At 51.1% G+C, this 71,007-nt stretch overlaps 2 long non-coding RNA genes and 1 other non-coding gene across 5 annotated transcripts; 1 reads left to right on the forward strand and 2 right to left on the reverse strand.

The window, feature by feature from the left end:
- The first annotated feature begins 26,605 nt into the window (after window positions 1–26,605).
- LOC145516454 (uncharacterized) lies at window positions 26,606–40,303 on the forward strand. Of its 3 annotated transcripts, XR_014061405.1 has the most exons (5): window positions 26,606–26,765; window positions 26,855–27,088; window positions 30,261–34,027; window positions 34,521–34,619; window positions 39,797–40,303. It is a non-coding gene; the product is annotated as an uncharacterized LOC145516454 (long non-coding RNA). The 3 variants fall into 3 exon arrangements; XR_014061406.1 differs by lacking the exons at window positions 26,855–27,088; window positions 39,797–40,303 and adding an exon at window positions 35,186–36,674 and having other exon boundaries at window positions 30,261–31,139; XR_014061407.1 differs by lacking the exons at window positions 34,521–34,619; window positions 39,797–40,303 and adding an exon at window positions 28,356–28,672 and having other exon boundaries at window positions 26,951–27,088; window positions 30,261–30,530.
- LOC145516456 (uncharacterized) lies at window positions 26,825–27,964 on the reverse strand. The gene is made up of 2 exons (XR_014061408.1): window positions 27,710–27,964; window positions 26,825–27,108 (listed from the first exon to the last, which is right to left on the reverse strand). It is a non-coding gene; the product is annotated as an uncharacterized LOC145516456 (long non-coding RNA).
- Window positions 40,304–47,189: 6,886 nt separating the features above from the next.
- TRNAF-GAA (transfer RNA phenylalanine (anticodon GAA)) lies at window positions 47,190–47,262 on the reverse strand. Its single transcript has one exon. It is a non-coding gene; the product is annotated as a tRNA-Phe (tRNA).
- Window positions 47,263–71,007: the final 23,745 nt, after the last annotated feature.

Below are 71,007 nucleotides of genomic sequence, written 5' to 3' on the forward strand. Positions count from 1 at the left end.
AGGTCAAGGTCAGGTGGCCGGAGCGGGAAGCCAGACACAGGGCAGTGGGTTCAGAGGACTGAACAGACGCCCGCACGGCTGGCTCCCAGCTGTGGCTCAGCGGACGTGCTGGTCTCGGAGCCTAAATGTTTGTGGATGAGAAGAGAATCCCAGCTTGTGGAACCGGCAGCGAACGCGTAGACTTGGAAGCTGAAGAGGGTGTGGAGGTGTGATGACGGGCGAGGGGCCAGCCCGTCTCCTGGAGCAGCTCGGGGGACGTTTCTGCGCGGGAAGGGCTGGCCGTGCTGGAGGATGCTTACGAGCAGGTGCCCCAGCCCTCAGGGGAGCCTGGCCGTGGTGGCTCCTCACTGAACAGGTGCTTGGCTCAAACCCAGCGCTGCGCTCATCCCCGATGCGATGGAAGAGAAACCCCGAGCAGACGGCCGTGGAGAGAGGGCTCTTGGCTTCCGGCCACCAGATGACGAGAGCGGCAGGTGGACGCAGGAAGGGATGGTCAGCAAGAGCCCCTGGCTGGAGGGGAACAGCTGTGTAGGCGGCGGCCTTTGGTCACCACCTGGGTCCCGGGGGGCAGCTGTGTAGGGGGAGCACTGCTGAGGCTGGAAGGGAGGACGGAGAGCCGTGTGTGCTACAGAGACGCTCGTGTAATGAGAGCCCAGAAGAATCCAGCGAGGACGAGGAAGACGGGGACCCGGGGTCCCACCGGGGCTCCCCCCTGGTGGAGGCTGGATGTTTCCAGGACCCAGGGGGGACCCACAGGGGCTCCCACCTCTGGGGGAGGCTGGGCAAAGTGACAATATTCACTCGGTCCCTTCTGAGCAGCGGGTCAGGGAAGGAGGGCGGGAGGCAGCTCCACTATCTACCAAGCGCAGAAGGTCCTCCACCCGTATCTCTTCACCCTCCCCTGTCTAAAGCGTAAGCACCCCTTCAGAAAGATACGCCAACTACTGCATTATTCCAGACGCCCAGTTGGCTCTCTCAGCATTCCCGGATCCCACGCCTATTGGGAGTTACTTACGGGGAGGCCCTGTGCCTGGTGGTCACATCAAGCCAACATTAAGAGACAGGAGCACAGTCATCCCAAGAGCAGACTTGAGCTTATCGCTAATCCAGCTCTCTGCCTTTATTGGCAGATCCCGTCTGGGAAATGTGTGTGACAGTGCTCATCTCATGGGATAGACACAAGGACCATAGCTGTTCCTTTATGAAGCAACCTATGCTGTGTCTGCAAGCGACACGCCCTGGAGGCGAAGGTGCCCCCCTGCCCGCCCCGCAGGAAAGCGGCTAAGGCGCCAGGTGCGGAGGGCGCTCGCAGAGAATACAGGTGAGTCCCAGCCGATGCCACGCACTCTGAGATTGCAGCACACTAGGACACGGACTCTCGGGAAAGGAGGCTTTGAAGGTGCCTCCAGAGCAGGGATGGAGCAGGCGGCATCTGGCCAGAGGGGAAGGCACAGACCAGCCCAGACACTCCTGGTCGCAGCCTGCTCCGAGGACAGGGCTGCCCAGTGTCACCCCAAGAGCACCTCCCATCGCCCTTCAGGGCTCCTCCAGGGGCAGAGGCTGTGGCCCCTGTCTCTCTGCAGGTTGTTCAGAAGCTCCGAGTCTAGGAGACGCTCGTCAGCTCCCCAGCCCTTGACCAGCCCCTCCCGCCTGTGTTCCCACAGCGGCAGAGGGTTTTCATTGGACCCATTGTCCACTGACCAGCCAGATCCTGAAAACTATTAAAAGAAATATATCACACAATCGCCGGGAAGTGGTGCTGCTCCTCTGGGCATTCGTCCGAGGAACAGTGTCTTATTAACGTGCGATGTCCAGTTCCGAGCACGACCAAAGACTGTGGAGACGCTGAAGGGGAGGGTGGGCACAGAGAGGACCAGAGGGAGGGGCCGCCCCTGGTCAGAGAAGGCCGGGAAGGCGGCAGCCTGGGAGGAGGGGGTCAAGGTCAACGTTGGTCACCCCGCCTGCGCAGATGACTCTCCCGGGACAGGACAGATGTCCCTCCTCCCGTGAAGACTGGAGCCACGTGCCCATCTGGGGCTGCCCAGGGGTCTCCCTTTCCCCACCTGCCCCGACCGGCGAGCAGTGAGCAGACGGTGGTTTTTGCAAGTGCACAGCGCTGCCCTAAGCTCTGAGACCAGGAGGCAGCATGCCCAGGGTCCCATCTCCCGGGCTGGGGGGATCAGCTCTAACAAGTGCTTTAAAGGCCAAGGGGTCTGCGATCTTCAGAGGAGCCCGTCTCCAACTGCTTTCAGCAGCTCACCCCTGGGGCACGTCCACACTGCTGGTGAGGCACCCGTGGGCTGTGGCTGAGAAATGGCGTCTGCACCCTAGGTCTGAGCCCCCCAAAGTGCAGGCCCCTTGGAAGTGGCAGCTAGGGGCCAAGCCCAGAGCAGGAGCAGCGAAGGGCGCCGCCTGGAGCCTGGAGGCTGCAGAAGGGAAGGGAGGCGGAAGTGGGGGTCAAGGCCGAGTGAAGCTTTCAGTCGTTGCCTCCTTCTCCCGACCCTGGTCCTCGAACCTGCACTCAGCGCCCAGCGCAGGTGCGGAGTAAGTGTTCATGGGTCCCGGGAGGCTCTGGAGGCTGCGTTTTGCCAGCCCCCTCCTCCTCCCCTTGCCTCTCCTCGTCTTTCACAGGAAGGAAGGGACAGGCTGGTGCATGAGTCCTCAGACAGGAGGGTCCCCGTCCCTCACTTGACATGCTATGTGTTATGAACTGCTTCGGGGAGCAGGGCTCAGACGCCCAGGGTGGGCTTAGCCAGAGGGAACCCGCAGAGTGTGCGTGGGAAGCCTGCTCCTCCTGCAGGCGGCGGAGACACGGCCAGTGTGTGTATTTACCACAGAAGGCCTGGATGCCCTGAGAGGGCAGACACTGGATTCCTTCCTTTGTGATGAGTGGAAAAACCCTGCCTCAGATAGGCCTAAATGAAAAGGAAATCTATTCCCTCTCACCAGAAGGGGCTCAGAGTCGGTGAGTTCAGTGACTACGATGTCACGACTGGCAGGTCCCTTCTGCCCAGCCGTGCCCAGGGCTGGCTTTATCCCCGGGGAGCCAGGACCAGCTGCAGCAGCCCCGACATCCTCGGCCCACGGACAGTCTCCGCGCAACGAGTAAGCCCTCCCCGGAGCCTTTCACACGCCCCATGGTCTCCGATGAACAGCTAACAAACCAGCCCCTGGCAGAGGGATGTGGGGAGTCACCGCAGGCCTGCACCTCCTGGGGTCTCCTCTCGGGTCAGGGTAGGAATGGCAGCTGGAGGCCCCTGAATCATGCAGGGAGGAGAGGAACCTTCACAAAGTTGGAATTCTGCTCCGCAGGAGGACGGGTGAGTGGAGGAAGCAGGGGTTGGACGAATAGATAAACTGACAGTGCCAGCATCTTTCCCAGCAGAGAGCTAGTGTGGAGAATGACTTGGTGGTGGTTTAGTGGCTCAGCCGTGTCTGACTCTTTTATGACCCCATGGACTATGGGCTCTTCTGTCCATGGGACTTCCCAGGCAAGAATACTAGAGCTGGTTGCCATTTCCTTCTCCAGGGGATCTTTCTGACCCAGGGGGTCAAACCTGAGTCTCCTGCATTGCAGGCAGATTCTTTACCACTGAGCCACCACGGAGGCCCCCAAATTTCAGGTATGCAATGACCACGAGGGGAGAATGACTTACATGGAGCTAATCCCAAGGGTGTCCATGATCGTAAGCGAGAGAACAGGTCCACCGCACCCCCAGCAGTCCTCGGGGAGGCTGCCATCAAGCTCGGCTCTGCGCCTCTCGCCCCTCCCCACCCCAGAAGGAGGCTCTGGAAGCAGACACAAGGCGGCGACTGGGGCAGGGGGGCGGGGGAACGCAGCGTGTTGGAGGAAAAGGTGCAGAAACCCGCTTCTCATCTGTGTCCCTCCGGTCTTCCCAGGGCCTCCGGATCCCACAGGGCTCCCAGCAGAGCTGAGACCTGGTCCTGCCCCTCGGTGCGGTCTGGACATGGCCCACGGGGACCACAGCTGAGATCAGAGCTGGCCCCAGCCCAGCCCCACGCCACCGGGTCAAGGAAGACGGTGGCTGGCAGGTCTGGGCCTCTGCGGGCGCTCTGGGCCCGCGGCCTCAGGATCCCGCGGGGGGAGCACCTCCAGTTGTGGTTGTTGCTGCTGTTTAACTCATTGAGCCTTGCCTTCACCCAAAAACTCAAAGCAGAACTTCAGCTGCTCTCCAGTGAGGCACAGAGGCTCAGGAGACAAAGCCATACGACGGGTATCGGCTGGGGCTGATCCTGGGGTGAGATGGAAGCTTTTCGGCAAAGGAGTGCCGTGGCCTGGCTTACCTCTTCAAAAGTGTCTCTCTGGAGCTTAGCTGAGAATAGACCTTTTCCTTTTTTTAGTGTTTTATTTGGAGTAGAGTTGCTTCACAGTGTCTCATGGTTGACCTCATCCCAGAACCCGACGAGGCCCTGGGCGGTGAGTAGTGTTTGTATTAGCTGGAGGGCATGGAGCGAGACTCCCCTATTCATTTATTTAAACTTTTTATTTTCTATAGGGGGTATAGCCAATTAACAGTGTTGTGATAGTTTCAGGTAAGCAGCGAAGGGACTCAGCCATAGACATACATGGACCCGTTCTCCCCCAGCCGCCCCCCCGCATCCAGGCCGCCACCACGCTGAGCAGAGTCCCTGCGCTCTGCAGCAGGTCCTTGTTGGCTACGCACTTTAAACACTGCAGGGTGCACACGTCCATCCCAAGCTCCCTATCCCTTCCCCTCGTTCTTCCCCTTGGCAACCGTGGTTTGTTCTCTAAGAAACTCCCTTATTTAAACTGAGATAAATCTTGTATTAGAAAGCATTTTTGGGGGGGAACAGATATTGCTAACATAAGAAGCTAAATTGAGCTTTAAAAAAATACTGATATGGGAACTCAGGGGAGCTAAAAATGGAACATTATTACACCGTGTGGCAGAAAAGAGGTTGGCTGCATATTATTTTACTTCATTCTATTTGGGTTTGAATTATGGGAGTTTACTCCTTCACAGTTCTGGAGGCCAGATGTCCAAAGACAAGATATCAGCAGGGTTTGGTCCTTCTTTTCATATCATAAAAATTTATTACAATTTTTAGTTGTAAAAAACACATAACAAAATTTACCATTTTGACCATTTTTAAGTACATAGTTAAGGAATGTGTGTATACACATATTCATATTGGGTACAGACAATTTCAGATAAATATTTGATTGAGGTATACCAGCTACAGAAAAGTGCACAGAATTTTCACTAAGTGGACATCCCCATGTAATCTAGTTCAGATCAGAAGGCAATGCTGTCAGTGCCCAAGGAGGCTTCCACATGTCCCTCTGAAGCACGTCTCTTCTGCTCCACGTCCAGAAGGTAACCAGCCACTATCTTCTACCACCATAGCAGTAAGTTTACCTGTGTTTGAGCTTGGCATAAGTGGGATGACATGGTATGCATTCCCATGTGTCTGGTTTTTTTGCGCAGAGTCATGTTTGAGAGACTTCTCCACGCTGTGCTAACTGCTCCTTTTCACTGTTGTATAGTATTCCATTGTATGACTATAGCACACATTTTCTATTCTGTTGTTGATGAACACTTGATTGGTTTTCAGTTTGGAACTATAATGATTAATATTTACTAGCTCAATGAATGTTTCTATGAGGACTTTCCTCTTGCCTTTTGGTGCACACTTGTGATGCAAATCCAGGAGTAGACTCACTGAATGGTGGGTTGGCGTATGTTCAATTTTAGTCAACTTGTTGCTGTTTAGTCGCTAAGCCATGTCTGATTCTTTGCGACCCCATGGATTGTAGCCCACCAGGCTCTTCTGTCTGTGGAATTTCCCAGGCAAGAATACTGGAGTAGGTAGCCAGTCCTTTCTCTAGGGGATCTTCCCCATCCAGGGATTGAACCTACATCTTGATACTATCCTAGAATTTTCCAAAGTGATTGTACCAATTTACATTCTCAGTAACAGTGTATTAGAGTTCTTATTACTTTATGTCTTTGGGAACTCTTGGTATAGTTTGTCTTTTTAACATCCATTCTGGTACATGTGTAGTGGAATCTCATTGGAGTTTTAATTTGCATTTCCCTGATGAACATTAAGGCTGAACACATTTTCAGATGCTTACTGGCCATTTGGATGTCTTCTTTGATGAGGCACCTATTCAAGACCTTGACCTCTTTTTTAAAAATTGACTTATTTTTTTCTTACTGATTTGTAGGAAATCTTTATATTTTCTGGGCACAAGTTTTTCACTGAATAAATGTATTACAAATATCTTCTCTCACTCTGGCTTGCTTTTTCACTCTCTCCCCTACTAGTGACTTTTGTTGATCAGAAATTCTTAATTGTAACACAGTCCAGATTAACAGTCTTTCCTTTAAGACCAGTGCTTTTCGTGTGTTCTGTTTGAGAAACACTTGTCCATCTCAAAAGTCATGGAGATATTTCCCTATGTTATTTTCTAGAGCTTTATTGTTTTGCCTTTCATATTTGCATCTGCAATTCACCCTGGAACTGATTTTGCATATGGCATGAGGTAGAATCATTCTTTCTACTAACTCAGCCTTGTTTGTTTCAAAAAACTGTTCATCGTGATGTTTCAAGCTAAATGAGTCAGACATGCCAGAGAAACCTGGCTTCCATGGAACAACGTCCCTATTTACTATTTTGTCCTCAATTAGAGAAAAGACTCTTTTTACCCCAATCTGTAAAAAAGAAGACATCAAGCTATCCTAAACCTCATTTTGTTGACAACTGTGTGGGTGTAAGGAGGTTCCGGAAGTTCCTAGAAGCCCATCCTTACAAAGAGGACTTAGTCTCTTGTGAACGCTTCTTGATGTTTCTTTTTCTAAAAGTGAACGTAAATATTTCCCTTCTGCTTGAGGTGCGGTGCCTGGATCTACGAACCCCTGCCTTGTTGCGCTGAGAGGAGGAAGCTGTGAGTCACCTCCCTGTCATTCACCTTCCGTAGCCACGGTTACCCGCCTCCGGGTGCTAAATGGTCTCCGGTCAGATGACAGTCGGGCTGCACAGCCTCTGACTGAGGGATGTTTCTCCCCAGGCTAGGTTACTGACTCGCTAGGTGGTAAAGCTGTCTTCTAAACTCCTCATCCCACGGCGCTCTTCCTCCCTCTTCCTCGGTAGCTGCGAACACGTGTGAAGCCCTCCTAGATACAGCGTAGCTCCTGGTACGTCTCAGCCTCTCCTTCCCGCATCAGTCCGCTCCAGGTGCGGCTGGGGGCCTCCCTTTCATTCCGTCCACTTCCTCTGCAGCCTGTGGATTGTATTGTTGGTCAAAAGTCACTCCTTTGATGCGACATTTTATCTTTCTCTTTTCAATTTTTATGCCTGTTGCAGGTAGTCTTCAATAGCTTTATTGGAATGCCATTTTGCTTTGAAAGAGATATTGCTCTTTTAAAAGAGCAGGTTTATCTTTTAGCAAAAATCCGTCTTTTAGAGTTTTCAGGCCTCCGTTAGAAGTTTGTTTGATTTCATGACACCCTCTCTCCCCAAAACAAGGGCCAAAATTGTACAAGGCATGCTTCTTCTACAAAGTAACTCTCATTTGGTTTGGGCAAAAGGTCAAGAAATTTGCAATGTCACAGCCTAACGTAATGGAAATATCACTCGAAGGGAGCGAGTGGAAGAGAATTCCAGGCCCGGTTTTGCCGTCAGTTCCTTACATGACCTGACGTTTCTCTTCATAATCTCAGTTTCCTTGTCACTTAAATGGAGGAGCTGCCTCTCGAGGTCACTGTCAAACGTTATCTTGTAGATTTCTCTGCAGATGGACACACCCGAGGCTGGAGGGTCAGGACTATGAAGCAGTCATACAGATTTCCTTCCGCTTTATTAAGGTTTTATATTTTAAAGAATTTGTGTATGGAGATATTCCTATATCTGCGTGCACGTGCTTGCATGTGCCTGATTGTGTCTGACTCTGCGACCCCATGGACTGTAGCCCGCCAGGCTCCTCTGTCCATGGAATGCTCCAGGCCAGAATACTGGAGTGGGTAGCCATTCCCTTCTCCAGGGGATCTTCCCGACCCAGGGATCGAACCTGAGTCTCCTGCATTGCAGGCATATTCTTTACTGTCTGAGCTACCAGGGAAGCACTATCACAGAAGTCCGTCTTACTGGGTTTCATCTCACACACACACACACAGCAAAACCGTGGAAACCTGAGGAATGGCTTACTTAGACTTCAATGTTCAACATGACAGTAAAAGTGAAGTACAAAAAAAGACTGGACAGTTTTTGGTATTAATTTCAAATTTAATCTATTAATTTATTTTGTATAGAATCATTTAAATGTTGATATTTCTGTTTAAACTATTTCACTTGAGTCTGTTGAAAATACATCTTGAAATCAGATGTACAGTAGCTGCTATTACTTTCCTCTTTTGATATGTAGTTTAAAAATACACTTTTAAAAAGCCCTGGTGATGGTGGTTTCTGGGGAGTGTTCACTGTATCAGCACACACTTATGAGGCATTTTCTGTGAATAAGGCCCTGTGGAGATGTCAGAGATGTAAATAAGATGTGGATTTCATCTTTAGGAAGTCTGCAACCAGCCTGGACAAATGAGACTGAAGTGAAAATGTAAATCACAGTAAAAATGTAAATAATGATTAAAAGCCATGATTCCTAGGCACTTTTTTTTTAGAATCTGATAAAGTGATTCTAAAGTTCATTGGGAAGAAAAAATGAGCAAGAACTGGCAAGAAGAAGGTGAAAAGAATTATAAGCAGTGATTGGGGAGGAGGACGTGTTTGCACTGCCAGCTGCCCAGAAGGACTATAAAACCACTGCAATTACAACAGTCCTCAGTCATTTAGGGTCAAACAAGGTCAGAGAAACTGACTCAAGCGTGCGCATGTGTGCACCAGTATTCAATTTGTGATAAAACCGGCATTTAAATCACAGAAAAAGATAATATTTCACAATTGGTAAACTCTTTGGAGGGCTTCCCAGGTGGCACCAATGGTAAAGGATCCACCTGCCAACGCAGGAGATGTAAGAGACCTGGGTTCGATCCCTGGCTCAGAAAGATCCCGTGGAGGAGGGCATGGCAACCCACTCCAATATTCTTACCTGGAGAATCCCACGGACAGAGGAGCCTGGTGGACTACAGTCCATGGGGTCGCAAAGAACTGGAGGTGACTGAGCGACTTAGCGCTCACATCTGTGAATCAGCTGGGTGGTTCTTCTCATTCGGATCAGCTTGTCAGAGCCCTGCTGGGCTCCGTCGAGTGTCTGCAGTCAGGCTGGCCACGGATGACCGGGGATAAGCTCACTCAGCGGTCAGGCTGTCGGCAGGGGTGGCGGGGTGCCTGGGCCACGGGTGGCGGCCTCCAGCACGCCAGTCTGGCTTCGTCACGTGGGGACCGCTGTAGGGTTCCCAAGAGCAGCCAGAGAGCCATCCCAGCGTGCGGACACACCTCCAACCTCTGCTCAGGTGCGCTCGGCTCGTCAGGCCTCACGGCCAGCACAGGTTCTAAGGCTGGAGACGTGGGGGCCGATGCTAGGTGGGCAGTTTTACACCCTCCCACAATGCATTAGTTAATAATAAACCTTTAAACCGTCCAAACAGGGACTTCCTTGGTGGTCTAGTGGCTGAGACTCCGTGCTCCCCGTGCAGGGGACTCTGGTTCCCTCCCTGGTCAGGAACTAAGGGTTCCCATGCGGCAGCTAAGGTTCTCACAAGCTGCAACTAAGACCCAGTGCAGTCAAATTAATTAAATTTTTATAAAAAAGACATCTAGATGCCCCAAAACAGGGAAATGGCAAAATAAAATGCAATTCAACCACACAATGGACAAGGCATGATATTACAGGGGAAAAAAACTGATATATAAAGATGTCTTGTGAAAACACAAAACCGCTTTAGTGAAAAAAAAAAAGCTTGAAAAAAAGACACAAAAACAAAATCTAAAGTGTTTTCACACCTATCTCTGAACAGAAGGGTTATGAGAGAAATATTTCCTTCAATTATAGGTTGGTCTGGTCTCCACCTCTTGGGACCATAGGTAAGTTACCAAAACTCTTCAAGCCAAAGTTTCTTCATCTATAAAATAGGAGTTACACATTAACATCTACCTGGATAAGTTGTTATGAGGATTAAACGAGATGTTTCATGTGAAGGGTTTCACACATAGCCAGGCACATAATAATTGGTCAATACATGGTAGATAAGAATTCATTTTTTTTCAGTTAGAGAACAGAATAATACTGTTTTTAAACCATAGTTTAAAAGATACAGACTTAAAATTGCATTTGTATTTACTTAGTACCCATTGATTGAAAAAGTACATGACAAAAAGTGTCAATACCTTTTAGCAATGCTTTATATTAGATTAGTGTTTTATTAATACCAACGTGAAAAATGGCAGTCCATAGAACATGTGATAAATATCTACTGAATCCACAGATGACGTGTGCTGTGCAAAGGGATTTGAAGCCCTGCCAGTGATTTTTGTCTCATGGTTTGGGAGCCAATTATTTGAGACAACAAAGGAAAAGATGTAACAAGCAGAGCCTGATCAACTGCTAATTAAATCCTCTAAGCAGTAAATAGATAATGTGTGTGTGCTCAGTCTGTCCAACTCTTTTGCAGCCCCCATGGACTGTAGCCCACCATGCTCCTCTGTCCGTGGGATTCTCTGGGCAAGAATACTGGAGTGGGTTGCCATTTCCTCCTCCAGGGCATCTTTCTGACCCAGCAATTGAATCCTTGTCTCTTGTGTCTCCTGCATAGGCAGGCGGATTCTTTACCAGTAGTGCCACCTGGGAAGCCCTAAGTGGATACTGCTGTTTGTCTAAGATTTCTTAAACTTGTTAAGAAATCTCTTAAACTTGTTGATTTCTTAAACGTTAAGACTTGCTCTCCGTTACAAATGGCACCAGAGACCTGTACGGCCCCAGCTACGACCAGCCACGGCCTGTCTTCCTTGTCTTCTGTTCTTGGTTCAGACACTGCCCTCAGGGTTCCGTGGAAGCACAGATCTCATAAAGCTGATGCTTCCTGGGTACTGTTTGCTATTTTTTTAAATCTCACGTGTGACTTTCAGAGTTTGACTAGTTTGGAGTCCACAGCAAACCTCCTAGCTTAAAAAAAAAAAACTCCCAGCTTATTTTGTCCTAGAATTCTTAAAAAAAAAAAAAAAATCTTTTATTGTTTGGCTGCGCTGGATCTTAGCTGTGGCACGTGCTTCGTTGTAGCGTGTGGGAGGTTTCAGTTGTGGCACGTGGGATCTAGTTGCTGACCAGGGATCGAACCCGGGCCCCCTGCACCGGGAGTGCAGAGTCTTAACCACCGGACCACCAGGGAAGTGCCCCAGCATTCTTTCAAATGCTCTTCATTCCCTATATCTCATTAAAGCAGAAGAAAACACGGAAGTGGGCGAGATGCACGCCCCTTTCAACAATCCCCTGGAAGCCTGTCTGTTGGACAGCAGTGTCAGCGCACGAGGTTCTGAGAAGGAGCGGCTGCTTTTAACGGCTCACCTGTGAAAAGGACCCCTGCTCCCTGACATTCGGGGCACCCTCTCTTATAGTGAATCCCCGAGTTTTCTTCTGGCTACACTGCCCTGCCTTTTCTTTGGATGAATCTGATAAAATTCTATGAGTTTCCATCTCTGCCATGCCATTCTGGACAGAAGAGGCCACATTTTTATTCCCTCCTATGGAAGGTTGTCCATCATCTTAATTTAGACACCTCTGCCGGGACCTCCTGGTGAGGCCCGGACAATGTCAACACGCTCAGAGCGATGGCCACCGTGTCAGCTGGGCAGGGACTTCCGAGAGCAACGTGTCCTAATGGGTGGGTTTTACTCTCTTCCTAATTTTGGCCCCAGCCAGACCTTGAGGAAGTAGCTCAGGGAAGATCCCACAAGACCCTCAGGTCCTCTTCTTGGACAACCAGAAGCCTGGTCCCAGGTCAGGACAGTCTGGGGAGTAGGACCTGAGTATTACCTGTCGCGTCTCCACCTGAGGCCCCCGACTTCATTCCTGCTGACCCGTGACCCGTCCTCTTGTCCCCTCAATGGCTTCACTCTGACCCCTGGGAAGCACAGGCTGCTTTATTTTTGTGCAGGGGTCCCAGCCTTTCCTCTTACTGCCCCCCACCCCCAGCTCAGAAGCCCTAGGAATACAGCATTTCGGGATACGCTCCCTGTTTCTGCAGTGAAATGAACCTCTCTGTGCAGCCAGCCTGCCTCGGGCTTTGGCAGCCCCTGGGCACAAATGAGGTCACGTCCCTAGATCCCCGCAGCCCGACTCTGCGGAGCCTGGACTGTCTTCCCCAATCCTCACCTTCCCACCTCCCAAGATGTGTCCAAGGCTCCCAGCGCTCCCTGGATTCTGCAAACGGTTCTAAGTGGCCCGCTTGGACAGCACAGTGGGAACTCTTTGGGCTCCTGTAACTTGAACAACCACAGCCACTGGCTCCCTGACAGTCCTTGGGGCTGTGATGCCCACAGGATCAGTGGGACTCGAGGGGCACGGCAGCTGCTAGGATGGAGCTGGGATCAGCTCTGCTTTTTCGCCGCGGCTGCAGGCACTCACGGAGCTTGGGGAGCCCACTGGTCACCGCGTGCTGCCCTCGGCTGTACCTGAGCTGAAGGGCCAGGCTCCAGCTGTCCCCGAGGGCACAGCTGCCTGTTTAGCCATCTGCTCCTACTGGCCTCGGGGTCAGTCTTCCTTAATTGACCCTGGCTCTTCCCTGGTGGCTTAGAGGGTAAAGCGTCTGCCTGCAATGCGGGAGATTCCGGTTCGATCCCTGGGTCGGGAAGATCCCCAGGAGAAGGAAATGGCAACCCACTTCAGTACTCTTGCCTGGAGAATCCCATGGACAGAGAAGAGTGGTAGGCTACAGTCCATGGGGTTGCAAAGAGTTGGACACGACTGAGCGACTTCACTTTCACCTTCACTGGCGAGCTGCAGGAGAGAATGGTGTTGCGTGTAGAAACTGCCCGAGTCCTTGATGTTCAGGCTCTGAGAGTTCAAACAGACCTGAAGCTGTCTTCCTCCAGGTACACCAGGGCGTCAGGATGACTGGGTCAGGTGGACTTCAGTTTAAGTCCAAGATGCTCTGCCTGAAATCAGTTCTCTTCTCTGATTTTATGTTTCAGAGCTGATAGACTCTAGGATGCCCTGGACTCCCGGGGCATCACATACAATGGGTACACTATGCACTGCACAAATCTGAAAAGAGATTAGAAAGTAAATGGCTCCCCCTAGAGTTGTTCAGTGCACAACCCGCACAACTGTTCACAGTGACCCTTGGCTCTCTCTCTTGGCCTCTGTTGCCCTCACTGTAACAGGGATGCTTTGCAATCCTTCGCCCTCAGGTGGGTCAGAGATCCACTCACTCCTCGTCTCCCATATTAATCAGTCTTTATAAATATTTGCAGCAGCAGAGAGATGCTGGCAGAATGTCACTCAAAGCCCAACCTCTGTCCTTGAAAGACAGCCTCTTCCATCTCTTTAGCTTCTCAGATAATTGTGAGGCGTAGAGACCAGTAAATCTTGACAACGAGTAAGTGTTCCTCGTACCAGGAATCCCTGCCAAGCTGGCAGGGACAGGAAATAGAGTCATCACTGGGGTCACAGCCCCTGTGTCTTCTTGACGTCAGCATCTCTGCTGCTACTCCCTGGATAGAGACCATCTGCTGAAACGCCCACCTCCGTCTGCGTCTCCTTTTGTCACTGCTGGGAGGGCTGCGGGGGACCTTGAAACAGGCTCTGCGTCTCTGTCCTTCTCCACGGCTCTCAGGGCTCTGTGCCTCCGCAGACACCGCTCAGACTGTGTGCCCACTGCTCAGGGGGCTGCGGCTGGGTCGTTGGACCTTTATTTGTCAGAACAGAGTCCCAGCTGGCTGCTTCAGACAATGAGATAATCAATAGCGTTAGTGATTCAGCGTCCACAGAGTTTCTCCGTGCGGTTCACGGTGCCCATGGAGAAATAGGACTTGAAAGAGTTTACCAGGCGGCTCAGACAAGCGAGTTGAAAATACTGGCGAACAATGACATCTATATATAGGACTGCTCCGGATCCATCCCCGGCCGCAAGCTTTGATACCAAGCCTCTTTCCTCACCCAGTTCTGCTAAATGTCAGAGCTGCTTGTGAAGGACTAACCGGGCCCCTCATTATGGTCTTGTTTGATTTGGGGGCAGCCACGATGAGACCATCACACGAACCAGAGCCTGGTGGGTTGTGGATCTGAGTCCAGGCTCAGCTCTCCCTGTGACCCGCTGCACCAGCCTGCAGGCCACTTAACCCCTGGGGTCTCTGCTCTCTCATATGTGATTTAAAAGGACGACATTAGCAGAGATGAGAGAAAAGTGGTTTAAAAGGCAGGCAGAACTGGGTTTTAACCCCAACTCCTACCACTTTCCAGCTAGTCATGCTGTTGAATGTTGAGCTGGCTTCCTCCTCACTAAAATGAACAAGTGTGTACTCACCGGGCCGGCCTGGGAGAGGATGTAACGGGAAAAACATGTGCTGGACGCATAGTAGGTCTTCAGCGAGTGCCGATTTGTCCTTTGCTCTCTGAAGACTTGCCCCGCTGTGTTAAAAGCTGGACTTGGAGTCAGAAAGCCTGGACCTAAGTCTCAACAATTTCAGCGCGTACAGGTCACACGGGGTCTCTGAGTCTGTCCCGCATCTTGTAACGGTCTTTTTGCTCCTGGGAGCAGACGGAATAATGCAGGTGAAAGTGCCTGAAGACACAAAGATGGTACAAGTCAGAAAGTGGGGGTCGCTCCCCCGGCTCACCCCCGGCTGTCATCCTCTCTGGACCCTCCACCACATCATTAAAAACTCCCAACGAGTGGATGAGGAGAGGGTGCGCCTTCTCTAAGGGTCCACATGTATGTTTCCACTGCTCAGCCTGCCTTCTCAGGGAATATTTTAGGAGCACCAGGCCAGTTACCACCCAGCCCAGGAGACTCCGAGACCAGCAGTCAGGTGAATACGCCTTCCCAGAGGTCCCTGACTGCAGGGTCTTCAGTGAGGGTGGGGAGATAGAAGCCCGCATGGTCCCAGAACAACAGGTGAGCCTCCCATTGGAGTCCCAGCCAGCCGGGTGCTCAGGGGTCTGTGTGGCGGGGCTCCTGGAGGAATGCTGACTCTCACAAGAGTAGGGGAGGGCAGGCATCACTTCCTGGGGGTCCTCCCCGGACCACGAGTGGCCGTGCTCCAAGAGCGGACACGCAGGCCTTGTGTTCACGCACGCTCCCCGACGTGGAGACCTCATCACTTCCCTCCAGCATTTCCTACAACAGCCAACAACCCCTGAGTTCACGGCTCAGCAGCTAGGAACCTGACCCCTGGCGCCTCGGGCACCTGGACACATATTCTTATAAACGCTTCATTTCAGAGTAATAGAATCAAGTGTAACTGTCCCCTTGTGACACACCAGACAGAGGGCCAGGAAGGCATTTAATTGGATTGAGACTTTAAAAACGGGTTTTCACGGCTGGGATCCGTATGGAGTATTAGGCGATCATTACAGCAATGGCATTCTACAGTTGTAAGAACCTTTGGTGAAAGCGCCTCTGAATTTTTGTAGAAGCCAAAAAAATAATAATAATAAATAAAATGCATGCACAAAATGAAAATGTTTTCTAGATGTTTATGAAATCCTGTATGAATTATTCTATCTAGTGTTCATGGAAATGGTTTCCCGTCTCCAGGGAAGAATCGCTCACTGATTCAGTCAGGGGAGCTCAAATGCTGGCCTTCCTAAGAGTTAGAGAGCTTGTCTGCACAGGGGGGACTGGGCGGGGTAACCCCCTCCGCAGTGACTTGTGTCAAAGCATGGGGACATTCTCCAGCGTTCCCCTCCCAGGGACCCCACCTCCCACCGGGTTCTCACCTTCCTCACCTGCCCACCTCCCCAGCGACGCCCTGGCACCAGATTTCATTCTCACAGTTGGGCTCAGAGGACGTCTGCGCCCCTCCACAGCCCCTAACCCTTCCCCGACCACAGCCGGGACCTCAGGCCTGGGGTCTGCTTGGAGCCGTGGTGTCAGCTGAGCCTGACATCAGCACGCAGGTCAGGGCGTCCAGACAGGCCCTGCAGAGCCCTGGGTCCCAGGAAGGAGCCCCAGGCCCCTGGAAGGGGTGGGAGAGACTCAGGGGGCCTGACTTCAGGCCCCCAGTGCCCCTGCATGAGGGCCACTCCTGGGCCCCCCTCCCCTCCGCCTCCAGCTGGGGTGGTCAGTGCGGAGAGCAGGCAGGAGCCTGGGGTGAGATGGGGGCCGTGCTGGGCTGCACCGCTTGTCAGATCTGAGTCCGATGTGCCAGGGGCCTGGGAGATGGGGACTTAGTGTGTAACGGGGACAGAGCTTCAGTTCAGGGAGGTGAAAACCTGGGAGATGATGATGGTAATGGCTGTGCACCAGCACGCAGGTCAGGGCGTCCAGACAGGCCCTGCGGAGCCCTGGGTCCCAGGAAGGAGCATTTAGCACCACTGGACTGTACAGTTAAATATGGTTAAGACAGTCGGTTTCATATTACATGATTTTACCAAAATTAAAAAAAAAATCATAAAAAGAAAAGAAAATCATCCAATGTCCTCAGTTAGTAGCTCGAATTAGGGGATGGGGAAAGAGATCACACCAGGAGAATGGACAGATGTCACACATGTTAAGGACACTGACCGGCACATCCCAGCAGTGGGCCGTTTCTTCTGCTGACTCCCTTCTTGTGGGGCAGCTTCGGGCTGACCTTGACTGAAGGTCATTCTTCTTGGGGCCGCCTTCTCTGCACGCTTGCCTTCCCGGCATTGCTCTGTCTCTGCGGTTTCCCAGCTTGCCCCCAGCTTTGTAAGCAGCCCCCGTGTTGATAACCCTCAGACGACCTTCATTCGAGTGGCCACTTGTCTCCTGCACAGATCACGGTGGACACGGTGGTAAACAGATGAGTCATAGACGCTGGCCAGGTCACATCTGGGAGTGAGGTGTGCTGGCGACACGTCCTAGAGCTGGAGCCCACTCCTCAGGAGAGCCAGGAGAAACCCCCAACCATGGGTGACTGCTACGTCCTCGGTCTTAAAAACAGCTTTTCCCCAAAAGTTTTGTCCACTAAGGCCTGCCTTTCCTAACAACTCCTCTAGTCCTAGGATGAAAAAAAAAATCCCTTTTCACAAAGCTGACTTTGGAAACCCCCAGGCCCCACTGCAGGGGAGAATCTCTATACTGTGGGGCCTGTGGCCTCGCGTTCTGGAAGCTAGTTCAGAGGGCAAGTCCCAGACCAGCGGCTCTCAACCTTCGCCACGTGTGGCAATCTGCTGGGAGCTCCAGACAGTCTGACACCGCGCCTGCAGGCCACACAGAGCAGGCTCTGATGGACACTGGCCATGAGACCCGAGAAAAGCCCCTCTGATCCAGTATCCTCAGGAGAGATGGGAAGTCGCACCTCACTCTCGGGTTGCCGGGAGGACCACGTGGCTGGCAAGCAGCCGTTGGCCTGAGCCTCCACCCTCACCACCCTCCCCCTCCTCACCCCCAGCATTCCCAGCACTGTGCTGGGCAGAAAGTGCAAAGCCAGTCACTGAAAGATCCAGACCACTGGGTTCCGAAGAGTAGTCCTTGGATCCCAGCATCACTCCGGAACTTTCCAGAAACCCAAATCCTCTGACCTCATCCCAGATCCACTGATGCTGAGAGTCTGGGAATAGGGTCCAGCAATTGATGTTTCAACAAATCTCCCTAATGATTCTGACTCATGCCAAGTTCAAGGCGCTTTATCTGTGGTGACTTCTAGAATTGCCAGCTGTGTCTTCTCCCCGCATCAGCCTGGGTTAGACCCTTCAGCCAACCGGACTCTCCCACTCCATAGACACCCCGGCCTTAAATTCTCACCACGCAGTTCAACACCATTCCTGCTACCAGCACCTCCCACCAGCTCGCCAGGGGTTGTTTGGCTGTCTGAGCACAGGCTGGTTTCTGGGGTTCACTGCCTGTGGAACTAGGGAGGGGGCCAACGCAAAGACAGGGTCACCAGCAGATCCACGGCCATCATTTGAGGGAAGACGTTACTTCCTTATTTTGCTTTTGAAATGGCGACTGTGTTTGGGCTTCCCTGGTGGCTCAGATGGTAAAGAATCTGCCTGCAGTGCAGGAGACATGGGTTCAACCCATGATTGGGAGGATCCCCTGGAGAAGGAAATGGCAACCGGCTCTGGTATTCTTGCCTGGAGAAGCCCATGGACAGAGGAGCCTGGCGGGCTACAGTCCATGGGGTTGCAAAGAGTTGGACACCACTGAGTGGCCAACACTTTCACTGTGTTTACTAGTAAATGACTCTGCTAATTCTTCTTCATGAGATAAGGACCCTTGGGATAAATATGTCTGCCCTGGGACATAGCACCTTGGAAGGAGCTCTCCTTTAAGGCCCATGGGTGCGTGTGTGTGTGTGTGTGGTTGCCTGGATGTGTGCCTGTGAGTCTGGGGTTAGGGTATATAGGCAGTAGGATTTGATGAGAGAGAGAGCCAAGACTGTCTCTTTGTAATTAAAGAGTTCTGCTAAAGGGTCTGGTTTGGAAGTTTTGGTACAGGAAGGGCTGGAGCAGGGATGTGTTGCTATGGAGTCGTCCCAGCCTGGGAGTCTGCATTTTATCCATGTGCTCATCTCTCAGGCACGGAGGGAGGGGCCTCTGCCTGCCACTGCCCAGTGCCCTGAAGACCAGTCCAACCACAGGGAAGCTCTTCTTCACTCAGTTCAGTGGGAGAAGCCCATGTGCCATCACAAACCCCAGCTGGAGATCTACCCTCCTGTTGGGTTAGACACGGGTATCAGGCAAGTGTGGATGCTGGCTGGAGAGACACTGATTAGAGCTCCATCACGAAGCCAGTGTCCTTGCCTGGCAGGCCAGTGACCTTACAGAGAATCTCCTGCTTCCCCCTAAACTGCAGTCATTGTCCATCTTGTGATTTATTTTAGTGGGGGGCTCCCACACGTGTATGAAAATGTTCTAGGGTTTAGAGGTCACTCCTTACTGCAGTGTATGCAGTGGAGCTCAGATTTGCTCACAAAACATGAGATCATCCACTTGGCTGCTCTCCATCTCAGAGTGTCTTCAGACTCAGCAGCAGGGAGGACTTCCGGGTGGCCAAAGGGGTGAAGGGTCAGACAGCGTGGGGGCTTCTCTCTGCTGGGCAGCCTGGTCCATCCCAGCTGCTCCCAGTGGTTCAGCCACGAGCTGTCTCCGGTGGGTACATTCTTACACCCGTGTAACTGGCAACGGTGTCCAAGTGGAACTGCAGGTGGCCTGACAGCAGAAGATGCGATGGAGACTCATTGCCTGACAAAAAGAGTTCCGTCGCTTTTATCTGTGGATGCAAATCCTGCAGCAGAGTCTTCACCGGTGGGAAATAGAGGAGCCTCTTACAGATTTATCACTCAGGATTTGACACGACAGTTCACCCTTCAGATCTTTATCTGAGAAGATTCTTCACGTGGCATCATTTTCTCTTAATGTCTTTACATCTTAAATATGTAAACATTCACACAGACCTTGGTGCCATTCATTGTTTCGTTAGGATGATGAGGATGATTATGGAGTACATTAAGGACCATAATCATAAACGTAAAATGTGTCTTGATGTTTATGAATCACGGTTGTGAAACTGCTTTATATCTCTGTGTTAGATCCTTGTCAAATTCCATTTAAATGTGGTTTAAAAAGTAATGTTCTGGCGCAAACCAAGATTTTTGTAACAGAAGTTAACCAAGAGCCTTAGACGTTGTTGCTATGGGGACCATCAGAGGTGAAGTCTGGTCCTTACCAGGGACCTCCTGAGCCAAGAGTGATGATGTGCATTGTTTGGGCACAGTCTATAGACGCCCTTTAAAATTTCATCCCCAAAGGCAACACACACAGAACATCACAAGAAGTTGGAGAGATACTGGCCTGTTATGCTAATATTTGCCTCCGAGAAACCGTGGGCTTCCAGGACTCACCAAACTATTAGACTTAATCTGTTAGCAAGTCCCACAGCACCTGCTAGGCCCCTTATCTCTGACCACTGGGAACCCTGGCTTCATCCTCAGAAACCTGACTCTGATTCTCCTCAAGGGACCCATGTTCCCTCCTGTGTGTCTCCCCTAAGCACCGTCTCTTTCCCTAGAGTTTGCACTCCATCACAGAAATGAAACTCTACAGCTGATTTCTAAAATAGGGCGTAGTGTCCAGAAAAAGCAGGGTGATTTCTATGCAGCTGAATTATAAGTAAGATAAGAAGGGGGGCTTCCCTGGTGGCTCAGTGGTAAAGAATCCACCTGCCAGTGCAAGAGACACGAGTTCGATCCCTGATCCGGGAAGGTCCCGTATACGGTGGAGTAACAAAACCTGTGCGTCATGACTGCTGAGCCCGGCTGAGCCCTAGAGCCCAGGAACTGCAGCTGCTGAGCCCACACGCCTTAGAGCCTGTGCTCAGCACAAGAGAAGCCAAGCAGTGAGAAGCTCACACACCACACTAGAGAAAAGCCCACGCGGCAAGGAAGACCCAGCAGAGAGAAAAATAAATAAAAGTATCTTCAAACAGGTAAGAAAGGCAATTGAAGATAATGGGAAGTCCCTTTGCCCTTCCAAGTCTGGGCTATTTCTCTGTGAAGTGGAAGCAGTAACTTTGAGGGCCATGGTGATGATCATCATGTTGATTATTCATCCACCTATTCATCCAGTCAACGTTTGTGGAGACAACACCTGTGTTTGGCACATGGATGCACAGACGTGTCAGACAAGGTGTCCAGCCTCAGGAGAGACAAACATAGACACCTGTAAAATACAATGTTTATTGATGGATGAACAGACACGCAAAATGTGGTTCATCCATACAATGGAATATGATTCACATAAAATGGAAGGGAATTCTGACTCGTGCTGAAACATGGATGGACCTTAAGAAGGACCTTATGTTCACTGAAATAAGAGCTACTGCCCAGTTCCACTTAATGAGGTCCCTAAAGCAGTCAAATTCATAGAGACAGAAAGTAGAATGGGGGTGGCCAGGAGCTGGGAGGAGGGAACAAGGGGAGTTTGTGGTTAGTGGTGTTATGGGCAGAATTGTGTCCCCTCCAAATTCTTACATGGAAACCCCCAGTGCGACTGAAATTGGAGATGAGGCCTTTAGGGAGGTTACTAAAGTAAAACGAGGTCACGAGAGTGGGGCAAATTGGATTGGTGTCCTTTTAAGAAGAGGAGGAGACACCGCGGCTTGTCCCCCACCCACACATGAACACACGGAAGGCCACGTGAGGATCCACAGAAAGGGGTCCTCACCAGACGCCAACCCTGATACCACTTTGATCTTGGATTTCCAGCCTCCAGAACCGTGAGAGAATAAGGACTGTTGTTTAAGCTGCCAGGTCTGGAAGGAGGATGTACTAAGGTGAATGGGTCAAGTTTCAATCTGAGACGATGAACACTTTCTGGAAAAGGGTGGTGGTGGTGGTTGTACAACACTAAGTCAGCACCGCTGAGCTGGACACCTAGAATGGGTAAAATGGCAGCGCTTACGTGGTGTGTGTTTGACCCCAGTGCAGAAACCACACACACAGCAGTACCTGTCGGGGGGTGTGCAGGGGGGTGGTCTCAGCTTTGACGGGGCTGGCATGGCGCGGGAGGGGCACAGCAGTGGCCAGGGCGGGCAGGAAAGAGCTAGATGAAAAGGAGAAGGATATGCGGGCCAAGGGCAGCAAAGGCCAAGTGACGAGAGGCAGAGAAAGGGCGGCGTGTGCCGTGAACAGCCAGCAGCTTGCCGTTGCTGGAGAGGGCGGTGGTCGGCAGGGTAGAGCTGGAGGCGTGACCACGAGAGCCCTGAGTGCCGAGCCCAGGGGCCTGGCCTCCTCTTTGCAAACCCAGGGGGTGTGCAAGGATTGCAGGCATGGGGTCCCAGGGTTGGAGGCGTGGCTGATGACTGGATGGCTGGGGGGCCCTTGGCAGGTTGTAAACTCCCACAGAAGAGTCAAGCTTTATTACGTTGTTACTGTTATGGTGACAGCCGCAGGTGATGCCCAGCACCTGATAAAACAGCACGCAGGGTGGCAGGAAGGGGTCTGGGGGGCCTTGGGGCACAGGAGCCAGGACGGGGAGCTCACGTTCTCACCGGAAACGGCCTTGCCTGCAGGTGAGGAACCAAGGGTGTGACAGCAAGCGGCCACCGCGAGACTGGGAGAGAGCCAGGCGGCCACGGCCACAGATCCCGCCCTGGAGACAGCAGGCCCCGCAGAGGGCGGGCTGGGGCCTCGGGCGTCTTAGCGGGACTGTTACACTAGCGATGCTGCTCACTCGTCAACATGGAAAAGACAGAAGAGATGGGGCTCCGTGGGGGGGGACCTGAGGAACAGCAGGAGGAGGGCCCCTTTGCCCACAGAAATCTGCCGTTTTATTTCATATTTTCTTTTGATGTGGACCATTTACAGCATCTTTACTGAACTGGCCACAGTATTGCTTCTGTTCCATTATTTTTTTGCTACAAGACGTGTGGGACCATTGCTCCCAACCTGGGAACGAGCCTGCAACCCCCCCCGCACCCACCCACCGCCGGATGGGAGGGAGGAGTCCTAACCACTGGACCCCCAGGAAGGTCCCTGAGATTGGCCATTTAGAAAAACCTCAATGTATTATCCCTTGACACTTATCCAGAAACAGTGAGTCGAAGGATTCTTAAACGCTCGGCACAAAACCAGCTCAGTCCTCTGGCAGCGAAGCCTCGACTTGGACCACAAGGCTGGGGAATCAGGAGGAAAGCCTGGCTCCGGGTGAGGGATTTGTACCTGAAATTTTGCATGTAATTAGGTTTTTATAAACTTTCCCCATTGACTTACACTAGAATCTAGGGACTGCAGTCAATTAGCTTGTGATGGATTTTTCACTTTGAAGGGAGTTGTTCGAACATTCTCTATAGCCCCCACAACACACCTACACACACACACACACACACAGCCCCGTGAGGCCGGCAGCTTTTAAAGGAAGCCCAGGGCAGACCCTCCCAGGCGGTGAGCAGTCATTTCCCAGCACTGCTGTTTTGAAAGTTCAGACTTTCCTACTTGGTCACACCTGGAATAAGCTCAGCTCAGAAATAAAATAATAATAACACCACGAAAGCATTTCACACCTTCACCCAAAACTCCAAAGCCCAGAACTCAACAAATATTTATTTGGCACCTATTAGCATACCACTAGGTGGAGAAATATTCTTTTTATTTTCACTCTACCTGTGTCAAAAACGCATTTGTGGTGACTTTACAAAGAAGCGGAGCAGGAGACAAGGCTTCCTGTTGGGAATAGCACCTTTTCCCTTTGAATCCCTCCTGCCCAGCACAACCTGGGCACATGAATCCCTGCGTACAACGTTCTTTCAAAGAACGAAAGAAAAATGTGTCATCAGTTCAGCTGGGAAGTCAGGACAGAGGCGTAATGCAGTGATTATATCTAAGTCTATAGATGCGATGGACGCTGAAGGAGTGATGGGGGGTGTGAGCCGGGGGGGGGGGGGGTGGTCAGCGTTGGGGGCACCTGCCCCGCCCCGGGCACGCCCACTTCCTCTTCCTGCTCCAGGAAACCTGAGACCCCTGTCACAGGAGAAGAAACAGGAGGGCGAAGAGGTTTGTGTGCTGCCCGAGACCCACACAGCCAGTCTCGGAAGAATGGCCAAGTAAGGAGGGAGGCCTTGGGATTTAAGTTCTGTTTGTAGATACCAAAGTCTTTCCCCTGTGTTCGCCACATGCATTAAAGGTGTGTAGGTTGGAAAGAGACCACCATGGGGCTGGCCTCCAGGAAAAGGAGGGAAGGAGAGCAGGAGCGGGCTGTCTGGAGAACAAACCCAATCGTTACAGCCTCCAGGGGCCTCCGTCCCAGGCCAGCGCGTTCCCATACATGATGCTTTTGTGGCCGGCCCCACAGTGCATACAGGTGCTCAGTCACTCGGCCGTGTCCGACTCCTTTGTGACCCGCTAGGCTCCTCGGTCCACGGGATTCTCCAGGCAAGAATACTGGAGTGGGTTGCCATTTCCTCCTCCAGGGAATCTTCCTGCCCCAGGGAACAAACTGCTGTCTCCTGAGTCTCCTGCATTGACAGGCGGATTCTTTACCAATGAGCCACCAGGGAAGCCCTGCCCCCACACTGGAGGCTCTTAAATGCCCAGGCAAGGGCTGAAACTTTACCCTGTAGTAGCAAAACCCATTTAGATTCAAGTCTGATCAACTGCAAAATCCTCGAAGGGAAGGTTGCGCTATTTAATAAGAATAACTGGGAAGGACCTGGGAAAGCCAGGTTACCTTTAATGGGGGGTTGGGAGGAGATCCCTGGAGATCCCTCCCCATTCTCGCCCCACCTCCAGCTTTTCCGGCCCTTTGCACACATTCCCTGGGGTGACAGGGGGCTCCGGCTCGGGCCTGTGCAGGACACCTCGGGCCCCTCATCCCAGTTCACCTCCCAGTGAGAGCAGCAGTGTCCTTCTGTCCACCGCGCTGCATCCAGGATGACCCGGCACATGCAGAGTGACGTGAACTTCGATGCAAAACGACCCGACTTCCCTCCAACAGGCTTTGGGCTCTGCCTGGGGATCACTAGGCGGGGCCCAGAGAATGGGCAGTGCTGTCCCAGGAAGAAGTGCCCTCTCTCCCCACACCAGGGCTGGGACCAGGGAGGAGCCCCTGGTGGACTGGCTTTCCTTTCAATAGAAGGACTGGCTTTCCTGTAACAGCATCACCGAGTTGATGGTCCAGCCATATGGAGGCCAAACAGACTCGAAGTGGTCTCAGATGGGGGGAGGCGGGAACCCAGGACCCTAGATTTTCCCAAACGGCTGGCAAGACCCAGAGAGTGTCCCTGTGCTCCACTGCTAGAGCCAGGGAAGGAGGCCGGGTGTAAGTTTTGAGAACAGACTCTTCGCCGGGGCTAAAATATCTACACCGAAGTGCTGACCTTCCCTGTGACAAGCTGACGACTTCATCTGTGAATTTCGCTCTCAGATCCAGGGTGTCCGAGCCAAGACACGTGACTCTGCTGACCCCGGGGACCCCCTGCCTCCTCCCCCACGCCCTCGCTGACCCCTAAGCAGCCCTCACCTGCGAGCTCACGCCTGCTCAGGTGCTTCCCCTCCCGGCCTCCCTGCTCTCTCTCACACCTGGGTGCTCCGGTGAGACCTCTAAACCCAACAAGGGAACCCCTCCCCAGCCCGTGCAGTGGGCTCCCCGCCCCCTCAAGCCCTGGGCCAGTCTGTACGCTTCTCTGCACTTGCTGATACACAGTCCAGTTGGAAGAAAACCACGGTGCGCTGAAGGTTTGCTCTTTCCGCTCACAAACTGCCCCCACTGCCAGCACCGCGCCCCTGTCCCTGGCCAGATCCCGCTCTAGTCCTTGAGGCACAGTTACAAATCCACTCCACGCAGACACAAGTCAATCAAGACGGCGGTCCGCGCGCAGACCTGCATGGACGCACAGGACCCAGCAGGCAGGCCTGTGCAGAGCTGAGCTCCGGGGCAGGAGTCTCCCAGTGATCAGAGCGGGAACCAAGCCCCAGGGAGGGCAAGGGCCGGGCAGCAGAGCCCAGGGACACACTCTGGAGCTTGTTGGCTGTTTGGGAGGAATCTGGGGGTCCTGGGTTCCCACCCTCACCCCACGCTGGTAGAGTCAGAGCAAAGCAAATATTTTCGTTTCTAGTGAAACTTTTCTTGTTCCCTAGATGTGAGGTCTGGGGGCCTCAGAGAACACAGAGTCTGAATAAGAGGCTCTGGCTTCCCTCATAGCTCAGCTGGTAAAGAATCCACCTGCAATGCAAGAGACCTGAGTTCGATTCCTGGGTTGGGAAGATCCCCTGGAGAAGGGATAGGCTACCCACTCCAATATTCTTGGGCTTCCCTGGTGGCTCAGCTGGTAAAGAATCCACCTGCAATGTGGGAGACCTGGATTTGATCCCTGGGTTGGAAAGATCCCCTGGAGAAGGGAAAAGCTACCCACTCCAGTGTTCTGGCCTGGAGAATTCCACGGACTGGAGAGTCCATGAGGATGAAAGAGCGGGACACGACTGAGCGACTTTCACTTTCACTTTTCACTTTCATAAACTTGAAAGAAGAAAAATAACCTTTATTCCTAGAAAAAGCAAGTCCCAGTCCACGTAGTATGTTTCTTAAAGAGAATAAACTAGTGATTTCATTCCTGAGTCAAAGGTCTGGGGGTGGTTGGTCATTTCTAGAAACTGGCGTCTTTGAGTGAGTATGGGTGAGGGGTGCAAAAAGCCAGTAATTGATAGTTCTGTAGTTAATAACACAGCAATGTTTTTATAATCGAAATACAAAATATGACAAACCGCAGGGGTTCCCCAGTACCTCCGGGCTAGTCTAGGCTCCTCAGGATAGGCTCCTGGGGCCTGAAGACCTAGGGCTGAGTAGCATCCACGGCCTTGTCCCCTGGCCTCTGCTCCAGCACGTTCCAGGAAAGGCATGAGTCCCTGCCTCCCTGCCCTTGGAGGACGCATCTCTCCTCAATGGGCTGTTTATGCCCCCCCCAATTCATAGGCTGCAGCCCTGGCCCCCATTATGATGCTATGAGGAGGTGGGGCCTTTAGGGGGTAACTAGGGTTAGACGCACCCATGAGTGTGGGGCCCTTGTGGGGGGATTTGTGGCCTCAGAAGAGGAAGAAGACAGACCTTGCCACCCCTGCGCCTGCACACGTGCACCCAGGGAAGGCCGTGTGAGCATCTGGCTAGGAGGCGGCCGTCTGCAAGCCAGGAAGCGAGGCCCCACCAAGAAGTGAGTCAGCTGGCACCCTGCTCTGGGACTTCCCAGCCTCCAGAAATAACCATCTATTGTTTACACAACCAGTTGACATTTTATTATAGCAGCCAGGATGGACTAGAACAGCTGGCAGACACCCACTCAGCCTGTAAGATCCAGTTTAATCACTGCTCCTCCCTGAAGCCTTCTTCCATCTTCAGGACCCAGTGACTCACCCTGCTTCCTGTGCTGTCAGGGCACCCTGATCCCAGCTCTTCGGCAGCTCGCATCCTATTGGATCAGACCCTCTGGTTCCTGTCTGTCCTGCCACCAGGCTGGGTGCTCACGGCCGGAGTCAGGTCCTGCTCACCTTGCTACACTGGTGGGGAAGGAGGGGCAGGCAGAGCCTCAGGCCCAAGTCCTGAGTGTTCCAGCTGGGCCAGTGGGGAGGGGCTGAGCCAGAGCTGCCTGACAAGGCCTCCTGGGCACCCAGAGCCACAGGCCTGGCGTGTGGGCCATGGGGGAGCCAGCGGAGCAGCACCTGGAGGCCGTCAGTCAGCCATGCTCCCCGCAGAGGTTCTCCTGGAGGGAGATTTGAGCAGGGCGCCTCCCTGGCTCCGTGCCCTCGCAGACAGGATTTTGTCGGAAGGCTTACTGAGCTGTGTCAGATTCGCAGCAGCGAGCGCGACTTGACTTCCCTCCCAGGAGGAAGCAGGCCCCCCATGCAGGCCTTGGCCCCCCATTTAGCAAGAAGCCTGCCTGAGCGCTAGCAGTGAAAAGCAGTGAGGGGTTAATCAAACTGCAGGTCCTAGGTAGTAGGCTGGATGCACAGTCAGATATGCCCAAGTAAATTCTAGGACTTAGGTAGTCAAGCGGTTTCTCCATCAGTTCAAGGTTTCTCTGCCAATTTGGGGTCATCTTCATGAGTTCAGGGTGCCCCTGCCCCTGCCCTTCCCCAGGGTCGCACACGCGTTCCATACCCCTTACTGTCATGGCTCTGGGGGAGGAGAGGCCTGCCCTGGCGTCCCTGGGGTGGTCTCAGACCAGCGGGCCTGGGGTCACCAGCCTCCGTCTTGGCTGTTCTCCTGCTGCCCCTGGTCCCACCCAAGGTCTGGGGCTCAGACCGCACCCCACACGGCCACGGCTGGGGCTGCCAGATGTGACCCCAAGGCCATCTCCGCTCTGTCTCCCTCTCCCTGCCGCCTGCAGGTCACCTCCTTTCTGCATCACAATGGCGATGCAGCCGCTCTCCCCAGCTGCGGCTTTCCCAGAAGAGAGCAGCAGCTGGTCGTAGGCTGGTGACTCGTCTAGCAGCTGGGGGAATAGACCCTTCATTCCGGGGTGGGGGGACTCCGGCACAAGAATAGATCGCTGTGCTGTGTTTAGTCGCTCAGTCGTGTCCGACTCTTTGCAACCCCACGGACTGTCGCCCACCAGGCTCCTCCATCCATGGGGATTGTCCAGGCAAGAATCCTGGAGTGGGTTGCCGTGCCCTCCTCCAGGGGGTCTTCCATCATGAGAATACTTGTGTGCAAATACCGTGGGAGCATGGACCTCTGCCCGCTCCCTCGTGTCCTGCGAAGGTAACAGGACATGGAACTCACGTCAGCATGCTTTGACCTGCAGCTCCCTCCCTCCCCATCCTGGGAGGTTGTGTTCACGTGAATTTCCACCCATCTGAGCACCATTCACCCTGAGGGGACGTGTCCCACCGGCCCTCCCTTGGCTTCCTGTCCCCTTCCCTCACCTGTGCCCACCTGGCCAGGAGCAGCTGGAGGAAGTGCTTCCAGCCGGGAGCCCCGTGACACCCAGAGGTCATCTCACCAGCTGTGCTCCCTGCAGAAGTCCCTCCTGAAGGTGGACATGAGTGGGCACCTCTGCAGCTGCCACCAGGCACCGGTGTTCAGGGTCTGTGTGGACACGGATTCTGCGGTCACGCTCAGGCCAGTCAGCCCCTGGCATCTCCCCGGGCATGGGTGGTGGGAGTCGGGGTCGGAGGAGGTGAGCCACAGGCTGGAGTATCCCTGCTCTTACCTGGTACATAGAGACAGTTCCTCCATCCGCCCTTCAAGCTCTCGTGTGACCTGGTCCTGAGTCTGCCGAGACACTGCATAGCCCCCAAGGCCAAAGCCTCCTCCACGTCAAAACCTCCCCTCTGTCTTGTCTTTCCTTGGAGCCCCGCACCCTCTGAGCCTGTCTCGTGGCACCTGCTACATTAGCTAGATCTTCGCCACATGCCACCTCTGCTCCTTCCTCCAGGCAGTCCCCGGGGCCAGGGTCAGGCCTCGCACCCTCACAGAGCTGTTTCTATTGGCGTCTTCTGCCACCCTGTCCCCTGTTACCCCATCAAAGGCGCTGACGTGGAGTCCGCCTAGTCCAGTCAAATCAGCGTCCCCACGTCAAGTCCTCCCCAGAGGGGAGGACACCAGTTCAGCGCCAGCGCTGAGCTTGGCGAAGGACTGCCCCAGCCAAGCACCCAGCGCGGATGCCCGGTGCTTGCCCCCAGGCTCAGCGTCCTCTCCTCTGTGCACTGACCTGGCCCCCGATTCACCCGGGGGCGGCCACAGTGAACACTCGGGGTTCAGGAAGGACAGACCTTCGGCGGCACCCTTTCCAACCTAGCTCGACACCGAGGCCAGTTAAATAACTTTCAAGGTAATTAAAAAAAAAAAAACCCGAGCAACATGTGAACAGTAGATAATTAATATCTTTTCGGGAATAGATAACTCAAGGAATGCCGAGGTCTGAGGCTGTGGGCGAACGGGGGTGAGACTCTGAAGATGGTGTCTGCAGCTCTGCAGCCTCGGCCCCAAGACTAACCCAGGCGCTGGGTGTGGAAGGAAAGTTCTCTTCACTCCATTTTCTCTGCTGTTTGCTGCCAGAGCCCACGAGACCCCGGCTCCCTCTGCTCTCAGTCGTCCACCACTGCAGAAACGCTGCAGACCCTGTTGATTGGGCAGAAGTGGGCAGAATGAGCTAGTGAGTTGCTCTCCCTTTAAAAGGAGAGAACAAGAGGAATGGAAAGGAGCCAGAGCCACGTTGGGAAGAAATGAGCCATGTTCACGGAGGCAGGGGACGAATCCAGAAATAACCTCTGAAGTGGAAATTTGATGACTGCCATCCTCACAATGGGTTTCTCAGGTGGCTCAGTGGTAAAGAATCCACCTGCAATGTACAGGCGTAGGTTTGATCCCTGGGTCAGGAAGATCCCCTGGAGAAGGGAATGACAACCCACTCCAGTATTCTTGCCTGGAGAATCCCATGGACAGAGGGTCCTGGTGAGCTACAGTCTTTGGCGTGGCAAAGAGTCAAACATGACTGAGAGACTAACACTCACTTTTTTTACAATACTTACTGGGACTGAAAATCCACCATCAAGATATTACAGAGCAGACAACTGTACTTGAGGGAATATTAAAGCTTCAAAAATAGGAAAAGTATTTTTAAATGAGTTTTTTTTCCAGGCCATGCAACAACGTCTTTTATTATGTATGGTATTTTAAATTATTTATTCCATCTCTCCATACACAGGCCCAACAAAGTATTACTTAGCAGATTGGAAGCTGCAAACCTGATCACTGCATAGAAAAGGGAAACCTATTCCTACAACATGCTTAACCAGGAGGCCAAGTCTTCTGCTGACCTCCAAGAATGTGGAGACGAACACGACAGACAGGCTGTCCACCATCTGAGCCTACATTCACCACCCTACTTCAGGCCCAGATCAGCAGCACATTTCCAGCCAACGATAATTAAATGTCCAAGAAGATGTTCACCTTCATCTTCTGTTGCAGAAACCTGGAATTTGTGTTTTGTGATTTATCATCGATCTAACTTATTTGCTTCCCTTGTGGCTCAGTGGTGAAGAATATGCCTGCCAATGTAGGAGACTCCGGTTCAGTTCCTAGGTCGGGAAGATTCCCTGGAGAAGGAAATGGCAACCCACTCCAGTATTCTTGTCTGGGAAATCTCATGGACAGAAGAGCCTGGCGAGCTATACTCCATGGGGTCGCAAAGAGTCGGACACGACTTCAAGACTGAACAATAGCAATGACTATCTTATTTGCTCCTGTGACACACTTGATGTTTTCAAAGACTGCTCACGTGGATGCCCTGTGCTGCCCATGGCTGCCCTGGAATCACCACTGGACCACATGCAAAGGGGCAAGGGCCCGCCAGTGCCCTTGGCGACAGAGCCTAGACTGGGGTCCAGGCTGCCTGGGATATACCCCTGGAACAGCTTGAGTTTCTCCTGCCCATTTCCTGAGCTGTGTGCTGGACAGAGAGAAGCCTCTGGGAAGCCACCTACAAATGCCCCTGGTGACCTGGTGATCCGTGCCACCTGTCAGCCACCTGCTGGAAGACCAAGGTCTGCTCTTGTGGTTGTTGGCAAGGCAGGAACCCAAGCAGGTAGGCTCCCCCAGCCTCCCAGCCTCCCACCCACACACCCTCTCTGCTCCTGAGGACCCCTCAGCCTCACCAGACTCACTCCCCCAGGGGTCAGCATAGCAGTGGCACAGGAATCCAAAGAGGTCCCCAAAGTCTAGGAGGGAGGCAGGGCTGGCCCCCAAAGGACCCTGCTGTGCAGGGGCTGTCACCACGTGAGGCCCCCTTTCCTGCAGGTGGCCTCTGCTGCCAGCAATGTCTCAGGGACCCCGTGACAGAGTCAGGCTAGTCCCTGAACCCTCAGGAAGACCTAGACAAGAGGGAGAGAGAGACACAGAGAGACAGCGAGAGGGAAGGACAGGGACAGAGGGAGAAAGGGAGACAGAAGAAGAATAAAGAGAGCAGGAAAGAGGAAGCTGCTTTAATAATACAAACAAAGAAAAGAAAACACACACACACACACAAAGGAAGAAAAAAAAAGAAAGGTTGCTGTCCCAAGTTTTCTCTCTGGTGGCTTGAAAGTTCCTTTAGAATGATTCATCCGCCTCTCCCACCAGAGAGCGGCTGCCAGGATGGGGCAGCCGCTGCCTCCAGACCTCAGGAGGGAGAGCGGGCCCTGGGCTCTGCTGGCCCTGCAGGCCCTGGTCACGGGTGGGAGGACTCAATGCGTGGGGCTCACGGTCCACTTGGTAAGCACTTCCGGTGGGCAGGGGACAGGCGGGACCTGCAGTCACAGTCAGGAAGGCGAGAGGGAGGCGGGCTCCCCACAGAGGCGGGCCCAGACCCAGAGTCCCCGTCCGCACTCACACAGCCCCTCCCTGGGGTCCCAGGATCCAGAGCCCACGGCCAGCTCGTGGGATGGTGACCGAGGCCTTGGAAAGGAAGCGGTTCCCCCACTAAGAGCCAAGCATGGAGGGAAAGGTCCTGATGGCTGGACTGCATCTTGAACTAAACAGACCCAGGCTTGACCGTTCACACGTCCACTTCGCAAGTGACCTCATGGGACACGTCCCCAGCCTCTTGTGACCTCTGGGTGGGGAATGGGCGGGGTGTTTAGGGCTTTGCTGGTTCTCTCTCTATGGGTGCATTTAAAACATAAGAGTGGGGATTCAGACTTTAGCAGGGGAAAGCAGGGTCCATTCTATCTTTTATCTTTTTTTTTAAACCTGGGTCACCCGGCTTTCTAATAGGGGAACTTCATGAGTGGGGTGGCTGGCTTTTTTGCTAGCTAGCTGTGAAGTTGGGAGGGTGTTTACTCAAGATAGGTGGCTTTGAAGTGGCAGCCTCAACAGTCAAAAGCTTAACCAGGCACTTACATTATAACCAGAGAAGCCAACTGTCAGTCACACTACACTGCATGGGCCATCTGGGAAGTAGCTGCTCCCAATTGACCCTCAGATGACAAGTTACCTTATAAGAGCTGCGAGGCTCTCAAGGAGAAGACTCTTGACTGTCCCTTGGACAGCAAGAAGATCAAACCAGTCAATCCTAAAGGAAATCAGTCCTGAATATTCATTGGAAGGACTGATGCTGAAGCTTAAGCTCCTGATACAAAGACCTGACTCATTGGAAAAGACCTTGATGCTGGGAAAGATTGAAGGCAGGAAGAGAAGGGGACAACAGAGGATGAGATGGTTGGATGGCATCACCAACTCAATGGACATGAGTTTGAGCAAATTCTGGGAGATGGTGAAGGACAGGGAAGCCTGGCGTGCTGCAGTCCATGGGGTTGCAAAGAGTGGGCCACGACTGAGCAACTGAACAACGACAAAGCCAGAATACCACCCCCGACCCCCACCCCCACCCCGGCTCAATGCCCCGAATTCTTGACCCACGGGAGCCCTGTGAGATGATCGGTGGTTATTGTTACTGGAAGCTGCTGCACTTTGGCCCAAGGAGAGCAGAAGCCGGAGGCTGAGGCTGGGATCCCAGGAGCCCAGTGCCCCCAGCCCAGGGCTCTCGGCCGCCAGAGCTTCGGGACTGGAGCCCTGTAAGCTTCAAAAGCAGGGTAAGAGGGATACACATTTTGTAAGTTGGGACGTTTGACAAATTGGCCTTAATGGAAATGATCCTTAGATGAACTGACTTTCACTGAATTGATTTTCTGTGAACAGCCTAGAGCGGGGTCCCTCATGTGCTGACACTTTGGAATCTTCGAACCAGGGCTTCAGAAAGCCTTTCCACCGAAACGTGTTAAGGTGGGGTTGGTAAGAGTAAGTAGGAAGGCGCCAAGCACCTGAGCTGCAAGTTTGGGAGACAAACCACCTCCCTCTCTGTCTCTCCCCCTCTCCTGTTCCTCCCCTTCCTCGTCCTCCTCCTCCCCGTGTGATTGTCAAACAAATGTAATCAATTCCCCACCCAGACGTGACAGTACTTTTTCTGCTTTCTGGTAATCTGTGATTAGTTTGGGAATAAATTCACCTCTACAAGATGATGGTTAAGAGTGGAATTTGCAGGTAGAATGAAGAGAGAAATAGAACTCATAAATAACATCTCCATAGATACTTAAAAGATGACAATACCAGTCTCCCAAAGACCTGGGCACCTTCTTCCTGCTGTAAATACCTACGATTGCCAGCTGCAAGGGGTTTCTGCGAAGCAGAGTTTGAAAACTCCCGTTTCACCCGCTGAAGGAGGGGTGGACTCCGTCCTTGATCCTGCGGCTTGAGGCTGCTCAGGGGAGGTGGGAGCGATGTCCCATCTCTAAAGACATCACGGCGACTGTGAGACGTTGGTGGCCAGGAGCCGGCTGCCTCGTGGGCCCTGGGGTCTGGGGAGGATGGGCAGCGAGCTGGGAGCCGTGTCAGAGGAGGAGGAACATCCGAAAGCGCAGGGGTCAGCTCTGCCGAGTCCTCTGAAGCCGCCGGCTGGGCCGGTGCCTGAAGGCAGCCTGGCAGCTCTCGCAGACTTCGGTTTGTACACTCTCTCTGTTTCTGCCATCCCGAGTGCTCAGGGGCAGGGCCAAGGCCCAGGGGTCCTGTCCTTCCCACCTGGCCCCCAGCCTGGAGCTGGCACGAGGGTGGGACTCACCGGGTGACTGCTGAGTGGGTCAGAGGCTTTCGGTCACAGGTCCAGGCCAGGCCGGGAGGCTGAGCTTGGGGCTGCTGGGGCCGCCCAGGCCAGGGTGATGGCCAGGGACCACGGTGCTGGGGGGTGGCTCCAAGTGCTGAGCCCTGTGGAAGCGCCAGGCCCGGGGGCAGGTTTCAGATCCACAGCTGCCCCTGTACCGAGTCAGATGGGGGCCTCCAGTGGGCCCTCCTGGTCACAACGGGGTCCCTGGGGCCTGGGGGAGGGAAGCCCTGCTTTCTGAAATCCCCGGGACCCCTGCCTCCAACACGCTTCCAATAAGATGCTCCCAGGACTTTCCTCCCTGGCACCCAAATAAAGAAGGTGTCTGCACTGCAGAATTCACGCCTGGGGTCTGTGAACCAGCCAGTCAAGATGCCACTGAGAGGTGCCTGGCAGCTGGGGGTGCCTCCCTCCTGGACCGAGGACGCACAGAAGGTAAGGCCGCAAACGGGCCGCGCTTGTCCACTCCCTCTCCTCCCGTCCGTCACCCCTCCTCCCCGTGCGGCGCCTTTTCTGCTGCCCCCCACCTCCACCTCACTCCCCCTCCCTTCCTGGCTTCCTGCCTGCCTTCTCTCTTGTTTCAGGAGCAAGCTTCATGTCTAGTCATTTCCCTCATTTCATAGCCCGCTCTCTCCATCAGAGCCTGAGTTTTCATTCTATTTTATTATAATTTCTTTATATGCTATCCTCATATCCTTCCTTTCCCTAGAAAGGACCTACTCTAAAGGGTTTAATGTATGCCCTCAAGTAAGTAATGATCCCTGAATATATGGGATTATATATATATATATACATACATACATATTACAAGGTATAATAATTTTCTTTCATTAAATACACACATCTGTAGAGTTTGATGAGTTCTTGATGTATGTATCAATATTAGCATGGTCATCCCAGTCAAGACATCTTCATCTCCCCAGAAAGTTCCTTCCTGCCCCTTCTACTCAACCCCTACCCTCTAGAGGCACCAGCACTGAGATTTCTACTCTCCACTTTAGTCTCCTCTTCTGCAGGTGGATGGCAACCCACTCCAGTATTCTCGCCTGGAAAATGCCATGGACAGAGGAGCCTGGCAGGCTACAGTCCACACGGTCGCAAAGAGTCGGACACGACTCAGTGACTAAACCACCACCACCGCTCTGCAAGTGGAACGACACAGTGTCTGGTCCATTGCATCCGAATGCCTTCATGCAGCGCCGTGTTTTTAGAGGCACCCCTGCAGTTTGCTCCCTCGAGTTGCTGTATCCCATCACACAAGCGCATGGACTTACCTGTCCATTGGCAAACATTTGTATTCAATCCACATCACTCCACCGACTATTATTAATGAAGCTGCTATGAAAGTCTGGGCACAACTCTTTAGATGGACTTAGGTTCTCGGGTCTTTGGGATAAAAAACCCACCGCTGGGATTGCTAGCTCATTGGAGAAATTATGTTGAACTTTATGAGAAATTGGGAAGCTGCTTCTAAGTCTGGTGCCATTGGACCCCCAGGTGAGGCCAATGGATGTCCACTTCAGCGGGTGCTGCAGTCTTACTTGGCATCCCCCAACGGCTTATGATGTTGGGTGTTTTTTTCTTGTGCTTTTAGGTCATTTGCAAGTCTTCTTCTATAAAGAGTCCAGACCCTTTGCCCACTTTAAAAATTGGGTTCTTTATATTTTTTGAATATTCTTAGAAGTTCTATACATACTTTAGATCTCCAAAGGATCTTCCCAACCCAGGGATCAAACCCAGGTCTCCCACATTGCAGGTGAATTCTTTACCAGCTGAGCCACAAGGGAAGCCCAAGAATACTGGAGTGGGTAGCCTACCCCTTCTCCAGGGGATCTTCCTGACCCAGAAATTGAACTGGGGTTTCCTGCATTGCAGTCAGATTCTTTACCAGCTGAGCTACCAGGGAAGCCCTAATTTTTTTTTTTTAGAAGTTCTATACATATTTTAGATCTCTGTACTATAAATATTTTCTCCTCCTCTGTAGCTTGCCTTTTCATTTTCCTAATGGTGTCTTTTGATAAGCAGACATTTCTACCTTTAAAGAGGTCAGTTATTTAGGAATTTTTGTTTTGTTTTGTGGTTGATTTTTGTTGTTGTTGTTCAACCTAAGAAATCATTGTCTATATTCGCCAAAGTTCAGGAAGGTATTCTCCTCCGTTTTATTCTAGAAGGTTTATATTTTAAACTTTCATGTTTAAATCTATGACCCATCTTTAGTTTTTACATGTAGTATGAGGTAAGGGTTGAGGTTCATTTTTCTTTCCATACAGTTGTTCCAGCAGCATTGGTTGAACAGACTTTCCCCCTCTGGATTTTTTCCATGCTTGCGCTTATAATTTATATTAACAGAATCGTGCTGCACTTGCCATTGTTTCCTCATTTTTCTGGACACAATGTTTGTAAGATCCACCCACGTCACTGTAGTCAGTCATTCAGTTATCATCCGTTTACTCATTTAACCATTCAATAAATGGTGAAGAAAACAGAAAATGTCTCTAGTCTCATGAAGTTTATAGTCTATTGAGGATATTGCCAAAGTAAATAAATATACATAGTCAATGATAAAGACGGAAGGAAAAGAAGAGTGAGACGAACAGAAAGAGGTTTTCTTTTTAACACTGAGTTGTATTCGCTGTTTATATAGTTTGAATATTAACCCCTTATTGGTCACATCATTAGCAAATATTTCTGCCCGTTTAGTAGACTGTGTTTTCATTCAGTCGATGATTTTCTTTGCTGTGCAAAAGCTTTTGAGTTTAATTAGGTCCCGTTTGCTTATTTTTGCTTTTGTTTTTTTTGCCTGAGAAGACAGATCCCCCCAAAAATGATGCTACAATTTATGTCAAAGAGTGTTCTACCTATGTTTTCTTCTAAGATAATCTTTTATTTTTAAATAGATTATTTCTGGTTGTTTTAGATTTTTGTTTCGGATAATCCCAGTGTCTGAAGTCTTTGGAGTATAAACCCATTTAGGGGAGAGCTCCCTGGCGGTCCAGTGGTTAGGTCTCCGTGCTTTCACGGCTGAGGCCCTGGGTTCAATCCCTGCTGAGGAAACTAAGATCCCATGTACTGCCAGGCACAGTCAAAAAAAAAAAAAAGATAATCAACACACATTGATTACTATTTTCTAAATACTTGCTAGGTTTTTTGCATTTCTTCCATCTAATTTAGTATCAGAGTTCATGGCACATTCTAGTTTCTTCTGGTACAGAGCACCTCAGTTCTTGAAAACTTTTGCTTCCTTCAAGACTGCTTATCTGCTGCAATAATTACCAATAAATCTCTCAGCATGAGGAACAGTGGGGCTGCACAACTTTGAGATGAACAGAGGGTGGTTGGCTCCTCTCCATTCATCTCGAGAATCCTCATTGCTACATAAACAGTGAGACACATTATCATGATTCATGTCCAAGTCGCTTCTCAGCTCGATACTGATTCCAGAGAAACTCTCCCGAAGAAATGGTTTTATTAGGGCTGAAAGGGGATAGCAATAAAATGGCAAGAGCCCATGACAGTCTGGATGTGCATGCGGATGTGAGTGAGAGACAGGAAGACAGAGGGTGATGGAGCTCTGTGTGGCTCTGAGTGCCCTTCTGCAAACGGATTGCTGACACATTTAATTATGCTCGTCCGAGTTCACGTTAACCTGAGTTAGCAGGCGCCAGACCCCAGGAGTAAATTCCAGATCTGTGTTTTGGGTACCTCCCATTTTAACATCCTAAAACATACGAAAATTAAATCAACACATCCCTCGAGGGCTATTGAAAGGCTGGAGTTAGGGAGACACTCTAAATATATCTGAGCACGGATGGGATCATATTCCCAAACAAGTCTGGACGTCTCTCATCTCTGCCGAGTGGGAAGAAAATCTTCAGTGTAAGAAAATAACTCTCAAGCTGCCACCTGGGCAGGTCTATGACTGCCAAGATGTCTCTAGGGAACCACTTTCCCTCCTGGGAGAGAAGAAGTGTCTAAATGCTGGAGATACGATCAGAGCCAGTGAGACGTGCTTGTCCGCTCCCAGCCCCGAGGAAACCAAAAGCTCCCGAGGTTCCTTTCCCTCCAGAACGCCTCGGTTCTCACTGTGTGGGGTTTATTTTTAAACACTGGTGTAAAATGTCCTACAGCCCAGCTGTTCACCATCATGACCAACTTAAGGTGGATTTTATAAAGTTGATCTTCCTTGAAGAGGGCTCCCCTGGTGCCTCAGTGGTAAAGAATCTACCTGCCAGTGCGAGAGACACAGGTTCTATCTCTGATCCAGAAAGATTCCCTGGAAAAGGATATGACAATCCACTCCAGTATTCTTGTCTGGAGAACCTCATGGACAGAGGAGCCTGGCTGGCTACAGTCCATGGGGTTGAAAAGAGTCAGGTACAACTTACCAACTAAACAACTTCCTTGAAAAACCAATGTTAAGCAACGCAAAAGGCCAACTTTCTCCACTAATAAAGGTATTTGTTCTTGGAAAGCTGCCATTGTCTGTGAAGCTTCTATTCCCCTGTTTTACTAATACAAACTTTGAACTTTGAAAATACTGGTGGATTTAATTTTTATACTTTTGGGACTCAGATTACAAGATACAAGTATGAGTCAATCATGTCCATTAATAGTGAACTGAGCCTAGATAAGTCAAATCCACTGAGAAGCCCCAAATTTCACTGAGCCCGGGTTTAGCCAAACACACTTCTCCCTTCAGTGTGGTTTGAAATCTTGAAAATGATGAGAGTTCACATTTCACCTGTGAAATGGTCAAAAGAAAGACTTGCAAATTAGGACGGTGAGGAAGGAGGGATCCAGTCCAGATCAGGGAGCCGGACTCCTGTGGGTTCAAATCCCAGTCCTGCCGCCAGCTTAGCTGAGCACACGCCTCTATCCTCTATTCTCTATCCTTGTCCTCTTTCAAACAGGCAGGAACTTCTCAAGACTGTTGTGAAAACTGGACAAATCGCACATGTAGAGCTTATTAGAAAGGGCTGCCTTGTGTCTGCCCTTAGCATCATTGCAAATGCAGAAGCTCTTTTTTATTCATTGGCCCTGGTTGTTCATTGGAAGGACTGATGTTGAAGCTAAAACTCCAATACTTTGGCCACCTCATGTGAAGAGTTGACTCACTGGAAAAGACCCTAATGCTGGGAAGGATTTGGTGCAGGAGGAGAAGGGGACGACAGAGGATGAGATGGCTGGATGGCATCACTGACTCAGTGGACATGGGTTTGGGTAGACTCCGGGAGTTGGTGATGGACAGGGAGGCCTGGCGTGCTGCGATTCATGGGGTCGCAAAGAGTCGGACGCGACTGAGCGACTGAACTAACAACAAATTCCTAAGAATTCCTCATTTTACAGATGAGGAAACTGAGGCTTAGAAGGGGTAAATAATGTACCCAGGGTGACATAATTAGGAGGGAGGTACCAGGAATGTTTGCCGCAAGTGTCATCGCAGCAGGGGTTGTTGCTTTCGGTTGCTAGGTAGTGTCCGACTCTCTACTGGAGGGGGTTGCTGGGGTTCTGCTTGCCTTCTCCTCTGAGTGGAGTGTTTATTTCTAGAGCTTTGGGTGATCCCCTTTCTCTCCTTCCTTTCTCCCTTTCTCCTTTCTCCTTTCTTCCCACAGAATATTTTTAGCATCTCCTGTGGCTAGAATGCCCTCTTGATCCTCAGGAAACAGTTGCACATCTTTAACACGTGGCTGGAAGCTCTCAACAGGCTTTCCTCGGGGCTCATTCAGTGCCCACCCCGCCCCGCCCCCCAAGGTTCTGTCCATGAACCGGCTGAAGCTTGGAAGTCACGAGTCCACTCATCGACCACGAATGGCCCAAAAACGAAGTTTTCCCAACTCCTGCATCTAACAGTGGGCCTCCTGTCTTCCAGGAGACACCGCCCCCCACCCCCGCACTTGGTTCGCCCCCTAAGGACTGTGCCGTTTCAGGGAGACATGAAACCCCACGGCGTTGCCGGGGTCTCAAAGGCGCTACGTGTTCCAGAATTCCCTCTGACGGTGCTGGTGTCTGTGTCATTTTAGTCTTCTCGAGAAAAAGAATGCATTAAACGTGAGCCCAAAGGTGATTTTTGAAGATGTGTGTAACTGCTGCCTTGTCTATAGAAAAAAAAGGAAAAGAAAGAATGGATAAACAGCAAGGTCCTGCTGTATAGCGCTGAGAACTCTATTCATATCCTGTGATAAACCATGATGGAAAAGAATGTATATATGTATAACTGAGTCACTCTGCTATATAGCAGACACTATCACAACATTGTAAATCAACTATACTTCAATTTTATTTTTTTGATTTATTTACTTATTTTAATTGGAGGCTGATTACTTTACAATATTGTAGGGGTTTTTGCCATACATTGACATGAATCAGCCATGGGTGTACATGCGTTGCCCATCCTGACCCCACCTCCCACCTCCCTCCCCATCCCATCCCTCAGGGTCATCCCAGTGCACCAGCCCTGAGCGCCCAGTTTTAAGAAGAGGGAGAAAGAAAGAAGAAGAACATGGAGAGCAGCCCCTGAGCAGAATATGACTGCGGAGGAATCGCGCTCCCGTCTGACCAGCAGGGCTCCCCCAGCACCCAGGCTGCCCAGAATCCCACGTGCAAGCCCTGGATGTCAGTGTACCTGAACTAGACCCCGCTCTCCGGGCTTGCTCTCAGGATGCATGTGCACAGGTGTGTGTGTGAGCACGAGGGCGTGTGAGTTTCCTCCTGGGTGGGGAGCTGCAGAGCCTGGACTTAGAAAGTAAGTTCTCACAGGCTCCCAGGGGCAGCAGGGCTGCCTGGACAGTTGCCATGCTCGACGTGAAGACCATGTTCCCAGCTGATGCGATGACTGTGCTGCTCTGGTGAGAATCTTGCCTTTCCAAGACCTTGACTAACAGCCACACATGCTGGCTGACTCGGGCCCGCCATGCCTGCCTCTCCGCCTCCAGCAGGGCCAAGGTGGCCCGTGGTAAAGAGTCCACTTGCGGTGGGTGCCGTTGCCTTCTCCAGCGGTGCAGGAGACATGGGGTCAATTCCTGGGTCGGGAAAATCCCCTGGAGGAGGGCATGGCAACCCACTCCAGTATTCTTACCTGGAGAATCCCATGGACAGTGGAGTCTGCGGGTTACAGTATAGGGGGTCACAGAGTCGGCCATGACTTAGCAACTAAACAGCAACAATAGAACAACATGGATCTACACCTGTGTTAAATCCTACAGAATCGTATACACCAAAAAAAAAAGGTTAATTTTACTGTATCATAATCAGAGGAAATCTAATCTTACGAATCCAGAAGCTTTGTGCACTCAGATTGTTTTGAAACTGCGTTAATTTCTATCTCCACTTAAAGAGGCTGAAAGCACATCACAGGCAAGATTTATTCAAGAAAGATAACAAGCAACTCCAATCAGCAGACGGTACAGAAAGAAAAAACCTTGGCCTTACACCAAAAGATTACTGAATGAATGCTTACATATTTTAAATTCAATTGGAGTATTATCATCTGTTACAATTCCCTACAAATTTTTCTTAACCACCTAACTCAGGCTATGATCTAACTGGATAAGAATTTTATAAGAGAACTTTCATAGCATATATTTAATTTTAAAGTCTCTAATTCATAGTCTTTTCATGTGAAATACTTTATTTTGGAATAAATTTTCTTAATTGTATTTTGTTACACCTCACCTTTCATCTGAAGACAAGGAAATCTGGATTTGGGGTGTACACCATATGCCCTCAATACAAACCGATTCTGTGGGTAGGATGTAATATTGCTCAAGAGTATGTGGTCATGGGAGACAGGCGTGGATGCAGGAGACACGATGTGTGTTCCAGTTTTACTGGCTTTGCTGTCAGGCGACAGGTCAAGACAACAACAAGATTACTTCCTGATGTAAGTTCCCATTAGTCAATCTTGGTGAGTAGGATAGCTCTCTCCACCCTCTTCCTGTTGTTATTACCTAGTCTTCACGCATTTTTTAAAAAATTTGTTTCTTTTTAATTGAAGGATGATTGCTTTACAGAATTTTGTCGTTTTCTGTCAAACCTCAACATGAGTCAGCCACAGGTGAACATATATCCCCTCCCTCTTGAACCTCCCTCCCATCTCCCTCCCCCTCCCACCCCTCTAGGCTGATACAGAGCCCCTTTTGGAGTTCCCTGAGACATACAGCAAATTCCCACTGGCTATCTCTTTTACATATGAGAATGTAAGTTTCCACCTTACTTTCTCCGTACATCGCACCTTTTCCTCCCCTCACCCCCTGTCCATCAGTCTGCTTTGTATGTCTGTTTCTCCATTGCTGCCCTGCAAATAAGTTCTTCTTTCTAGATTCCATATACACGGTGCCACCTTCCTAGATTCCGGATATATGCGTTAGGATACGGTAGTTTTCTCTTTCCACTTATTCCACTCTGTAAAATAGGCTCTAGGTACATCCACCTCATTAGAACTGACTCAAATTCATGCATTTAAATTATTAACACAAATGTAGTTTGGTTTTTTTAAGAAACCCTGGGCTGAACTAAATGGAAGGAAAATCTTTAAAGCCTCAAAAGTGGAGAGGATAAAATCACTTTTAGTCTTGTTGAGAGTCTTGTCCACTCCACGCAGCCATCCGAGGCTACCAGGTCATCTTTGCTGTGGCCATTACAACCGAGAGGCCTAGAGAAGGGTGGTGTCTTCCTACAGAAATGTCTTCCTGGCACTTCTTAGGGAATGTATACATGTTAATGAGCCCTGAGAAAACTTAATCAGGAAATTGGGAAAACTGAAACAAGTATTGTAATTCTCCTGCAATGACTAAAGCATAACGATCTATGTAGAGAGGAAAAAAAGTAAAAAGAAAGAAAAAAAATCTACGTAGAAGTGTTGCTTGTTCCAGGCACACACTGGCGTCGGGCAAGAGCCGACTGGGGAGAGGAAGGTGAAGGCCGACGCTTCCAGAACCGGGGCCGGAACTCCCGCAGGGCGGTCATCACGGCCCATGTCAGCTGCGGACTGTGGGTGTGCGCGTGCTCAGGGCTTGTCTGCGCCAAGGGTGAGTCACTCCTGCAAATAAAATAAATATCGATAGATTTGTATGCACTGTCTTCTTCACAAATCCCATGAAAGGTGTTCCAAAAAAATAGTGAGTTTTAGAAACAAAATTAGTTCTCTAACTGGCAATTTCAAAAGTGATTCTGTATAGTGTTAGTAACCTTGCTAGAGATCCAAGTGTTACATTATTCAAACACTCCCCCCGTATTGGCTGGTGTTTTCCCGTGTGTGAATATTCTCTGCGGCTGCTCTAATTAAGTAGTCACAGCTACATCTCAGTGAGCCTCCACGTTCCCTACTGCCAGATGATTTTGGTTTTCCTCATCTTTCAATCTAAGGTTCGATGCCATCAGAGCAAGCTGAAAACTGCTGAGGGCACCTCCTGTTCTGATCAAAACCCCAGAACCGAGGTCCGGGGCTCCATGGTGACAGCGGAAGCATTCATCCGCCATGTCAAGTTTCAGATCTGCTCTCAGCGTATCCTGAACCCACGGTTCCTATTTGCTTTTACATGGGGCAGTGGCTGTAATCAAGGCAGCCCCCAAATAAAGCAGAGATTTGCCTGAGGGAGACAGAAGAGAAGAAAGGATGGGGAAGAAAGCAAAGACGAAAAAGAGAAAGATGACCATGTGCAGATCCTCCCAGAAGGTCTTCTGGAGGGTGACTGCTGCTGCTGCTGCTGCTGCTGCTAAGTCGCTTCAGTCGTGTCCGACTCTGTGTGACCCCATAGAAGGCAGCCCACCAGGCTCCCCCGTCCCTGGGATTCTCCAGGCAAGAATACTGGAGTGGGTTGCCATTTCCTTCTCCAGGGGATCTTTCCAATGCAGGGACTAAACCTGAGTCTCCTACTTGGCATAAGTTTGATCAGGGATCAAACCCGCATCTCCTGTGTTGCGGGCAGATTCTTTATTGCTGAGCCACCAGGGAAGCCTGTTACTCTCTTAATGTTTTCAAAGTTAATTATGAAGGAAAGGTCGTGAATACTCTGGTAATTTTAAAGTATTTCATGTGTATAAAAATCAATGGAAGGAGGGAGGTGCAAAAGGGAGGGGATACATGTTTACCTAAGGCTGATTCATGTTGAAGTTTGACAGACAACAATAACATTCTGTAAGCAATTATCCCACAATTAAAAAACAAATAAAAGGCCAAAAAAAAAAAAAAGGAACACCAGAGCCAACCAGAGAGAATCCACTTTAGAATCAGAGCTGGGGCCTGTCAGCGATACCTGAGGACAAAAGGCTTCTCTCTGGTCCAGCATTTTCCCACCTGTGGTCCACAGACCATCAGCACCATCACCACAGGGACCTTTGAAACCAGAACTTCTGGGCGTTGCCAGGTGGTCCTTGCTTTTCACGTGTTAGCCAGGTGAGTCTTCCGAACTCTGCTGTTTGAGAGCCAAGCCACTGATCTGGCCTGGGCCCCTTGCTGTGTATCAGGCGAGGAAGATTAGATGCGTCTCGGGGATCATCCAGCCAGTGGGCAGCAGAGAGGACACAGAATCTCCAACCCGGACCTTCCTCTGTGGTCAGCATCAGACCCAGAACTTCCTACGGGGCCCGCTGCGAGTAAAGGCACATTCCTGAGCCCTGCGCACAGCTGCCTCCTCTCTCCGGTCCCGCACCCCCGGGAACGTTCCCGTCCAGCCAGCATTCACACACAGGATCCGGGCTCCCAGCAGGTCCCCAGCTAGAAGTGATGGGGGCTTTGAAAATGTGCTCCCCGTGCGGCCCTTCACGACTAGGACACCTGAGTGGGGTGGGGAGACGCGGTGGCTGTGGGGAGACCCGCTTGGAGGGAGCTTGAAACCATAGGCCTGTGGTCAGCCCAGGGACACAGCGCCTTTGGGAGAGCAACGTCCCTACGTGTTCAACATAGCATGCACTTCATCGTTTAGTTAGGATTTTTTTTTTTCAAATTTATTGCAAATGTCCACAGCCTGCCTGGAATGTCGCTTGTGTTGCAGAAGTTCAGGGTCTGTCCTGAGTTCAGGGGCGGCATCCTCTGGGGTCAACAGAAGCCGCCCAGGATGGGAAGACTGTTTGGTCAGTGCAGGCAGCAGAAGCCCCGTCGCCTTTCAGAAAGCAAGGCACCTTCTCTTCCAGAACCGAGAGTTACGTCTACTGAGCAAGAAGTCCTAGGTAGGAAGCATCGTGGTTTCAACGTGGGGGGTCGGGGGAAAGAAAGAGTTATTACTCAGAATAACTTTCCATTTTAACCGGGACTCTGAATGCAAGGGATGGGGGACTTGAGAGGCGTCCCCTCCGGGAGCCGAGCCATCCCTAGCTCCAGAAAGGCCAGGGGCACTGCCCACGATGCTGCCCCTCCTGCCCCATGACCAGTGTGGACAGGGCAGTCCACCAGGGCCTTTGGGAGGGGAGGCAGCAAGGCAGCCCATTTGTTTCATTGTGATAAAATTACAAGGGAGGGGAAGGACCCCTTGGAAACCACTGAACCTGCGCACGGTAGGAACGCACGCGTGGCTCAGGGCGGCCTCCAGCCAGCGCCGCTCACTTTCTTCCTGGGAATGACTGACTCTTGCTGTTGCCCCATCAGCTGGGTGACGGGACCTGGAGGCTGGCAGTGGGGGCACTCGACCTGAGTTGTGGGATTGGAGGGTGATGTTATTCCTGGGAATTTCTATCATATTTTAGGCTCAGGGGCCTAGAGACTTCTAGGCCAGCACAGTTTCAAATATTGGAGGAGACTGCCTCACATGTCAAAGGCTTCAGTCCAAAATACTTCCAGACTTCTGTGCGAGCTGCCTAACAATTGTGGGAGGAGCCATCCCCGAAGAGGATGCGTTTATCTGACAAGCATCCCTGGGGGCTCAGACAGTAAACAATCCGCCTGCAATGCGGGAGACCCGGGTTCCGTCCCTGGGTTGGGAAGATCCCCTGGAGAAGGGAATGGCAATCCACCCCAGTATTCTTGCCTGGAGAATCCCATGGACAGAGGAGCCTGGCGGGCTGCTGCCTCTATGGGGTCCAAAGAATTGGACACAACTGAGTGACTAATATCTATCTATCCTTATTTTCACACAAAAGTTGAAAGTAGATTGAAAATATATTTGGAATAAACCTTATTTCAGGAAATTCCCTCCTTATGATAATCCTATATGGCAAACCAAACGCTGCCTAAATGAAATGCACGTTCCCCAGGGCCCCTCAGTGAAATTGTCTCACAGAACCGGCTTTAGCGGTGGCAGGATGGCCCTTCAACGATGCATTATTTAAACTAAATGGATTTTGAAGGCCCCATTAAACTCTTGACAATTTTTTAATTGAGGGTAGTGATGGCTAAATGGAGAGTTGACGTGATCTATGATGATGATGCAGAGAAGATATGACGGAACACGTTGAGAAGCCCTCTTATTTCTGAAGCTCTTACAACCTGAGCACAAATAGGACCATGAGGAGGAGATTAATTATTTTCCCCGTGGAAAATGAAGTGATTGCCACAGTCCAAATAGTGACACCTAAAACAAGACATTCCACTTTCTGTTTAATTTTCCACCGTCAAGTTCAAAGAAATTATCATCTGAGAAGAGACTAGAAGACACACAATGGTAATGAGACAGTAAGGTCTCAAACACGTCGCTTTCGCCATTTTTGACATGTGTCTCTGTTTCATGTTTTCCCGTCTTGTTAGTAAAAGAGATGAGAGTAATTTAGTCCTTTATTGACAGCTCGGGATTCTTATCCAGGTTGCTGTTGTTTTAGTCACTAACACCAGGCTCCTCTGTCCATGGGATTTCTCAAGCAAGAATACTGGAGTGGGGTGCCATTTCCTTCTCCAGGGGAACTTCCTAACCCAGAGATCGAACCCACATCCTCTGTACTGGCAGGAAGATTCTTTACTGATAAGTCACCAGGGAAGCCCAAAGATATAATTTTCGCGGAGTTTCAAGCATGCAAATGGAGCTCAAGGAGGTCACTAGAATTGCTCCTTCTCCTGGATGTAAATTAAAACACTCGGTCTGCCGAAACCCGGGATTGAACCAGGGACCTTTAGATCTTCAGTCTAACGCTCTCCCAGCTGAGCTATTTCGGCTCCTCTCACCCAGCTGAGTGAACTGGATTGTGATGCAGTGATGATCTGGGGGCACATCGTCTGTCTGCACATCACCCTCTCTTCACCCGGTGGGGCACACTTATTCATGAGTGCAGGGGCTGATTCTGGGGCCTGATTTCTCAGGCTGAGCACATTACACGTGACCCGTAATCAGTGTCCAATTAATATTTGTGAATGAATGTATGAGTGAGTGACGGGGTCCCCAGGAGGGGCTGTCTCAACCCAGCCAGGACCTGGCCCGCCTCCTTGCTTCTGCCCTCACCACCATCTTCTGCTTCTTAGCTGAGTTCCGGAAGGTACTCCAGTTGCATTGTTTGTGTTCCAGAAGGATGTCTTCTTTCATTTCTATCACACCCCCCTTGTCTCCCTGGAGGTCATGAGCGCGTTAGGAGAAGCTGGTCATGGTGCATGAGACACAGTTTCTCCCTCTCCTGTCACCCACCCCCTGCTGGACCCCACATGAGGACCAAGATTTCCATCAGATTCCGCCCTGGGGGCTCCTCACCCTGGAGCCACCCCCCAAGTATCTCTGACACATGCTCTAGGGCTCTCGCAGCATCAGAGCCGCCTTGTTAAGAGGCACATTGCTTGGGGTCCCACAGCCACAGTTCCTGGTCTAGGTCTGTATTTGTATTTTCAACGAGTGCCCAGGTGAGGCCGTGTGGATGCTGCTGGTTGGGGTCCCGTGTAAGAACCTCCACTCTGATTGGCCCAGGGCCAGTGCTGAATCCTAGCTACCTCCACCACGTCCACCCTCTGTATCTGTGTCACTTCCGTGCGCTAGAACCCATGACCGCCTTACCCTGTACAACGCAGAGCCCCCTTCTCTGTAAGTGCCCCCTGGCTACCAGCTGAGTGGCTCTGGAAGCCGAGGCGGCCCTCTCAGGCCCCACGGGACCCACTCACAGCCCACGGCTGGCCCAGCTCGCACTGAGCATGTGGACCTGGAGACTGAACGTGACTTCCTAAGCAGCCTCGTGGCCGCGAGTCATCACCGCCAGCGCCTGCTGCTGCGCCCGGGGAAATCCCTCCCACTGAGAAGGAGCCTGTCTCGGGCGGACCTCAGACCTCCCTGCGGCCTGTCTGGCTGAGGTCAGAGGATGAGGCTGGAGCCTCGGGTCCACAGAGAAGCCATCTGTGAATGCAGGTGACCAGGAGATGAGGCACTGACAGTGCTCATAAACCCTGTCTCTGTCTGAGCCTCCAAGACCATCCCCGACACCCCCACACCTCTGGGTCCTGCAGCCTCCGCTGCCTGCACCGAAGGGACCAAGACAACGGCAGCCTTGGGAAGAAATGATGGAGCCCATGATCTGCTCTGCCTTCCCCCCTCAGCTCCACTGGAGGGGCAGGAAGGGGCAGAGTGCTCCCCTCGCCTGGAGCCAGGGGGCTCCTGGGGCAGGGGACGGAGGGATGCTCTGTGTGGGTGCTCACCGGGCAGGGCCCGGGGTGGAGGACGGGCTCCCCTGGGACAGGGAGCGGGGTGCTGGTTCTGCTTTCTGGAGATGAGATGTGGACCTTCTGGGGGCTCTGGCGGCCCCAGAGGAGAGCTCCCGGGTGCAGAAGGAGAAACAGGTCCCGGGATGTGGCATCTGCAGCAGGGGACGCCCTGAGAACCTGACCAAGGCCACCCCACTCCAAAAGGAAGTGTGTGAGTGTCTGCCCAGCCCCGAGGACTTGGGCGCAGGGCAGGATGCCAGCCGCTGAAGGCCTCGTCCCTCGCCACAGAGAAGGAGCCCTGAAGGGTCCCACCAAGCCTAGTGGGGGACAAGGTGAGTCAGGGAGAAGCCCCCAGGTCCCTTCTCCCAGGAGGGCAGAGGAGCCAGAACATCACCTTCGAGGGAAGTCTGGAGTTTTATACCCTAGCATTGTAATCATGGGGCTGAGGCTGTCCTCGTGGCCCCAGGTACCTGCTGAGACTTCCTCCAGGGCCCAGGAAAGAGCCAGCCCCGAGTGGGGCTCCTGGGACCCCGTGGGGAGAGGCCAGGCCTTGAGGGGACAGTGGCCTGTGCAGTCCAGCTCCTTCCGATACCAAGTGTTTATGTGTCTGTAACGTCTCCCCCACCGCCCTGCATCCCCTGTTGAGAAGTAGACTTTTTTCTTCGATAATCAAAGCCCACATTCTTGTGCATTTTATGCTACTCCAGTGACTGTGCTACTCATAAATTAGTATGTTTGCTAATTTAGTCTTTCAGCAACCCTATGAGGCCTCATCATCTACTTTACTGGCAAGGAATCTGGGTGGTGATTATTCACCACTTGCACAGGTTATGGATGCCTTAGCAGTGGTTAGAACCAGACAGCAGCAACGGTTCTCAGCCAGGGGTGGGTTCTTGCCTCCCTGGAGGTCAGACGCTGCCGTCCATGGGGTCGCAAAGAGTCAGACACAACTCAGTGACTGGATGACAACGGCATGTCAGTCGCCAGTGTCTGAAGACGCCCTAGGTTCACATCCACACTCTGCACACCTGGGGGTCAAGGCCAGGCCGCAGACATTGCACAGCACACGGGTCAGCCAAGAACCCGCCCCCGCCCCAGCCCAAACTTCCACAGTGCTGGAGCTGCGAAAACTGCCTTCCAGTATTTGTCTGCCAGATGGAAATGGTTGACTTTTTCTGATCGTATAACATTATTAAATAAATCAGCCTATTCTGAAAAACCAACATTAGAATATGCAAATTACCTGAAACAGCAACGTTGCCAGAGACAATGCTGGTTAATATGTTTGTCTATAAATGTTCAGATTTGTTCCTCTGTGGACACACATATGCACACCCATGCACACACACACACTTGTGCACACACACATTGGTTTTTCATGGAGTCTTTCTTTCTTCAGCTTATTCTTTTTTTGAAAATGGAATTGTATTGTAGTTGCTGATTCTTAAGCTTTTTACTCAACCATCCACTGCGCTAAAAATACACGTTATGGACTTCTTTCCACGTCAGTAGAGGCATATCAGGGCAGCTTCCCAGCTGGCTCACATGGTAAAGAATCCGCCTGCACTGCAGGAGACCTGGGTTCGATCCCTGGGTGGGAAGGATCCCCCAGAGGAGGGCATGGCAACCCACTCCATATTATTGCCTGGAGAATCCCATGGACAGAGGAGCCTGGCAGGCTACAGTCCACGGGGTCACACAGAGTCGAACACGACTGAGCCACTGAGCGTGCACGCACGCAAACACAGATCGGAGGTGACGTTCTTGAGGCCATTCTTCCCCACAGCGGGAGCATGTTGGAGATTTTTGTGGGGGCCTTTTGTTTGGGGAGGGGGCTCCGGGCCTTTAGTGGGTGGTGGTCCAGGGGTGCTGAGCATCCTATATCATGCAAGGCAACGCTCCACATGGAGATGAATCCCTCATAATTTTGAAATATCCCACCAGTAACTAATGTGGTTGAAAGCTTATTTAGAATCATCTAAGATCCAAAATTCATTTTAATTTAGATACAATCAGTTTTTTCTTGGTTTCAACATGACTCCGTTTTACAGGAATATGATGGGGTGGTGAGCATGGTTTGTAGCTTGCCGTGTTCATCGTGGGAAACCTCGTCATGAATAGCAGTGCAGCTGGGAGAGCTGAACTCCTGGCACCACAGCGGAGGGCCTTCTGCCCCTGGGCCTGGATCACTGGAGAGGATTCTTCAGGGGCCTACCTTGACATTCCACACGTCTCCCCGGGTCACCCACGCCTGGGCGTTTACATATTGAAACATTTCATTACCGATTCTTCTCCCTTTATTCCTCTTTTATGTTACAGTTAAGGTAATATATTGATTCTTTACACTTGTGTGTGTGAGTCATTGTGTCATTATATTGATTTTTAAAAAGTCATGTGTGTAGGTTATATTATCTATGAATTTCATTTCAGGATAGTAAGGGGAGTGTCATAAACATTTATTATAGAAAAGAGGCATTTGGGTCTGACGTTTATTATAGAAAGGAGGCCTTTAGATCTGACCGAGCTGAAAATCCCTGATTTATCTCATTACACTTAATGTAGCCTCACGCTGGGCACATTGTATCATGGTTTATTTAACTCATCTACCACTGATGGATATGGAAGCTCTTGGTTCATATACGCAGCAGTCTGATAAACAGACATATTTATAAAAATATGTCTGGGCACTCACTGAATTATTTCCTTAGGGGGAAAAAAATGATAGCAGTGGAATTGCTGAACCAGAGGTAAGCACATTTTTCACTTCAACGTAGTTTGTCCGAATTATCGCACTAAGAGAACAGGAGACACACGTGTGTGGGACCCCGGAGGAGCAGGGCTCGTGAGGCAGCAGACGTCGTGTGGCACGCTGGGCACGGGCCGGATTCCGCTCGGGCAGCAGCCGCGTCCTGGCAGCTGCGTGTCTGCGCCCAGCAGCGGTGCCAGGGCCTCCACTAGGGCCGGGCCGCGGCGCAGAGAGGGTGTCCCTCGCACCCAGCCGCCACCCTGCAGTTAGCAAGCATCCTCTCATGAACCCCTCTGGGTGGTCTGCATGGATTCTCCTGTTTGCAGCAATCATTCCAGACTGATCAGAAACCTAACCCAATTTCAAGTGACTTTGGTTCATTTTTCGTGGCGTTTTTTCACTTGGACCTTGTTATGCGTCAGACTGAATTCTCTAAAAACTCACATGTTGAAGCCCTGACCCCCAGGACCTCAGAATGTGACCTTATTTGGAAATAGGACCATTGCAGATATCATTAGTTCAGACGGCTCTTACTGGAGCAGGGTGGGCGCCACCTCCTCTGGCATGACCAGTACCCGATAGAGGGCGAGTTGCTGGGGACTCCCCTGGTGGTCCAGCGGCTAAGCCTCTGAGCTCCCAATGCAGGGGGTGTGGGTTCCATCCCTGGTCAAGGAACTAGATCCCACAGGCTGCACCTAAGACCTGGCACAGCCAAATAAAATAAAAGCATTTTTTAAAAAAGAGATTTGCTTGCGCAAATACACACAAAGAGAGACACGGAGAACACCGCGTGAAGAGGCAGGAAGGGACTGAGGCGATGCTTCCACTACCCGGGGGACACCAAGGATGCCCAGCAAACACCCCAGGGCTGGGCAAGGGCCTGGGGCAGCTTCCCCTCCCCGCTCAGAAGGAAGCAACCCTGCCAGAACCTCAATCTTGAACTCCCAGCTTAGAGAGCTGTGAGACAGTCAGGTTCTGTCGCTGAAGCCCCCAGACTGTCGGTCACGCCCCCCGTCTAAGCGCTTTGTCTCATTCGTGCTAGACCCAAGCCCCAGCTCACTTCCTGTCCAGGCCTCGGGAGGTCACGGGCAGATTCGCGGTGGTGGGGGCGGTTCTGCGCGTGTCTGGTGCAAAAGAGATGCTCGGGGAAGCTTCCCTGAATGGGATGAAGTATGAACGTTCACTCTGGGCTTCTCTGGGGGCCATGAGTCAGGTCAGGGAGGTGCTTCAGCAGCACCCCTTAGAGGAGGACAAGGCCTGGCCACAGGAAGCATGCCCGTCAGAGGCGGCATCAGCTTGGAAGGTAAGTACCGGGAACAGCGATAGGGCTCCGGGCCCGGTCTCTGAAAGATGCTTCTGAATCCACAGCAGCTGCTCAGGCATCCTGCTGCGATGCCCTCCCCCTCCACACTGGGAACCGCATGCAGAGCCTGACGCTCAGAGCCTCAATTCCCCAAAGAAAAGGAAGGAGGTGACGGACTGAAAACCTCACCTGTGTGCGGCTTGTTAACCCTGGGGCCGCCCAGTGGGCAGGCCCTGGTGCTGAATGCCATCTGTACCACATTTCTCATCATGGACATTCAGGGCATCAGGTCGGGAGAAATGAGAGAGGGAGGAAGACAGACAGTCATGAGAGGTGCAATGCTGAGATGTCTGTCTCTTAAATGTCTCCTCTAAAAAAAGAGACCAAAAGTCCTTTCAGCATTCTATTCTTATTGTTCAGTCGCTCAGTCGTGTCCGACTCTTTGCGACCCCATGGACTGCAGTACCCCAGGCTTCCCTGTCCTTCACCATCTCCCAGAATGTGCTCAAACTCATGTTCATTGAGTCTGTGATGCCATCCAACCAACTCATCCTCTGTCATCCCCTTCTCCTCATGCCTTCAATCTTTCCCAGCATCAGGGTCTTTTCCAACGAGTCAACTCTTCGCATCAGTGGCCAAAGTATTAGAGCTTCAGCTTCAGCATCAGTCCTTCCAATGAATATTCAGGACTGATTTCCTTTACAACTGAGTGGTTTGATCTCCTTGCAGTCCAAGGTCTTCTCCAACACCACAGTTCAAAAGTACCAATTCTTTGGCACTCAGCCTTCTTTATGCTTCAACTCTCACATCCATACATGACTACTGGAAAAACCATAGCTTTGATTGTACACACCTTTGTCCACAAAGTGATGTGTCTGCTTTTTTATATGCTGTCTAGGTTGGTCATAGCTTTTCTTCCAAGCAGTAAGTGTCTTTTAATTTCGTGGCTGCAGTCACCAGTGATTTTGGAGCCCAAGAAAATAAAATCTGTCACTGTTTCCACTTTTCCCCCATCTATTTGCCATGAAGTGATGGGACCAGATACCACGATCTTAGTTTTTTGAATGTTGAGCTTTAAAGCCAACTTTTTCACTCTTCTCTTTCACTTTCATCGAGAGGATCTTTAGTTCCTCTTCACTTTCTGCCTTAAGGGTGGTATCATCTACATATCTGAGGTTGTTGATATTTCTAGAAAGGTGCTGACTTTAAAAACTTGTTATGAATTAAACAAAGCAAGTTCCTAGGATTAAAAAAAAAAAAAAAACCCACATGGCCACCAGCTTGCAAGTTTCAGCCCGCAAGATAAAGTTTAAAGCCCATCAGCATGGCATCTGCCACCCTTCATGGTTTTGTCTATACTTTGCCTACACAGGTCCGTCTAGTCAAAGCAATCGTTTTTCCAGTGGTCATATGTGGATGTGAGAGCTGGACAATAAAAAAGACTGAGCGCCAAAGAACTGATGCCTTCAAACGGTGGTGTTGGAGAAGACTCTTGAGAGTCCCTTGGACTGCAGGAGGTCAAACCACTCGATCGTAAAGGAAATCAACCCTGAATATTCACCAGAAGGACTGATGGTGGAGTACTACTTCCAATACTTTGGCCACCTGACGCAAAGAGTCGACTCACTGGGAAAGACCCTGATGCTGGGAAAGATCAAAGGCAGGAGGAGAAGGGGACAGCAGTGGATGAGATGGCTGGATGGCATCACCGACTTGATGGATGTGAGTCTGAACTAACTCCGGGAGATGGTGAAGGACAGGGAAGCCTGGGGTACTGCAGTCCATGCGGTCGCAGCGAGTCAGAACCGACTGAGCGCCTGAACAGCAAACATTCTGACCCAGTCACTGTTTCCTCCCCAAACCCCCACGCCCTCCAGTGGCCGCCCACGTCAGCGCAGAGGATCCGAAGGGGCGGAGACGGGCGTCCCTTGGAGCGGAGCCCACGGTGCAAGCCAGCCGCTTCTGGCGAGCCGATTTTAGGCGGCGCTTGAGGAGGGGAAGGGGCCCCAAGCCCGCTCGCTCCCGCGTGGCTCTCGGCCCCCCAGGTCCTCTCCGCAGGTGGAGACACCCTGTTTGCTCTCACGGGATGCTCTGCCACCAGCTTATCCCCGCGGCAAACTTAAACTCGGCGTGGCCCTCCCTGCAGACTGCGCCGGCTCGCGTCTCCCGGTGGCGCGGTTCCCGCGGTGGCGTGAACTCTGCGGGCACAGGGCGGTCACGTGTGACCTGACTCGGGGCCTGGCTCGCGCGGCCCTGCTTCTGCTTCTGCATCTGCATTTCGACCTCTCCAGCCATTGCAGACACCCAGCCAGCCAGGAACCGCGTGTAGAGACGGAACCGAAAGCAGAGCTGAGGCTCCGGGCTCACAAGGTCCTCGGAGCCGCACCCCTTCCTCCGCACCTCCTAACCCGCTTCCCAACCCGCGGGGGCGCAGGGGGCGCGCGGGGCGCGGTGCCGCGCGGGTTGGAGCGCGGGCGCTTTGTCCCGATGCCCGGGCGCACCGTGTGTCCAAAGGGCAGCGGGATGCGGAGGCTCGGGTCTGCCTGGGGAGCCGGGCTGGCCGCGGAGGGGCGGGCCTGCGGGGTGGGGGAGGAGGAGGGGGTGCGGGGGCGCCTCCAAACCGCTGCGGGATTTCTGCGAAGGAAGGTCCTGGGAAAGGCCTTGCTCTGGGTGGATGAAACCGGCTTCTATTTTTGGCCCAAGCCAAGGGGAGTGCCTGCACTGAAATGCCCTGCCTTGTGGGCAGCAGGCGGGTGGGCAGGGACCCCCTCTGTCCACCTCCTGCAGAGGCAGAGAGCGGGAGGAGGCGCCAATCCCTGTGGTCCAGGCACCAGCTGCCCAGACCCACAGACCATGGCTCATCCCCAGGGGCCGGCGGTGAGCGGGCGAAGGAGTTCTGACCCCGAGTTTGATCTTCATCCTGGCCTGGATGGACCGTGTCAGTCCTCAGGAAGGACGCAGGGTGGCGGGACGAGTAGCCTAGGGACCTGTCCTGGAATCACTGGCCTGGTGACGTTTCCACTGGGGCCGCAAGAAGTCTTTGGAAAATGTGCCTTTAACCAGAAAAGGGGTTTTACCACTTCAATATTTTAAAACCCTGGGGAAAGTGTCTTCTTCCTACCAGGGCTTTGGGGGAGGAGCAGGCATTGTTCTCTGTTTATTCTGCATTATTTTAAGGTATTTTTATTTGTCTTTCTTCCGGTAATCCTCATGACATCTTTGGGAGTGGGCAACTTTTTCAACTTCAGGAACTCCTGCAGGTGCCCAGCTGTTGTTGGTTAGATGTCCACCAAAACACACAACTCACTCACACACTCACACACACACACTCACACATACCACCTGCTCCTTTTCTTTGGGTGGGCAGGCATTCACTCAAGCCGCTGTCTGGCAACCCTGGAGGAAGGAGGAGGGATGAGGGGCCGGCTGGGGGGCGCTGCTGCCTTGTCCCCGGGAGTGCTTCCGTCCCACTAGAGTGTGAGGAGGGGTCCAAGGGCCCGAGGCCTACTGGATTTTTCAAGAATTACTCAGAGAGTTGCTGCATTAAGGTAGAGAAGACCATTTTCTTCATCTGTGTAGAGACAGCTCTGCTCTGGTGCCCACAGGGCCGGGAGATTCAAACAAATCCTAAAAAGCACGCTCGCGTGGTCTGGTAATCCGATGATGGGCGTCTCCTGGAGACGGGGTGCGGGACGGGTGCAGAAGAGACAGCAGGGGCAGGTAACTGCTGACAGACTGGCTCCGGGCAGGTGAGTCGCTCTCCAGGGACTCACAGAAGCACGTGGGGGCCAGCATGAGGGGCTCAGGCAACTACAATTGTCATCAAAGGAAGTGTGATTTACATTAAAGACACAGGCCCGGGAGTTCAGCTGGACACCTGGACCACACCACTATTACAATGAAAAAGAAACAAAGTCAAAGAAATTCAATACTTTTTTATGAATTTCACATAAAAGCAGACAAATGGAGAGCAGCCGGGATATGAAAATGGCTCTTGCTTAAACTTTAGGAGAACGTGGGAGTGCAAGAACCAAGAACCTCTCGTTTGCATCACAAATCCACCTGTTCTTTTGTGGCAAGTTGGGCAGTGCTTTGGATGTGTGTTTTTTGCCTTGGCTTTTCCGTCACTAAAACAGAATCGTTATGGTTGAATAAGTAAACACAGCTAAGTTTGACTGGTAAAAGAAGATAATTCACTTACAAAGATAAAGTATTCCATTTTTAAAGTACCTCTAGGAAATAGGAGCTATTGCAGAAAAACCTAATAATTGTTGGTTATGTGAGCTGAGTAACTGTTGAAGTTTGTGGTTTGCTTTGGTTTCTAAGAGTAACGCTGTGGAAGACTAAATAATGCTGAGATGGCAATACTCTTCAACTTGGTCCACACATTCAACACAATCCTTCTGAAAATCCCAGCTGCCCTTTTTTTTTGCATAAATTGACAAATAGGTTCTAAATTCATACAGAAATACAAGGGAATCAAAATAGCCAACACAATCTTGAAAAAGATCAAAGTTGGAAGACAGATTCCCCATTTCATGACTCACGACACATCTACACTGATCGAGACCGTGTATACTGGCATAAGGATAGACGTATGTTGAGAGTCCAGGAGTAAATTCATATATTTGTAGGTAACTGATTCTCACCAAGGGTGCCAAGACAATCCACTGTTGTGTGGAAAAAATAGTCTTTTCAACAAGTGGTGCTGGGATAACTGGATATCCACGTGCAGAAGAACAAAGCTGGACCTGTACCTCATACCATACACGAGTTGACGTGAAATGAATCAGAGACGGAAGTCCTAGAAGAAGACAGGAGTACATTTTTGTGCCCTTGGGTTAGACACCAAAAGCACAAACAACACGAGAAAAAATAGATAAACTTCATTAAAATGTAAAATGTTTGTGTTTCAAAAGATACCACCAAGAAAGTGAGAAGACAACGCACGAAGTGAGAAAGATATTTGCAGACCTAAATGATAAGCGTCTAGTATCCAGAATATATAAAGAACTCTTACAAATCAATAATAAAAAAACAACCAAATGTTTAAATGGGCAGAGGATTTGAATATACGTTTCTTTAAAGATACACAGTTGGCCAATAAGCACATGAAGAGATGTTCTACATCACTAATCATTAGGAAAATGCAAATCAAAATCACCATGAGATACCACCTCACAGTGACTAGGATGGCCATAATCAAAAAGATGGACGTGTGACAAGCGTCAGGGAGGACATGGGGACACTGGAACCTTTCGTGCCTGCTTAGTTGCTCAGCCGTGTCGGACTCTTTGCGACCCTGTGAACTGTAGCCCACCAGGCTCCACTGGCCTTGGGATTCTCCAGGCAAGAATGCCGGAGTGGGTGCCATTTTCTCCTCCAGGGGATCGTTTGGACCAGGGACTGAGCTCATGTTTCCTGTGTTTCCTGCATTGGCAGGTGGATTCTTCACCACTGAGCCACCTGGAAAGCCCTATACATCACCAGTGGGAATGAAAAGCGTGTTTCCCTTTGGAATCCTGTTTGGCAGTGCTTCAATAAGTTAAGTATGGAGTTAATTCCACTCCTAAGTATACACCCAAGAGAACTGAAAACATATGCACACAGTAACTTGTATGCAAACGCACACAGCAGCATTACTCATAAAAGTCAAAAGGTGGAAATAACCCACATGTCCATCGGCTGATGAATGGATAAACAAATATGGTCTAGCCAAACAATGGAATGTTTAGCCATTAAAAAATGAGGTTCTGATACATGCTGCAACATGGAGGAACCTGGAAAACATTATGCTAAGTAATAGAAGCCAGACACGATAGGACACATGTCCAGATTCCACTTACATGAAGTCTGGAGTCAGCACATCTATAGAGACAGAAAAGTCAATTAGTTGTTGCCAGGGGCTGGAGGAAGGGACGATGGGTGATTGCCAAAGAGTGTGGGGTTTTTGGGGCGATGAAAATGCTCTGGAGTTAGATAGTTGTGATGGTTGCACAACTTTGTGGTTATATTAAAGCAAGTGAATTATATGCTTCAAAAGAGTGAATTTAATGTATGTTAATTATAGCTCAATTTTTTTTTTTATGTTCAGTTGTGGGTAAAAAAATAAGAAAGACTAACACTCAAGAAGTATGGCCTGGCAGTGCAACCCTTGGCTCATGAGACATGAGCCCTGACTCTCCCAAGAAAAGGGGCTGACGGGACCCTCAAAGGGAGAGAACTGGAGTTAGGATCACCCCCCACCCCTCGCACTCAGGCAGTGCCTCTCCCTGAGTTGGTACAGAAAAGAATTTCCCGTCAGCCTCCTTCAGAAATCTCAGCCACCCTCCCCAGCACCTCTTGTAGTCCACCTCACATTGTGGACGGCCCCAGACTGTTACCTTCCAGACACCAGCCTGTGTCTAATACATGCAACGGTTTCCACGTATTCCCCAAGTCTGAAATCTGAACGGCCTTAAAGAATTCAGACTGCAAAGGAAGCAATCCAGAACTTATAGGTATGGTCTTTGCAGAATTTCACATAACCCTGAAAAACTGGAAACAGCTAACTACCCAACAATAAGGAATGATATAAAAATCATGGAGCATCCTTACCACGGAGCATTATGGAACTCCTGAAAATACTGTCTAATAAATAATTTGTAGTGACATGGGGAAATGCCTATGATAATGGTAAGCAAAAAATACAAGAGACATGATTGTATGGGTATCATTTTCTCAACCGTGATAAAAATACACTTAAGAAATGTGCCATACTATTAATAATGATCATCTTTAGTGGGTGGATATTTTCCATCTACATTTTCTTTTCAGGTTGTGCACAGTAAGTATATGATGTTTTTGTTATTTAAAAACTCATTTGGGATGAAATCCGGTGACAAAATAGAAGAACAGAATTTTGACACAGCCTCGGATGAACCATAGGGGTTGAGCAGGAAGATGCAGTTGGCCTCACATCTTCTCTGCAGCGTCCACTGGGCAGAAGCAAAAGGGGGAGGTGTGATGTCACCTTGGATGTCAGCTGTGCCCACCACAGGGCTTGAGGTGGTGGCTTGTGGTTCCATGACCCCTTCTGCTTGGGGAGCCTGGCCCCAGGGCTGACCTGAGACAGGAAACCTGTGGATCTAGTACCACTAGCTCTGTGACTAGGCTGATTATCAACACTGATGATTAGCGCTTTTAGAGTTTCTCTGGTGATTTCCTGTGCATTATTTCTTTCGATTCTCTAACAACTGAAATAAGGACCATGATGACCTCCTGGTACTGACAAAGAAAACGAATCTGTTTTCGTAGATGAAACGAAATGCAGTAGCAGATAACCCCCGGTTTCTCTGGCTCAGCACAGCAGAAGTTGAGTCCTTGCTCACAGAACAGTCACATCCACAGACCGCTTCTGGCGTGGCGGCCTCTCACGCAGCATTTCAGGACCCGGGTCCTGGCCTCTGTGGCTCTGCCCTCTTCTACGTGCTCAGAGCTTTCTCCCGCCGGCAGGTAGGGAAAGAGAGCGTGAGACGGGCCTGGACATGGCCTTCGTGCCTTCCATGAACATCCCATCAGCCAGAATCCGTCCCACTAGCTTCCCCTGTGTCCCCAGGGGGGCGGAAATGATTCCAGGAAGACCTAGAATGTCTGCCAGAGACTTGAGCGCAAGCAGGCGTTGGTTGGAGGTCAGGCAGCCAAGCAGAGGCAGAGCCTGTGGTCCCGCCCTCCCCCAGGGCCTCCAAGGCCTCCCCCCTGGGATGTTCTCTGGTCGCCTGCTACCAGCATCCCTCCAGGGCATCGATGCTGGAATGATCACCAGGAAGGGTGAGAAAGTCTGATGAAAGCATTTATGGGAAATAAGCTGTGAGCCTTTCCAGCTCCATCAGTCAGCCCTCTGCCATGCTTTCTTTCCTGGTTTGCTCTTCCAGGATTACCCCCTTAAACGTTAAAAGGGAAGCAGACACCCGTTTGAAGGCAGTTCATGCCTATGCTTAGGGACCACGCTGTCATTTATAGGTTTGTTTCTGCAAGAGCAGGACTTCAGAGGCTCTTTCGGGCCACTTAGGGCCTCTCCCCGCCAGAGAGAGGGGCTGCCCCCAGCTGGAGGGCACTCCTCAGCTCCGCCCCCTGCTCTGAAGGTTCGCTTCCCAGGAGGGTCTTCATTAAACAAGCCTGAGTAGCAGCATGAACTTGGTTGACTACTTATCATCATTAAACGAAGGGCCTATAATTCAAACGTGCTTTAAAGAAATGCAGGTACCTGGACATACTTATTAATTCACAAATATTTATTAAAAGAAATGAGAAGGGATCTAATTAACATCATCGCGACACTTCAAATGGTTTCTTATCTGACCATTATGTGAACTCTGCTGAGATGGCGTTTCCTATCCCGCGTTATATAGCTGGAAGCTGGTACCTTGACTGGTGACTGAGGGGACCGGGCATCGTCTCCTCTGCAACCTTGCGTTCCTGGCTTATAATCTCCTTGAACCCATTTCCTTGTCTGTAAAGTGAAGGAGTAAAAATTAGTCAGTTAATAATGCCTACTTTTCAGAGTTAGGGAGAATCGAATGGGATAAATAAATTCCCTGATGGTTCAGTGGTAAAGAATCTGCATGCCAGGCAGAAGACCCAGGTTCGATCCCTGGGTGAGGAAGATCTCCTGGAGAAGGGAATGGCAACCCACTCCAGTATTCTTGCCTGGGAAATCCCATGGACAGAGGAGTCTGGAGGGCCATAGTCCACGCGGTCACGAAAGAGTCAAACACGACTGAGCAACTAAACAACGAACAGTAAATCCATAGCATCTGAGACACACTTGTGATGACCGCTTTACTCGTGGATAAGGAGACGTGGGCACAGACAGTATTTTCTCAAAGCCAGGCAGCCAGGAGTAATAAGGCTGGTAATCCTCTGGGTTGAACGCCTGAATCTTCCTCTTCTGTCTTTATTTTCCAGGAAATGTGATGGACAAGGCACAGACACTAACGAAGCACCAGCCCATAGTTCACGGTTAAGAGTTCTTTCTGTTTAGTTCATAAAATGTCTCAATCACTGTCTAGTCAAACTCTGCTCCTTTTAAAATCATTCTTTATTCCAGCTTCTTGAATTAAAAGCATCTCTCGTTTCTCTTCACTCTTTCTCACCCAGGATGAATACTCTGCTGGGCATTCTGGAATCTCCGGGGCCATCTCCTTAAAATGCAGTAAGAATTGATCACCGTCTCCAGCCCCCTCATAAACGGGACTGGCGGAAAGCGGGATGAAGAGGGACGGAACTGCCTCCTGGCGTCCTGAGACCCAAGGACTGGTCCACCGCCTGGCTGTTGTGTCCTCGCAGTTTATTCTCTCTGAGTCTTGGGATCCTCAACCATAAACTGGAGATACCTCTTACCTCACAAGCCCATAGGATCAGATGGAGTAAGTGTTATTCTCTCAGTCTTTACAACCCCATGGACTGTAGCCCGCCAGACTCCTCTGTCCATGGGATTTCCCAGGCAAGAACACTGGATTGGGTAGCCATTCCCTTCTCCAGGAGATCTTCCCAACCCAGGATCAAACCCGCAGTTCGTGCATTGGCAGATGGATTCTTTACCACTGTGCCACCACAGAGGCCCCCAGACAGAGTAAAGCTTGTTGCAAATTGTAAATTTCTGTGGGATTGTGTTTAACTGATGAAATCACCATCCATCACCAGGCAGTTCTTCAAATAAGAGACAGATCTCTTTCCCCTGGCAAGAATCGTTACTAATATATTCCCGGATGCTTTGCATGTTCCTGGCCTTAAAATAAAACTGCACCCAAACAGGAAAGCAGACCTGGCCCTGCATTCTCCGGCTCTCACTGAGTCTCTCCTCTCTGCCGGGCTCCAAGCCCAGTGCTCCGAGACGACAGAATGAGCGGCATTAGTCCACCCTCGGCCCCTTCCCAGTCCAGCGCGAGAAGCCAGATGATGTTCGTGTAAAGTGGCTCGTGCTTTAAGAGGGGAACAACAACCCAAAAAAGGGTTAGAAAAGCTGAAAGAAGCAGGGGTTACTTTGAGTTTAGTGAAATCAGGAAAGGCTTTTTGGAGGAGAAGATGCTTGAGTCTTAAAAGTTGGCTCATCTTTGGCAGGTAAAGGGAACCACGTGAGAGCAGCTTGGAGGCAGGAAATGGCAGGATTTGCAGGGACCTGGGAGGAGCATTTTGACTTGACTGAATCAAAGGTCCGTAAAGAGCAGAGGTGAGGGAGCTGGAAAGTCAGACCGATGACTGTTTTCTAGGACGGAGGACAAGGACCCCGCCAGGGTCTACAGAGGACCTGGAGCGGATGGAAACCAAAGGCAGGAGGGCTTTTCAGAGGCCGCTGCAACGGTCCAGAGGTAAGGACGGCAGCGCCCGGGACCAAGAGACCCTACGGGAGTGTTTAATAGAGTCCACACGGCTCATCTGAGTAATATAAAAGGTCTGGGACTCTACAAACAGGTAAGCAAGTCAGGGTTTGTCTCAATGTTTCAAAAGCTCCACAGAGTCAGCCGTTTGACACATCTGCATTAGATGTGTGCTGGGGGCTGAGGACACAGCCTGGGGTGGGGGTGGGGGGCAAGGAGGCGGACCCTAAACAGGTACCGCTGACCAGAAATGAGGGACCAAGGAACAGGGTGGCATGACAGTGTCCCGCGGCAGGACACTGCCGCTCAGGTCGGGAGGTGACACTTGGCTGAATTTTAAATGATGCGCATAAGAGCCCCGGCAGAGCTGCGGAAAGAGCCATCTACACAGCTTGGAATCCAAATCCCCTCTAGGGTGTTCCCTTTGGGCATCAAGACACCCAGGTCCCAGATTTCCTTTGTAGTCCAGTGGTTAAGAATCCGCCTGCCAATGCCTGGGACACAGATTCAATCCCTGGTCCAGGAAGGTTCCACGTGCAAAGGGGCAACTCAGCCCATGTGCTACAACTGCTGAGCCCCAAGCCCCCACTGCTGAGCCCCCACTGCAGAGCCCCGAGCCCCCACTGCTGAGCCCCGAGCCCCCACTGCTGAGCCCTGAGCCCCCACTACTGAGCCCCGAGCCCCACTGCTGAGACCCAAGCCCCCACTGCTGAGCCCTGAGCCCCCACTACTGAGCCCGTGCACCTTAGAGCCCCAAGTTCTACAACTGGAGAGTAGCCCCTACTGGTGCAACTAGAGAAAGGCTGGGTGCAGCAACAAAGACCCAGTCTCAAAAATAAATAAAGGTATAAAAAGACTCTAAGCTGCCTCCTTGGCCCCTAGACAAGGGACGGGCTCTTGTTTTCCATCCTGTAGATGCTTCACTGGTCTCTTGTGTTTAGTAGACTCTCAACCTCTAACTTTTTTTTCTCCCACAGTGGTTACGGGCCAGTTTCCCATCTCTTCTTCCAAATAGCTGACCTTTGGGTGTCTGGCTGGGTTTTTATTAAGTTTCTCCGAGAGACCAGCTTCATAGGTAACACTGAACACTACACAGACGTGTCCTAGAAGCTTCAAGACATTGGATAGTCCATTCATATATGATAGGTCCATTGATATATGATAGGATCGATTTACTAGACCACTAGGCAATTTTCACAAAAAGGCAAATTTTTCAGTCTAAAAGGTGAGTCCACCCACCCGGTCTGACAAACGCTGTTTCTGGCTTGATTCCTTGTCTGAGACCATTTGCCAAAACCTCTTTCATGAATCAGTAGTTAATCTGAGGAGTTCCCAATCAATCCAGTAGTGCATTGGTTCCAGGCATAAGATATCAATTTGATTTGGTTATAAAATTTAATATTTTATAATTCACAGAGGATCTAATCCATGTACCATCTGGTTTTGGAAGAAAGACCTCTGGAAAAATGCAGGGTCTTGCAGGATGAATGTTTCTCATCTTTCTGATGTCTCCCCAGGCCTTTCCATTCACACTGAAGGATAGTCATCTGTTAAGAATATCACCCCTCATTTCAAAAATGCTGAGTTCGTTCCACCTGGTTTACTCTGATGTGTCTGTGGCTTCTCTCGTCCTCTTGCCCTGACTCATCGTCTCCAACCACATCAGGTGTTCCCTGCTGCATAGTATAGGGCTGTGAGTGAACACACCCTGCATACTATAACCTGTTGATCTTCCTAAACCTCCATTTTAGCTCTTGTAACCTGGTGGTGGTGGTTGGTGGTGGTGGTTTAGTCGCTAAGTCATGTCCAACTCTTGTGACCGTATAGACTGTAGCCCGCCAGGCTTGTCCACAGGATTTCCCAGGCAAGAAGACTAGAGTGGGTTACCATTTCCTACTCCAAGGGATCTTCTGGGTTGAACCCACATCTCCGGCACTGCAGGCAGATTCTTTACTGTCTGAGCTGCCAGGAAAGCCCCTAACTCCTTCTCTTTTGTTGCCCCACTTTGTTCTCATGCATGAGACCATTTAAGCCCACAGAGGTGATTTGTCCAAGACCCAGGATCCCTGTCTACTGAGTGCATCCTGCTCAAATATTGAGCAGCCCAGCACCCACCACTGTATATCGTAACGACCCTTGAACATCCATGTGGCCTCTCTGCCTGGCTGTCCAGCCTCTTCCCCTCTCCTGTCTCGGCTATCATGTGCAGTGGAGCTAGGGTGTCTTGAGTTCTCTGAGCCTGTCATGACCCAGAGGGCCTTACCTGGCCTCCTTGGATCTGCTCCACGAGTCATGGGTGGGCTTCAGGGAGACTGACTACCCTAGGAGGACACATGTGGAATTTGTATTATGTGCTTATGTGAGTCTGTCTGGGTAAGAATCCAAAGTTTTCATCAGCTTCTCGAAGTCAGTGGTGCCTCCCCTCCAAAAAAGTGTTAAAATTCATTTTACACACTGGTTTCATTCCCCCAAGTGTCCTGTCCGCTCCTCCTGACCTGTGATGTAGTGTTGCTTTGTTATTTCTCTTCAGAACTTAAAACCAAGTACTAACATCAGGACTCAGATTTCCCACAATGGTTTATTGTTCTTTTCTTTCCAAGAATTCATTCAAAGGGGAGAAGCCAGAGTATTCCTAGGATGGCCTTTACATATGCAACTAATATGTGAGAACCTATTCCCGCTGATCACACATTGTCTGTAAACCTTAATCATTCCCCTTGGAGTAGATTTAAATCCCCACCTTGGCACAATGGGCTTCCCAGGTGGTGCTCGTGGTAAAGAATCAGCCTGCCGATGTGGGAGCCACAGGAGACCTGGGTTCGATCCCTGGGTTGGGAAGACCCCCTAGAGGAGGGCATGGCAACCCACTCCAGTATTCTTGCCTGCAGAATCCCATGGACAAAGGAGCCTGGTGGGCTACAGTCCATGGGGTCGCAAAGAGTCAGACACAACTTAGTGACTAAACAACAAAATGATAACCACAGACACATTTTGGGGTGTCACCAGTGGAGGGGTCCTCCTGGGTAGAAGAAGCCTGGGAGGCTGTTAAACATCCTACAATATACAGGGCGGCCCCCACAACAGAGAATTATCTGGACCATACCGTCAACTTTGCCGGGGCTGAGGATCTCTGCTCTAGAGCCAGCTGTTCCCATCCTTCGTGCCAGATCAGCTTTCACCTCCACCAACTGCCCAGTTCCTTCTCCCCTCCTGTTCGTCCTCAGACACCCAAAGTCCCCGTTCCCCGGAGTGTGGCTCTCCAGTGGCAGCCTTCACTCTTCGCAGGCTGTGAAAGTCGACAAGGATAAATTCACACCTGATTCATCCGCTCTCAGAGGCCAGCCTGGAGCTTAGTGCCCTGGGCACAGGCGCTCAGATGCAGGTCACCTGCAGGCACAGGGAATGCCCACATCTGTCTCTTCTCCCAGACGTCAGTTCCGAGGAATCAGGAAGACAGGAAGTTCTCACTTCAGAGCGTGACCCACCAGCCCCTGCCAGCCATGTCTGGAAGAGACTCAGGCGGCCCCAAGCCTCCACCAGCCGGAGGAATGGAGCCTGCAGAAAAAGAGACGAAGCAAACACGGCAGGAAATAAGATTCTGTGTGCAAACAGAGGTTCCCCACAAAAACACTGAAGTCAGGAAGGACATGTGGTTGGGTGGGCGCTTGACCAGATTTATGTGTGAGTCAGGGCAACTAGTACCCTCACTAGTAACCTCTGCTGCCCCGAGTCCCCGTCCTAGCAGAGCAGAAACTGGGAGTTCGGGGGCAGCCATACCCGGGGGCTGGGCTGGCTCCCAGCCAAGGGGCCCGGGCCACTCCTGGGCCGGAGCACAGACATGCCAACTGGTAACTCAGCTTTCCCTCTGCAAGTCCCTGAGCTGTGCAGGAGGCCGAGTGTCCCGCCGGCCTGGGAAACGCAGCATCTAAAGAAACAGGCTCGGTTATGGCCGGCTCCTGCCCCCTCTCCCGAGGGCTCGGAGCAGGCGATCTGCTGGGCCCAGCTTTACCTGCCTGGAGGCTGAAATGGCAACAGGGTCTGTGGAGTCCCGGCTCTGAACCCCGCGAGCAGGCAAGGGGAGCTGGCGGGCCTCTTGTGAAAGGACTGATTGAAGATAGGTGGGGACGAGAAAGGAGCCGCTCACAGCTACAGTCAGAGCCCAGACCCGCCGCGTTTGGAGAGTGCTTCCCAGCCCCGTCGCGTCCTCCGGGGGGCGTCCGTCACTCCGCCTGCCTGGTGGGCCTCACGGAGCAGCGCCCCCCTACCCCGCCAGGCCAGGCCCCCTCCCCTCCCCCACCCAAACCTGCGCTCCCAGGAGCCGGCATTCATGCCCAGTCCGGGCCCGGATGCTGGGAGAGAGGGAGACGGAAAGGAGCCTGCTGACTGCCTCACCTGGATCTGGAGGCTGCAGCAGAGACGGGGCGGGCAGAGTCCGGATGGGGAGGGCTGGGGAGGGCCCCGCTCCCACTCGAGGCTCGAAACTGGCCTCTCAAACTGAAACTCTGAACCCGCCGCAAACACAAGCTACATGTGTGCTTCTCCAGCTTCTAAGCCACGTTAAAAACACATACCAAGAAATCAGCTTTAATATTACATTTAATCCGATATGTCCCCAACATTATCATGTTTGGTATCCCAAACATGTAATCAATATAAATAATATCAATGAGATGGGTAATTCGCATTCTTTTTATCAGACCAAATCTTTGAAATTCAGTGTGCTTTTGACACTTACAGAATCTCTCCATCCAACCCAGTCAGGTTTCAGGGCTTGCCTTCGGGGCGGATCTAGAATAATTCGGCACTTTCAGAAAGCGCCAGTCGATGCCCCAGGCGCTAATATATCATGTGTGTGTGTGTGCTCAGCTGCTCCATGGTGTCTGACCCTTTGCAACCCCATGGACTGTAGCCCCCCAGGCTCCTCCGTCTGTGGGATTCTCCAGGCAGGAATACTGGAGTGGGCTGCCATTTCCTTCTCCAGGGGATCTTCCTGACCCAGGAATGGAACCCTCATCTCCTGCATCGGCAGGTGGATTCTTTGCCACTGTGCCATCTGGAAAGCCTGGAGAAGGAAATGGCAACCCACTCCAGTATTCTTGCCTGGAGAATCCCAGGGACGGGGGAGCCTGGTGGGCTGCCGTCTATGGGGTCGCACAGAGTCGGACACGACTGACGCGACTTAGCAGCAGCATCTGGAAAGCCCAAGGTATCATATATTTAATGGTGCTAAAATAGCACCTGAAATCATGAGATGGGAATTTTTTAATTTACTAGAATTTCCCCACAAGGGGCTCACGTACCACGTGCGGTTGGGAGAAACACTTTGGGAAGCTCACTGGGGCGAGAACACGGGTAGGGGTTGGAGGCGGGACGGTCGCACAGAGGATGTTGGGGTGATGAAAGATGGAGGCCTGAGCTCCAGCCTTTCAGGGGCGCCCCCGACACCTGAAACCAAAAGGAACCATGCGAGGGGACACAGGGAGATGGACCTGCAATGACTCCTTTATTACTGGAAAAATTGTAACAGCGTCAGCGGCTAGCGTCAGAGGGCGCTGAGGAAACTGTGAGCCACCGATGTGAAAGGATATTTAGTCATGACCAAAATACTCTTTCTTTTATATTAGGATATCCCTAACATAGGAGTAGGATATATATATATATAGGAATAGGAAAAGGAGTACGTCAAGGCTGTATATTGTCACCCTGCTTATTTAACTTATATGCAGAGTACATCATGAGAAACGCTGGGTTGGAAGAAACACAAGCTGGAATCAAGATTGCCGGGAGAAATATCAATAACCTCAGATATGCGGATGACACCACCCTTATGGCAGAGAGTGAAGAAGAACTAAAGAGCCTCTTGATGAAGGTGAAGGAGGAGAGTGAAAAAGTTGGCTTAAAGCTCAACGTTCAGAAAACTAAGATCATGGCATCTGGTCCCATCACTCCATGGGAAATAGATGGGGAAACAGTGGAAACAGTGTCAGACTTTATTTTTTTGGGCTCCAGAATCACTGCTGATGGTGACTGCAGCCATGAAATTAAGAGACGCTTACTCCTTGGAAGGAAGGTTATGGCCAACCTAGATAGCATATTTAAAAGCAGAGACATTACTTTGCCAACAAAAGTCCGTCTAGTCAAGGCTATGGTTTTTCCAGTGGTCATGTATGGATGTGAGAGTTGGATGGTGAAGAAAGCTGAGCACCGCAGAATTGATGCTTTTGAGCTGTGGTGTTGGAGAAGACTCTTGAGAGTCCCTTGGACTGCAAGGAGATCCAATCAATCCATCCTAAAAGAGATCAATCCTGGGTGTTCATTGGAAGGTCTGATGTGGAAGCTGAAACTCCAATACTTTGGCCACCTCATGCGAAGGGTTGACTCATTGGAAAAGACCCTAATGCTGGGTAGGATTGGGGGCGGGAGGAGAAGGGGACGACAGAGGATGAGATGGTTGGATGGCATCACCGACTCGATGAACATGGGTTTGGGTAGACTCCGGGAGTTGGTGATGGACAGAGAGGCCTGGCGTGCTGCAATTCATGGGGTCGCAGAGAGTCGGACACGACTGAACTGAACTGATCCCTAATATAGAATTGTGAGGTGGGAGAGAAGAGCAAGACTGAGTGGAATCGCCTGGAAGAGCTGATCAAGCGCAAAGGAAACAATGTGACAAAGTCGCCACTGTTTTTACCTGGTAGCAGCGTTATGGGTGATCTTTCTGGACTTTCCGAGGCTTTTCTGCTAAACATGTGTTACTCTGGATCGGGAAAGAAGAGCTAGGATGAGAAACAAACTCCAGCGACTCACTGGCCAGAATCCCCTGCTTGTGTGACTCCTCGGGCACGCGTGGGTGCTGGCAGTGTGTGTGTCTGTGCAGGTACGCAAGTGTGCGTGCACGTGTGCCCACGGGTGTATACGTGTCTTTCTGAGCCTGGTCCCCACTAACACCCAGTAGATCTGGCGAGAGGCAGCTGCCTCCACTGGAACATGATAGTTTCCTTGGATTCTGTTAATTGGCTGGAATAACCTTTCTGTGGCCATTCGGACTCATTTCTAATCCCCGGATCCCCTGGTGCTTGTTCAGAGACTGCATCTTTGATGAATGCTTCCAGCGAAGTGTAGAATGGTTTCCCCCCGCACTTTATGTGTAAATAAGACAATAAATCACCTCTGATCTCCATGCCCTCAATACAGAGGCAAAGAACGCAAGGTGATTTGCAGCAGAACCGAAGCCACGTCACTGCCCTGCATCTCCTCACAGCGGGCTGAGTGCACAGCTGTTGAGAGGGTCATGTTCCAACTGCCTGATTCATGGTAGAGGGGAAGGAGAGAAAGACAGCTGACAGTAAATTGAGAACAGAAATTTTAAACTATCCAGGAAAAAATTCCCCAAGTGATGATTAAAAGAACTTTGAATCATTAAATCTTTACCATTGCAACATATTCAGCTAAGAGACATATGCTCAGAAGATCCATTTAGAAAACAAAATCATATATTGTGGGAACTCTTTTTTTCCAGCAATACGGCAGTTGTGGCAACCCATGAGAAAAACACATCCTAATGCTTTTAAACGATGGGTTGGTTCTCTGGGCACATGCTCCCAATGAAAGAGTTAAGAACCCGGCTTAAAAGAACGCTGGGAGCTGAGTGAATAAAGAAGATGTGGTATTTTATACCCACACATGTTCACCCACACACGATGGAGTATTATTCATCCATAAGAAAAAAGAAATCTCGCCATTTGCAGCAGCACGGAAGGACTCTGAGGGCGTTATGCTGAGTGAAAAGAGTCAGACGAGCGCTTGCGTGCGCTCAGTCGTGTCCGACTCTTTGTGACCGCATGGACTGTACCCCCCAGGCTCCTCCGTCCACAGAA

This window comes from Giraffa tippelskirchi, chromosome 8, assembly GCF_054371585.1.
Source record: "Giraffa tippelskirchi isolate mGirTip1 chromosome 8, T2T-mGirTip1v1.2.pri, whole genome shotgun sequence".
Classification (NCBI taxonomy): domain Eukaryota; kingdom Metazoa; phylum Chordata; class Mammalia; order Artiodactyla; family Giraffidae; genus Giraffa; species Giraffa tippelskirchi.